The sequence below is a fragment of the Sprattus sprattus genome (assembly GCF_963457725.1).
Source record: "Sprattus sprattus genome assembly, chromosome: 11".
Taxonomy (NCBI): Eukaryota; Metazoa; Chordata; class Actinopteri; order Clupeiformes; family Clupeidae; genus Sprattus; species Sprattus sprattus.
Genome location: NC_137909.1, coordinates 14503263 through 14575351, shown reverse-complemented (window position 1 = coordinate 14575351; position 72089 = coordinate 14503263). Strand labels below are relative to the sequence as shown.

The window sequence follows — 72089 nt, the reverse complement described above, 5'->3', positions numbered from 1 at the left end:
CACCTCCTGTCCTCTATTTATAGCCACACTAATAGCTTGTGATTGCAGAAGTCTGATAATCCCTCTGCTTAATCTAGATTCAGCTGAAACATCCATGATTGAGTAACACTAAGGTTAAACAAACATGTAAGTGTCTGTACAGTACATGAATTACCTGCTAGAGTAAGGTGCTAACAACACTAGAATCACCGGTTCCATACCAAGGGAGCAAGCATATTCATGAAAAAGTATATCCTCGAATGAAACGTGTGTTCAATGATAAATGCAAATCTACCAGTCAATGTTGTTGGCAGTGTGTGTGTGCGCGTGTGTGCGTGCGCGTGCGTGTGTGTGATGGTGGCTACCTCAAAGTGAAGCAGGGAGACGAGGGCGCCTGGCTGAGATTCACAGCGATCAGCTTTGGCAGGAGACGAGGAGGAGGAGGAAGGCAAGGGCACCTTAGGTTTATTTATAGACGTGTGAGGAAACCGAGTGAGAACACCATAGAAAAGAAGAGAGAGCGAGAGAAAGAGAGAAAGTGAGAGAGTTAGAGAAAGAGAGAGCAAAAGAAAAAAAGTTAAATTAATAGCTGCCTGAGATAGAGTGATATTCAATGGGATGATTATTCTCTTTTTTTCTAATCAGATGTGTTTCTTGGTAAATGAGTTTGGTGGGTGTTGTGGGTGTGATTTCGCGTCCATTGTGAGATCTGTCCTTGAATGTGCGAGTTTGCTAGTGTTTAGTTTCATAATGAGGTCCCTTTCTGTCATGTGTTAATGAGTGTTTTGCTGAGGAGATCCTATCTCATTCACTGTCTTTGGAGCCTGAAGTGACATCACTGGGATGCCTTTTTCCTGGTCCTTGGGAGTGGGCATAGTTACGCAGTGGGCAGCTCAACCCAGCCCAGCCTGGCCCAACTGATGATGGTGTGGATTTGGTTGATGGTGTGAGAGCACCTACATCTTCTCTTGAGCTCATAAGTCACCTCCCCCTGTGTCCAACTGTCTTCTCCTACCTTTCACTGTTATCCCGTGACTCCAGTCTCTTTCTCTCTTCCTCTGATGTTTCTCCAGCTATCCTCTTCCTTTTTTTCAATGTTGTTTTCTCTCTGTCTGTCTGTGTGTGTGTGTGTGTGTGTGTGTGTCCGGTGGGCTCTACCAGCAAGGGCTGTAGAGAGCAGCTCAGTAAAGTCCTCCTCAGACTCCAGCCTGTCTGCTGCGGCTGCCGCCCCTGTCATCTTCTGTGAGTGGTTTACCTGTAACTGCGATGCACGCTCTTGGTCCTGCCTGATAAACGCCCCGCTCAACCCACCCCCACCCCCACATCTTAGTGGACATCCCAGAGGGCAGCTTACTCGGGGAAAGATCCAGCACTGATGAGGACCTGATCTGCTGCAGTCGTAGCATTCTTTAATGGATCTGGTCCTAATGTGCTGAGGTTCTGGCAGATTGTTGAACAGATCTGGCATTGGTCTGACATGAGATGTTCCAGTGTCGGCTGTCATTTGGGATCTCTGCCCCCTTGTAATGAGCCTCGGAGGCTCCCTAGATTAAGGCAAGCTTGACCTCATGCACCCCACTCTCACCTAAAACTCTAGCACGACGGGTCTCTGATCACCTCACTGGACTACAAGAGCACAAGATCAGAGGAACAAGAAGCCTTCTTCTCCAGCTTTCAGAAACATGATCTGCGCTTGATTGGTCCTGCCTGGTGAAGTACAGCTAAGGCACTAACACCTGAAGAAGTGCAAGCTGACCCCACTGGGCACGCCAGGAAGGACCAATCGCTCAAGATGCTTGTAGAGTTACAGTGAATGATGTTTGATGCCAAGTTGGCTGAGCACGCTATAGCTTTCCTGGATAGCCTCCCGCATGAGTTTCTTCTTACACTGGAATGTTTATCTCCAAATAGCTAAAACACTGGATGGATATGACTGTACATTATAATCTAAATAATGCACCTGTTTAGAGATGTTCTGGTAGAGATAGATCCAGCTTTCTACTTTGATAGGCATGGTCTTTGAAATGCACATAGTAGTACTTGAACTGACTTGAAGTGTAGGCCTACTTTCTGTGACTTCAGCACAATGTTCTAGTGTCCCCTAAATGCCTGAATGCACTCTGACTCTCTGGGCGTAACATTTCCTACTGGTTATAATGTGCTGCCACCTGTTGGTCGAAGATGCACTCAGTGAAACACTAAAACTGCATGTCCAGCTCCAGGTCTGACAAACCCCCCCCCCCCCCCCCCACTGCATAAAGCTGCCTGGGTTTGTGCACACCCCCTCGTACTCGAAAAGCTCTAAATTGTGAATTTCTCCCTCCGTGGCCTTCCATTGCCCCTGTGATTTTGGGGTGGCCTCCCTGGTACCCCTCTTCCCCCCTGTCATCTGGTCTCCAGCCTCCAAACTGTCAGACGTCTTGGGCTCCATGCGCAGGAGCTCAGGTCCCACTGTGGGGGGCGACAAAGAGGGAGGGGCGCAGTCGGCTCACACCCCGTCCATGCAGAGTGAGTAGCAGAATCTGAACGCTTACAGCCAGAACCACTGAACCCCACCCCAGCACTGTGTGCACTCTCATTCACTCACTCACTCTCAGTCTATCACTCTAAGTCTGTCACTCTCCCTGTCCCACTCTCATCTCTCTATCCTTTAGCTCTCTCTCTACGTTCCTTCTCTCCCTGTCTCACTCTCAAATGTCCCTGTATCACTCTAATCTCTCCCTATCTCACTTTCATCTGTCTATCACCTTAGCTCTCTCTCTCTCTGCAATCTGTGTCCTTGTTACTGCTGGTCCTGTCTCCTTCTCTCTGTCTCAGTGACTGTGGGACTCACTTAATGTCACTGCCTAATATCCTCTTTGCTTCAACTCCCAGTTTCTTTCCTCCAAGTCTGTATCTTCCTTATTCATTCTCACCTTCTGACCCTCTCCACCTGTTTAGTCAGATGCGTCTTCTCTGTTGTTGCTTGATTATCACTCTGTGATGTCACATGCCCCTCACCATCCGCTCCCATTCTTCACCGTGTTCTTCCTGGCTCTGCCCGGAATCGGAATCTGTTTGGGACACACCAACCTCAACACCCCCCCTCCCCGTCCATCCCCACCCCAGCCCGTCTCACAGACCTGGTGAGCAATGTGTGCCGTGCCCCGGCCCCCCAAGTTGCCATGGAGACCTCTCGGCCCACAGCCCCCCCTCCTCCCTCCCAGCCCCCCTCTGGTTCCTCATTGAACGTACAGTGTGAGTACAGAAAGACAGACGCCTGTGTGGGCACGCATGCTTGTGTGTGACGGGAGTGTGTCTGTGTGTATGGGAGTGTGTCTGTGTGTATGTGAGAGGAAATGCATATTTACTGTGAAGTACTGTGTGTGTGTGTGTGTGTGTGTGTGTGTGTGTGTGTGAGTGAGAGAAGCAGAGAGAGAATGTGTGTGTGTGTGTGTGTGTGTGTTTCTTTTTGCATTAAGATGATGATGATGATGATGATGGTATGTGTGTTTGTGTGTGAGTGTGTGTGTGCATGCGCTATACAGGATAAATTCCTATCCAGACTGCTGTTGCACTGAGCTTCAAACGAGGGATTTAGGGTGTGAGTCACCCAGAGCATGACCCGCTTGTCATTATCAGCCTTGACCGTTTGTGTGTGTGTGTGTGTGTGTGTTTTCTGTTTCTTTAAAGAAAGCTAGGCGACCCGTCTGATGGACAGAGAGGGGGCTCTTGTGGGCGAGGTGTGCAGTAGAGACCTGCTGTGTATGGAGTGAACAAGGGGTAGAGGAGGAGGAGAGGACATGTCAGGCCTCATGCTGCTAAGCCCTCTCACTACAGGAGAGGAAGGAATGAGCGAGGGAGAGAAAAAGGAGGAGAGAGAGGGAGGGAGGGAGGAAGTAAATCTTTCCCAAAGCGCCAAGGGACAGGAATAGCATGTTGAGCTCAGCAAGCCCTGTGGGAGAGCGAGAAAGAGGGAGGAAGAGAGAGGAAGGGCAAGTGAAAACAGATACATGTCAGGATGAGAGCCACTGAGGGGAAATTTCATGGATTGAACAAGCTTCCTATGATTGCCGGACGGTGTCGGTGTCTGTTGAGTTAGTGGTGTTTGCGGTCAGATCCAACCACCTGCGTGTGTGAGCAAGATTGGAAACCCCAGGCTGTCGCTCATGAGCCTGTGTAACAGTGTGTGTGTGTGTGTGAGTAGGATGCTTTGAGAAGTCCAAGGGATCTAGAAATGAAGGGAGAGACAGAGAAGCATGAATAAGGAGGAGAAAGGTAAGTACGTCAGCAATCCCCTCAACCCGTGTGTGTATGTGCATTAGCGTGTCTGAGAGACATAAATAATGCGGCCCTTTCTTGCCAACGCGATTGGACTGGACCCTGGTGTGTGTGTGCAGGGTTCCCAGAGTCATGAAAATCCTGGGAAATACCATTTTCCTGACCTACAAAATTCAGTAGATTCATTAAAAGTTTTTGAAAATGAATGGAAAAGCTTTGAAATGTTGTCAATGGAAATGGGTGGGAACCCTGAAGGTGGAGTCTTTCAGAGTTGTGGTCACCAGGTCTGCAGTATGATCCAATGAAATCTACATCATGTACATACATGTATGCATTCTAGGCCCATAGTGCTCTCTGGTTTCGTTTTAGGAAAGAACATCAACTTGTTTGTCTGCCTTTCCCAAACTCACACCCCCTTTGGATGGTTGAGTATCAGGATTAGAATGGTGTGGTTTGTGGGTTCTTCTCAGCGACTGCCTGATTTTGCATCTTTGTCTGCCTGCCTGCCTGTCAGAAAGACGTAGGTTTTTAGTCCCGATAAGCCCCAGACACGGGCTCCTGGGCGGATGAGAGATGTTTTGCTCCAGGCTTGCGCTCAGACACGGGCTCCTGGGCGGATGGGAGATAAACTAGAGCTTGGTGTGGCTTTGTCTGGTTGTAAATTGCGCATTGTTTCCCCTTCAGCCCGTAAGCAGGAGATCATCAAGATCACAGAGCAGCTGATCGAGGCTGTCAACAATGGAGACTTCGAGGCGTACGCGTGAGTCGCACAGAATGATGGGGACGAGACGCCTGCCTCATCATCACTCTGTTATACATATAATATTCAAACAACATACAACAGCATAAACCCGTGACAATATAAATACATATTTTTAGTTATATAATGAATCCACATATTTTATGTACTTAAGATGTGTATCCATTCATGTACTTACAGTATGTATCCATAACAGTATTTATTGACAGCATGCATCCCTGACATCACTACAGTATCTACTACAGTATGCATCATTTATATTTTAGTTACATTAGACACCCGTATGTGTTATTTAGTAGCATGTATATGAATACAATATGAATCATTAATTTAGGTTCAATAATCACACACTGTATTATTTACCTTCTCATATCATGCACTACAGCAAAGCATCATGGAACACTTTTAGCTATATAAGTATTTTTCATGCAGATAAGACTTTTTCGCCATGAAAGAAGATTTACTGAGGTGCATGCATTACGCTGGGTCTGCTGGTCTGTGATGTGATGTGTAAATGATCTCTTTGGTTTACAGAAAGATCTGCGATCCTGGGCTGACCTCATTCGAGCCAGAGGCCTTGGGGAACCTGGTGGAGGGAATGGACTTTCACAGATTCTACTTTGAAAACTGTGAGCAATCATGTGCGACCTAACAGAACCGTAGAACAGTAGTGCCTATCCTTCTGTGATATGCAATATGGTGTGCTTGTTGGGATTTTACAAAATCATCTGCATCTCTCTCTCTCTCTTTCTCTCTCTGCCTTACTGACCGTCTTTTTTACAACCTCTCCGTCACTCTCTCTCTGTCTCTCCTTTTCTGTTTTCCATTGGTTTTCTCTCCTTGCCTCCCTCAATTTCCCATACCTTTTGCTCTATTTCAATTTTTTTTGTTCAATCACTCTTTTTGTTTGTTCTCTCTCTCTCTCTCTCTCTCTCTGAGTATGGGTATGCTTAATAGGGAACTGTAAAATATTTCTCTCCTCCACTCTGCCACTGTCTCTATCATCCTATTTCTATCTTCCTCCTCCTCCCCCTGTCTTTCATTGATCTCACCCATCCCCTCTCTGTGTCTCTCTCTCCAGTGCTGTCTAAGAACAGTAAGCCCATCCACACCACCATCCTGAACCCCCATGTGCACCTGATTGGAGAAGATGCTGCCTGCATCGCCTACATCCGCCTTACACAGTTCGTGGATGGCCAGGGCAGGCCACGCAGCAGCCAATCAGAGGAGACCAGGGTGTGGCATCGTCGCGACTCCAAGTGGCAGAACATCCACTTCCACTGCTCTGGAGCTCCTGCTGCCCCACTACAGTGAAGGTACACACACACACACACTCTCACACACACACACACACACACACACACACCCAGCCCCTATCCCCAGGAGGGGTTTCAGCAGCTGATCTTCGTCTTTTTGTGTGCTTGTATGTGTAGGTGTGTTTGCAGAGCAGGGGCTGCAGTGGGTGCATCTGACTGGTGTGCTGGACAGGAGATGGAGAGATGGAGAGAAGGACTGACGCAGGACAGGGGAGAACGAGTGCAAGGCTGGGGAGCCTCCTCCACGGATGGGCCTCCTGCCCTCCAGCTCTGCACCAACCCTGTCCAGGAAATGCATGCACACAGTCTATCTTTATCGCCCCGCGGTGGCCTGGAGTCTCACTGCAGCGCCCTGGCCAGCAACACCTGCAGCATCACTGGCCTCTGTCCCGTTAAATGAACTCTCCCTTGAAGCGCAACACAGCTGCACTCTCCTCCCCCTTGTCTGTAAGCCAAGACACCCCCCACCCCCACCCCCTTTCCCTGGTAGGAACAAGAGCACACATATCAGTCTAAGACTCACCACACCTGTGTTCTGCGTTCCTCTCCTATAACCGCACCCTCTGCTCTCCTGTCTAATCTCACTGGGGAAGGGTTACATCCCATGACTAAGGTGCATCAAAAATATTAGAACCTTCAAATGATGTTCATGTTATTATTACATTTCTTATTGTTACTATTATTATTATAACTATTATTACTACTTGTTTCATAATCATTGGTAATGCTGTTGTATATTTAATGGTAAAATTCTTGATGCCAGTGGTAAACCTATTTTATCAGAAGAAAAACAAATGTTTTTGTTTTTGTTTGTATTTTCAAGTGCATGTTTTTTTCAGTATTATTCTTAGTGGCTGTTTTTTAATGTGCTTGAGTAATATGAAATGTACTTAGAATTTTACACACTATGTAAGCCATTAAGACTACTGAACTGCACGACTCAGGAAAGGAAGGAATGCATCATGGAAAAGGCCTTCAGACAGGTAGAAGATTGGCTGAGGGTAGAAAGATCTTTAGAGTTTCACTGTTGCCCGCCCCCCAAATCGCCATCTTTGTGTGCTTATGCAGCTGAAAAGGGCTGCTTTTGTCCAGTCTAAGTCTCTTCAAAATAGGATGTTTCACTTATGTCTGTACAGTTATGATAGTTCTGGTGTTACCATGACTACAACAGAACCTACCATTCAACATCAAATTCCTTTAGGATTCCATAGCTATAGTTAGATGGAAGTAAAATAACTCATGCTTGTGTGTTTTATTTAAACACACTGTCTGAATCCTGTTTCTGAACAGCTGCAGTTCTTTATCTTTGCTTCCAGTTAAAGCTTGATGATTCCAGGAGGTTTTTGTATGAGAGAACATCGCAGATCAATGTACATTGGATGCTTAATGCCATGCCCAAATACACTTACTGTTGGACACACTCATGAGGTGCATTTAAGTCTAATTAGTCTGAATAGTATTAGGATTTAAATTAATTATTTTTTGGGTGTTTGTATGGTACTTTTACAAGGTTTTATTGCCTAGGGGTAATTTCAAGTAATAGGGTTAGATTTGTAAGTTGATGTCTTGGAACAGACACACATAGGATGGACATTAGAGAATATCTCTGGTGTAACACTGTTATAAACAGTCTAGGTGCAGCAATAAGAGAAGGGAACACGCCATAACTGAGCCCACCGTGATGGAGTGCGGTAGAGCGAGGAGACATGCAGCCTCTTTAGAAAGTAGCAAGATTATTGGGAGGAAAGAGTGTCTTGAAGAAATCATGTACCCTGCCAGCCCTCTCTCAGGCACCTTCTCATCAATATCACCTTTTTACTTCCTGCTTGTCTTTATTCTGTAAATGCAGGGTGGGAATCTTTTCGCCCCATATTTTTTTTCATGGAATAGAAGGTAGATAGTTTATGTTTTTTATGTGTACGGTTCAATGCGGTATTTGTGGGCATTATACACTTGTTTACCTGAAGAAAGTCTTTTGTTGCCCGTCTCAATGTGAAAAAATAGAAGTTTCATATTTGTAAGAGGTGCTGAAAACAGTAGCAGCTTGCTGCAAACTATAGCGAAATAAGCAGAAGAAAAATATGAAATAAGTACAACTAATAAGAATGTATAAAAGGATCAGCTTTTAGAGAGCTATTTTTCCCACAGGATTTTTGTGAGTTGAGCTGATGGTTAAGTTAAGACACACATACGACCACACTCACACACACACACACACACACACACGCACACAACTATAGCACCCATGTTTGTTTGTTTACAGAGGTTGTGTGTGCGTGTGTGTGTCTGTTTATTAAGTCATACAGTATGTTCTTGTGTGCTCCTATGCCACAATGTAATGACAATATGGAGATAAAAGATTAATAGAATGTGTTGCTATGGAGATAAGTAATAAAATTATGTGGGAGCTTCCTGCTAGATGGCACAGTTTGTACTGTTTTATACGGAGGCAGATTTGTTCTGTGTAGAGAGAATAACTGAAGAATAGTTGACTTGGTGAAATGTTAAGCAAATTCACTGACTGGCTCGTTGTTGTGAATTTTTTAAAACCCTTTCATTTTTGTTCTGTGAAACTTGACGTTTCTTTCTGTCATGTTGAACCCTATTGCTTTAATTCTTTGGGTGGGGGGTGGAGGACCTGGCTCCCCCATAGACGGCAGAGGAATCAGCAGTGGATCCAGCTCTGGCTCAGATAAGGGCCACATTTGTTCCCGATCTGTTCAACCGCCCTCTGTCTCCTCGGAACAGCAGTTGAAACAGCATGTTGACATACTATAGTGTTGTTCTACCTTTCCTATCTGTGTTAAACCGTGCAAATAATCAAATATGACAGCTGAAAATAACTTTAAAATAATTCAATATATTGTACAACCACAGTTATGTAGTGATGACATAGGTGGCATCTATTTGCATGAAATTCGACATAATACATTTGGTGTTTTTATTTCATATTGTTAACATTTCTTTTTTTACTGAATGCTGATGAGTTATGATCCTCGCTTATCTCCTTTCTGAACTTTGTACGTGCATATACCTATTTTTGTCTCAAGATGATGATGATGACGACTATCATGGCATAAGACGTAACAATGATTGTATTGCATGCTTTTGTACAGGGTTTCTTGTTGTTAGAGCAGGATTGGTTGGTCACAGATATTAAATGGGAGGACTTGAGTCTTAATGAGGCATTTTTTTTGTTCTGCATGAACAACTTAGGCTTGTCATGCTGGCTTTGAAGGTGCATCATGGGAGATTGTGTGTCTAGATGTGGGGATGATGCTAGAGAACTGCATGCTTTGGAGGTTCTCTCAATGCTGAGCATAGTACTGAAGCTCTGGCGGGGGTTATCATGGACACGGTCCAAAGATTACTCTGAGCCCTTGTTCAGAGAGCCATTGCTGAGACTTTAGATTTAAAGGCAACCCCCAGAGGGCGCCAGACATCCACATAAACCACTTCACCTTGGCCCTTGCAGAAAGTTGCTTGCAGGAACACGCCATGAATGTGGAAGACCTGCAGTGTTTTCACAAATGGATGTGAAATCAGCAAGCTTGATGAGTAAGTGAGATTATTTCCAAACTCACCAGACGTGTCATTCAGTACTGGTTTGTTAAGTTCTTCTCTAGGACAACCAGATACCAGAGTTTGCCTGTACATCCCCATGGCGTTGGTAATTGGATCACACTGTTATGCAAAGTATTTGCTATTGCGGTTAAGAGTGTTCTTAAAATGATGGTGTTACGTCCCAGGCCAGTGACGAAACAAAGGTTTGTGTGTGTGTGTGTGTGTGTTTGAGAGAGAGGAAAGAGTTTATTAGTGCCGAATCTGTCCTTTTTTAGTGACACCTCGCTGCTCTTACAACACCAAGCCACAGCTATTTGTAGTGTTTCTTTATTTCCTTTGATCCCTAATCCTATTTTCCTCTTTGGTTTCAGTTGGTTTGCTTATGGTTTCTCTGATGCTGAGCCTTTGAGATGAGTTTGTTTCTCGTTTTTGAAGGGGGGTTTTGTATATAATCTCATGATGTGTGAGAGTATGTGAATCCTGTCAAATTAGACGACAACGAGATTATAATGACTTCTGTATTTCTCTTGACTCTTCCTGTTACTGCTGCTCTGTTCTTCCAATGTGCTCTGTGTTCTAAAAGTTAAAGTAAGATGTTATCGATATGTTATCAATAAAAAGACAGTACAAAGGCACGAACTTCTGGTTTTATTCGACCTGGCTGCATACAAGCATCCCCACAGGCAGTCAGGGGAGAATCTGTTTGCCTGCCTCAAGTCATCTGAGGCCCATCAATGCCCATATCTCACCGCCAGCCTCTGACAGCAAAGAGATAACAGAGATAAGATAAGTATAGGGATCATGCTTTGTTGTTTCTAAACTCAGGACAAAGTCTTCCCAGTGTCAGCATGTGCGTGGTGTCCATAAACATATTGCTCCACCCCTTAGTGAGGGAGATTGATGTTCATAGGAAATGTTTAGGAAATACCCTAAGCTGTCCTTATTAGGTTTTTGTAGTCTTTTGTCATTTTGTAGTCTGCCAAAAAGGCTTGGATATTGATAGACACAGACGTATAACTAACTGAAATGTGTACATCTCATAGTGGAAGGACAATACCACAACAAACTGCATAGCACTGTGTTTGGTTGACTGAAATGTTGGTGCTGTTGCCGATTATGTGACAGCACAGTGCGAATATGATAGATGGGCAAATCAGGTTTCTGAATGTTCTGCTTGGAAAAAATACACTGACCAGTATTAACACTAGCATGATCTTGGAGTCAAATGGGTGCTGCTGGTTAGTATAATTTTGTTGCAGGTGGTACTGGTCTGTGGCATAAAATAAAATGTGTAAGCCTGTGTAGCCAAACATATAAAGCATTGTTTCTTGTTGAATGACAAAGCATTGTTTCTTGTTGAATGACAAAACATACGCTAGTATTTGCTGAATTGTGCCCAGTCCTAACCAGCAGGGGAAGCATTCAACTGTGCTCACACTAAGCTATAGGCATGTTGTTAAAGTAAAGTAGTGACCTCAGGGAATATAAAATCAGGACGCCCAAGACAGAATTAGAAGGTCAGCTGAGAATCTACTGCTAACTAGTAAATACTCATAAATTACAATTACAGAAATGTATTATATTGGCAATGGGGTTTCTGAATTTGCCAGGCTCCTCGTGTGAGAAATCAAAGCGGCACATATTTCAAGTGCTGACCATGCCGTCTGACGCTAGATGTGACGTAACGAGCGTGTGTTCCTTCTTCCAAATAGACAAGCCTGATCAGATGCTGCATACTGTGAAGGCACCCACGGCGAGGAAGCCATAGCCGGACGTTTCAATTTGGAGAGGTGTTTTGTGGTTAATTTGCTGTGTACATCCACCCTGCACTGTACGATCCTATAAGGTAGGTATCATTCGCAGGTAAAAAGGTCATTCCGGCCTTTGTTTTTTGCTGGGATAGATGAAGTGCGCTAACCAAACCGTATAGCTAGCTAGCAAGCAAGCTAGTCTATATTGACGCCAGCTAACTCGCCGTTGGTCAACCCGAGAAAACGTGAGCGCTGTTTTACTTCTGCGCTAGAAATGTCTTTCTTCTGCTAAGATGACGTTAGTCCATATGCTGTTAATGTCATGGACTTTCCAAGATAAGGTAAACTAAATGAACAGTTACTTCATTATGGACAAATGTGTTCAACGTTGCCCACGTTAGTTAAGGCTAGAGTGCGTTACTATGGGACGTACACATTGAAATTAAACAGTTGCTGTTCCATGTCTGAATATAAACAAGGAGCTCCATAATATTTGTATCTTATCGCCACATAGTTAAACTTAGCATTCCAACAGGGATAAAGTTACCGGCGGTAACATCTTTAAGCATCTGATGGATGTACTAAGGTAGGACAAAGTAAGTTAGCCACCGTGAACAAACGTTACAAAGCAAATGTAAGTTTCTCCTCTTAACGTTAGCGGTGGCTGCTTGGTGTTAGAGAAGACTAGCTAATGTCACCTGCCTGCTAAGATTACGTTAGCTGATTAGATCATGACATACGTGTGATGAAATACCTTATAATTACCACTTTTAAAAGCATCTAGCCTTTAAACTGTACAAACCGGCTAAATATTGCTAGATAAGAAATTATGCTAGTTTGCGCCATAGCTTGCTATCCTAAGTTGGTCAATCACCCAGCCAGCCAAACCTTTCCACAGCACAAACGTGAACTTAATGTGCAGCTAAATAGAAATAACGTTAACTACTACAAACGCTTAGAGTTTAGATATAGATACTTGCGAGCTAATTTGTGTTTGTAAACTCTAGGTTACATTGTTATCTTGTTGTAGCAACAGTTTGTTATGTGATGGTTGTTTGAATCATTACATTAGATGAAGTTAATAACTGAGTCCGTGGCAACAGAACATATACTTTTAGCACAGAGAAAACATTTCGGACCTTTAATATTCAAACCATTGATAGGGAATTCCGTAGCAATACTACCGGAACTATAGCTCAGGTTCCGTAGCCGGTGCCTATTATAAAAGTACCGGGGTTAGTTACAGGCTACTACGCTGTATGAGCACTGTCATACTTAGTCATACCAGTAATTAATTGTTTTGGGTTCTCATTCTGTTCCCTTGCCCTCAACCTGCGCCACCTTGCTGTAATGCCACGCCTGAATTCCAGTACAGTCTACAGCCATTTGACAATTATCAGTAAGAGCATGATCATGTAACGCTTGAATGCAGTTATGTGTGGTGCCTTGAATCTCAACCTCCAGGTAACAATGGATTTAATAGTTTCCCAGTTACAGGACTTTCGTATTGTTGTTTCATTAGTCACTTCTTTGCCCTACAGAGTTGGATTCTCAGCACCAAACTGACATTCCCTTGAAGACGGATTGGCCCCAAGTTCACATCTGACTCCTCATCTCTGGGACCCTTTCCCTTCCGTGTTTTCGCCTAACAATACTGGTTTGGAGAGGCAGGAGAACCGTGCGCTGCTTTAGAGACTGCGATGCACCGCTTAAGGACTTGCGCTGCACGCTTGCGGCCACTCACGGCCTCACAGACTGTGCAAAGCGCCTCTCAGACGCGGCCAGCGGCGGCGGGGGCCCCTAGGACGTTTCAGCACATCAGGTGCTACACGGCGCCCGTCGCTGCTGAGCCCTTCCTCAACGGGACTAGTTCGAACTATGTTGAGGAGATGTACTATGCCTGGCTGGAGAACCCCAAGAGTGTCCATAAGGTAAGCCGCCATCCCTAGTCTGCCAGTATTTCAAGCAAAGCATGGTGCTGTGCTGAAGATGGATACCATACCTTTAATGTGCCCTTGGACAGGGCACGGAGAGAGCCTAGACTGGTTAATAGGAAAAACCTACCTTTGTCTTTTGTGTGTCATAGTCTGCGGGTGTGAGAGGGGGAGGGGTCCTTGCTTATGCATTTTTGAGAGAGAGAGGGCGAGATAATGAAAGTGAGTGAAAGGTTTGTGTTGCACAACAGTCTGTGGGTGATCATTATTTCCTTTATTTGTCAAACCTCCCTTCCTTTCGTTACATCCTAGAACCTCCCTCTGATACAATGAAGGAAACAAGGAAGGAATGCAAATAGAATGAGGGAATGAAGGACAGACATGCACTATAAGAGAGACGTGCTTTCTTACTCGCGCATTACTTTTATTTACTATAGCCAGTTTCTGGTCTATATATTCCTTGAACTCTGACAATTCATTTTTTAATTGACTTGTTATTTCTTCTTTTCAAGTCAGCATTCAGCTCATTCTTCATGGTAAAATCTGTTTGCTAATGCCTTCCAAGACAATCTGAACTTCAGAAGTGAGGTGTTTGGATCTTGGTTGCTATCTTCGGCTAGCGTGCTAGAGTTAGACTTGACTTTAGTATCGTCTTTCCTCTGCTTTTCCATATTCTTCTTGGTTTTGGGCTTTGTAGTTGCACCCATCATCCGCTCCTATTTTAATTGAGTTCTGTTCTATTATTATTTTTCGAGTTTAGGCGGAGTTTAATATGTTGGCTAAAAGGAGCTCACTGGGCACACAGCCATGCTCGAGGCAGCTATTATCGGAAGTCCAGCGCATCACTTTTAACATACATCAGTTACTATGATGACACAGCCACATCATCACTCTGGCTTGTCTTCACAAACCTGTTGTTTTTTACAGTATATATGGAATTTTGGACTTAAAGATCAATCAAAACATAAATTCTACTGAATGAAATTGTCATTGGAGAGGAAATAAATAAGGAAATAAATTACCATTAGGTTGTCAGGTCTATATTTAAGTTCATTATTCATCATCATTATTTTCTTTGTCTAATATGCCAAATGCTCACATCACAATCGCAGAGATCACCAATGAAATTCATGAACTAGTGTAAATGTGTTATTACACGAATTTCAACCTAAATAGAGTAGGCTGCAGTGGAATACAATTGCAGCATATTATTCACATAAACCGACTTTTTAAAAACAGCATGTTAGGAAGGAAACCCTAAAATAAATTAGTCCTACTTTATAACTCTGTGTCCTGCTTACTGTGGAAATTGTAGACAATATTGACGTAGATAGGTCTACCATACAACAGCTTTTGAAATCCCCTAAAGCATTGAGAATTCTCTATTTGCAAATCCTGTTATTGAGGTGTAATATTATTCCTGTCACAAAATGCAATCTGTCTGATTTTTTTTTCGTTCTTAAACCACTTTCTCTTATGTTAAATTGTATGTGTTAAAAGATGTGACGAAAGAATGGGTAGAAAGGGGAGGGGACTTTTCACCTTGGACTATACCTCACGCTTTATGAAATCTTTGACTGTAGGCTACAAAAAGGACACATCGTTCCTTGTAGCAGACACAAGACCCAACTCTAAAAAAGACTTCTGCATAGGATCCTATTTCCTCTCATTGGTCCTCTGTTCTCACTCCTCGTTCCTCATCTCCTTTGGCAGCAATTAGAGACGTCACATGACGTCACATTTCAAATGATTGGGGATCTGGGGAACGAACTGCAGGACAGAGGAAGCATGCAGATAACACTATAGGATGCATCTGTGAGAAGGGCGGTCATGTTTTGTAACGGCAACTCATTTTCCCACCCCAGGGCAGTCTCAGGCCCTGAAGCCAGTCTGCTTCTGTGACAGGTGTTACATAATAGCGCTGTACCTCTCCCTCCCTCGTACTTCAGTCAGCTAATAATACAGCTTTCATTCAGGATGGGATGCAGCCACAACATTCAGAGTTTATTAACGTCAGGCCTACATCATTCTTAACCTGTGTTTAATAATGTCAGTCCTATATCAGTCTTAACCTGTGTTCATTAACGTCAGGCCTACATCAGAATAAACCTGTGTTTTAATAATGTCAGTCCTATATCAGAATAAACCTGTGTTTAATAACGTCAGGCCTACATCAGAATGACCCTGTGTTTATTAACGTCAGGCTTACATCAGAGTAAAACCTGTGTTTATTAGCTTTAGGCCTACATTGGAATTAACTACTGTTTTGTTAACGTCCTTCCTAGATCAGAGTAAACTAGTGTTTATTAATGGCAGGCCTAGATCAAAGTGACTGGGTTATAATGAACCTGCATGTATTAAGATCAGGCCAAGATCATATTGAAACTGCGCATATTGCACAATAGCCTATAGCGTGGTCAGTTCTGGGAAATGTTCTGACTTTCCTTAGAGCTCTGGTTTAATACCACATGACTCACAAAGTGAGGATGTGAGCATCCTGCTGGAATTCCACCTGTAGTTGCTGCCAAGGCCTGGCTTTCCAAAACCTCCTTCAGCCAGCAGACACACTAATGGTGGGGACTTTTTGAGGTTTATCTGGGAAATCCTAATGTTGGAATGTGCGTCTGGCAGCAATGTCATGGGCAGGCCGGTGATGTGGTGCTGTCTTTAGGGGGAAACCAGACTTCATTACAGTGGAATGCCGTGTAATCGAAAATACTGAACTTTCAACATTAGACAGGTCTTGAGATAATTTGAAGATGGCCCTGAGAGACTGGTGTTTCCTGATATTTGAATGAATGAAATATGACTGTTATAAAGGCTGACACCCAGAGCGCTAATGGCTAACATTTTTAAATATTTGGTGAATGTTTCCTTCATATCTATTGTAGGGGGGAGGGGGCGGGGGGGTACTAGCCAGACCATTGTATCCTGTGGCTGACCATTTTTCTGCATACTTTACAGAAGTAATACACAGCACATAGTATGGCCTCTGCATGTCAGTGTACTGTAGGGTCGCCATGCATAGTTACTGCTTCAGATGAAAACCTGATCCTGAGACCTGACCTTTTCACAGATCGACTGACATAGATACATTCTGTGGGGTATAAATAATAATGTCGCCTCTTTGACACACACACACACACACACACATACACACACATACACACATGCACACACATACACAAATTTGGACATACATACATACACACACACACACACACACACCCACATACATCCAGTTCTTTCCATGTGCATTCTAGTTCTAAAGTCTCATGTGTGCACTAGCACATGCACGCCGTGTGTCTGCGTGGTTGGCGGTCTGACCATAGCCCGCTTGCGCTGTGTGATCCTGTGTCGTGGTCGGGGTGTGTGTGTGTGTGCTTGTCTTGCTACAGGTTGAAACCCCATCTCAATCACCAGTCTGTGGGAAATCAAGTCCTTCACCCCACCCCAGCATGAACCGTGTGTGTGTGTGTGTGTGTGTGGGTGTGTGTGTGTGTGTGTTAGGGATGCACGATATTATCGGCAAGACATCGGTATCGGCAGTTATCGGCTTAAAAACTTAATTATCGGTATCTGCAGATATTACAAATTTCTGCCGATGTACCTGGCCGATAAGGTGACGTGTAAATTATGCGCACGCAAAGCAAATGTTTATGAGCGTCGGCTGTGTGGCAGTATCCTACTTCACAGTATCAGAGGATGATGACAAAATGCCTATTTGTTAGAAAACTTTTCAGGAGAAGGAGGAGGAGATGCAGCTTGGCCATAATGTAGGTTGCATGCATAGATGCAGACCACCCGCGTGCCACGCTTTACAACATTACCTGTCGCGCTAATTGACGTTAATAAGTCACTCAGTTAGTTAGACAACACTAGCTTGTTAGCTTGCATGCTACGTGACACCAGAGAAGTTGATGATACCTCATTTCACGGGATGTGAAACGTTATGTCTCAAGCCCACGCTATCTGTACATGGCTCACTTTTGCATTTATGGAATTTATACAGCTAACTTGGCAATAACGTTACATAGCTTAGTCTAGAAATCCTAGAAGGGACGTTACTAAACTGTAAATCAGTTAACCAAGGTTAGCTTGCAAAGTTAGCCAAGCATGCTACGTGACACCAGAGAAGTTGATGATACCTCATTTCACAGGATGTGAAACGTTATGTCACAAGCCAACGCTATCTGTACATGGCTCACTTTTGCATTTATGGAATTTATACAGCTAACTTGGCAATAACATTACATAGATTAGTCTAGAAATCCTAGAATGGACATTGTTAAACTGTAAGTCAGTCAACCAAGGTTAGCTTGCAAAGTTAGCCAAGCATGCTACGTGACACCAGAGAAGTTGATGATGCCTCATTTGACCCGATGTGAAACATTATGTCACGAGCCCACGCGATCTACATGGCTTACTTTTCCATATGTGGAATTTAAACAGCTAACTTGGCAATAACGTTACACAGATTAGTCTAGAAATCCTAGAAGGGACGTTATTAAACTGTAAGTCAGTTAACCAACGTTAGCTTGCCAAGTAAGCCAAGCTGCATTTCCAGAGTGTAGTTGTTCAAGTTCAAGGAGGTACTGTTCAAGTATGAAAATTGTGACGTGAAAATATAAATAAATCTGCCATATTTGAAACCATTTCAGTTTCATGAGTGAATGTCTATTTCTAAATTGATACACATCAAGTCTGTAATGTCCTGTATTTACAGCAATACCCTAGCATAATAACAGATTAATTCTAGTACAGGAGAGACTTTTCAATAATTAAAAAGCTGAGGTGTATATATCGGTATCGGCATCGGCATCGGCAATCGGCCAAAATGAGCTTGTAAATATCGGCATATCGGATATCGGCTAAAATTCAATATCGTGCATCCCTAGTGTGTGTGTGTGTGTGTGTTTGTGTGACAGAGACAGTGAAGAGTATGTGTGAGTGTGTACATGCGTAGACAGATGCAGTTTGTGTGTGTGTTATGAACAGTATTGTTGGTGCAGGGTGGGTTCACGGTGGTTCAATAGTGAGATGAGACACAGCGGTGCTAATACTAAGCCCAGTATACTGTAGTGTGTGTACTAAATAAGTTTAGCATAGATACTGTGTAGTACAGTACTAAATTAGGCCTCCGGGCTCGATTGCGTCTCTTGTTTCCTGTCTAGTCTATCGTCTTCCACCCTATTGATCGCATACAGACACACATACACACACACACACACACACACACGTGCTATTTGTGTGTCCTGCTTCTCCTGCATCTCATTCTCACTTCCTCTGCCATCCTTTCTCCCTTCCGTCGTCTCAGATCTTTTCTTATTTTTACGTCTCTCTTCCATTCTTTCCCTCACACCCTCTCGCTCTCTCCATCGCTCTGTCTCTTTAATCCCCTCTTCATCTCATTGAAGAACACAGGTCTCCATCTCTCTCTTTCTGTGACTTTCTCTCTCTCTCGCTCTCTCTCTGCCTCTACAAATTTAACACACTGAGCTCTTGAGCCTCTTAAAGCTGGAAAGCCAGGTAGCTCATCTCTGTCAGGTCAGTGGTTGCGATTGCTCAGTCATGTAGTCATGTGGTCAGCTTTCGAACGTGTGTGTGTGTGTGTGTGTGTGTGTCTCTGAGTCAGGACTTGTGTGTGCAGTTATTCTGAGGATACCAGGTCAGCATCTTTAGTGAGTCCAGGACTGTGTGCAAGTGGGTCGTTGCTCAGTTAACTGGGACAGCAGCTGCTCATTCCAACAGTTTAACCGTAGTTGCATAAGGGGCGGTCTGAAACCCTGTGAGTGAGTCAAGTCATGGAGGCTGTGGCATAGAGAGTGTGTGTGTGTGTGTGTGTGTGTGTGTGTGTGTGTGTGTGTGTGTGTGTGTGAATGCATGTGTCTGCACAAAAAGCACATATTTACATCACCCAATTGTGACTGCGAGTTCAAGTTCAGAGTGTTTGGGCCGTTCAGGTGACGCAGCAGAAAAGTTTGCCAGCCCATCACCACGGCAACCCAGATTTGGCCAGGGGGAAGCCTCTGGCCTGGCATGGTGTCCACTCAAGCCCTTTTGGCACTATGGTGTGCCGACGTCATGGCCTGGTGTAGGGAAGCTGTTGGCAGCTCTCCACAGCTCCACTCCAGGGGGAGAGGTTTAGTGAGAAACCTGGGTAAGTTAACCCCGAGTTAACGTAAAGTAAGTGGTGAACCTTCTAATAGAAGAGCCCTATAGCTTTATTCACCCATTGAAAATAAAGCCATAGGGATTTTATATCAGGAGGTTTACCACTTTCTTTGTGTTAACCAACTCCGGTTGTTCCACGTACTCCAAGGGGAGGTGGCGTTGTTTACTATTGGGGCCGAAGCAATACAAAGGGAACTAAAAGGGCACTTTCAGAGCGCAGACCTCCGCTTAGTCTAGTATGCCCCGTACGGGCTGGAAGTGTTTGTGTAATCCTGCTGACAGACAAAGAAACCAACAAACCGTAACATTAACATACTCTTCTTGGAGGTGCTAATTAGCAGTAATTTAAAAAGAAAAGGATTAAATGAGGATATCTCCTTGTACATCAATTCCTTTTTTCATTCCGTTACATGTCAAGGTTTTGTTGACCGATGTCCTTCTCTCTCTCTCCCCCCTCCATCCCTTTTTCTTTCTCTCCCCCCCCAGTCTTGGGATATATTTTTCCGTAATGCTAACGCAGGTGCGCCCCCGGGAACTGCATACCAGAGCCCCCCTCCGCTGGGTGTGAGCCTGTCGGGTCTCTCTCAGGCGCAGGCCCTGATGGGGGCCCAGCCCAACGTGGAGAAGCTGGTGGAGGACCACCTGGCCGTCCAGTCCCTCATTAGAGCATACCAGGTACAGCAACACTCCAGTTAGACATGGCATAGATCAGTCACACACATACATACACACGCACACAGATACACTTCTCCCCTAATACACACTAACACACACGCTGTCTCCAAGGTGCTCTCACACACATTCACACATGCTCTGACACCCTGTCTTTGTCTCTTGGGTTCTAAATATGTTGTTCAACCTGTCACACAAACCACATATTTTTTTCATGGACACATATTCCATCACACATTTTTTGACACACTGTCTTTTAAGCTCTTTACCCTCTTTGCATTTCTGTTGACTTTGTTCACTCTTTCTCTTTCTCTCTCTCTCCTCTCTCTTTCTCTCTCTCTCTCACTATCTGCGCACACACACTTTTTCTCTTTCTTCTTTCTTTTTCCATCCGTCTGTCTCTACTGCTGCCACTGCAGCCCTCCATCCCACATCCTCTTTCTCCTTCCAGTCACACCTTTGTGTCACACAGCACATGACCCATACCTTCTCACACTCAGTTATTGTTAGAGGGCCGTGTTTGTGTTAAAGCATAAGTTCCACACACACACACACACACACACACACACACACACACACACACACTATGACACTCCCTTACAGACACACAGAGGTACAAAGTCTTTCTGCTCATTTCAGAGTCGGTGTTTGTGTGCACTGCTGGAGCAGTCCGAGTACGACTATGTGTGTCTGGAGTTTTCTACAGAGATCTTCAGTTTAATAATAACGTGTGCTGACCACAGACCCGTCAGGCTTGATGCTTGGACAGAGACTGATCTAGAACTAACTCCATACAGCCATACTCACTGCTCTTCACCTGCCTCACATTTACATGCCTATACCGGAAGGTTTGCTCAGGTTAAACAAGATCTGCAGGGCAATACCAGATAATACCAGATTTGACAGACCCTGCCACAACCACCTAAAATAAAAGCCACAAAGCTGTAGTTGACCAATTTGAAAGCACATCTTTAAAGATGTTACACTTGGCGGGGCTTGGTACAGATATTAGACTGAATGATGAATGTAGCATAATATATGTATAAAAAACAGTCCCTCTAGTTTTTTGCGATTCCGTGATTTCTGTGACTTCCGTGTTATTGCCATTCCCCTTTGGGCGTCCTAAAGGTGGTAAAAGGTTATGCACAGTCCGTCTCAACCACTGCCACTGTTAAGTGGCCTATTCGTTTGGTGTCAGGTGTGTGATGGATTGATGGCCATGGTTATTTTAGCTTAGTAGTAGCAGGGTTGGGAAGGTTATGTAGAAAGAAATGTTATAGGCTAAAATGTTATAGGCTGACCTAGTCGCTAACTCCCTCCAGTAGCGCCCTCCCCAAAAGTCTCCATGTCTTTATCTGAAGCCCTGTTTCAAAATAAGTCCCCTTTACACTTAGCAAGCAACACATTTAACAAGTATGTCTTTCAAGCTGACGGTCAATTCTGATGGCCTTGATGGTTTTATTGAAAATCTGTAGTTCAGGAGAATCTGTGTTCAAAGTGGAAAAGATGCTATTAAAAAATAGTATTTTAATTCAAATATACTTCATGTGTGTTGAATTTACATCTATTCTATGATTTTACATTTTAATGTGCATTATTACAAGCTTCATTTTTAAGAAGAAATAATCGTGAATAATCATATCAAATTGATGGATTAATTAGTTAATTTTATTTAGCTAATTACAAGGCCAAACAAATATTAGAAAACAAAAATACTTATGTAGATAATTCATTTGATGTCTGAGTTCTATCTCATTCATTTTTTTTTTAGAATTTGTGGAGTTTAAGTGGGCTTTAGAGAGAAACGCCAAAAAACACATTAAAAAAACAAAACTCAAAATTCTGGAGGGACTGACAAGCATTTTAAGCGCATACAGACCTACTGAGTAAGTGCTGTGACTAATCGTAATATCTGCTGTGACTGAATTTATCTAAAATGGAATAGAATGAATCATAACTGTAGAAGAACTGTTTGCATGTGTGTTGAGATTGAGATATTGCCTTGTTTACAGGTGAGGGGTCATTCCATAGCCAAGCTCGACCCTCTGGGCATCAGTTGTGTAAATTTTGACGATGCCGCTGTTACTCTGGGCTTAAAGGATGTTGGTGAGAGTTGCTCCTTTGAGCTGTGTGTTTGTGTGTGTGTGTGTAGTAATGCTGCTGTGTGTGGTAATGTTGCTTCTCCCCCTCCCTGTGTGCTTGTCCTCTCCCGTCTCTCCGCCCTGTCTATTTCCTGTTCATTCTGTTCTTTTGTGTTCTTTTCTGTTCTGGTCTGTTTTTTTTCTGTTCTGTTCTGTCCTACCCCTCCGATCCCCATATCTTCCTCCTTCTTCTCCTTTCTCCTTCCATTTCCTCTGCTCCTTCACTTCTCCTCCGACATCCCCCCCCCCCCCTCCCCTTGCAGATTCGTGGGCATCATGTTGCCCAGTTGGACCCCCTTGGGATTATGGACGCCGATCTCGATTCGTGCGTCCCCACCGATATTATCACATCGTCGGACAAGCTTGGTGAGGTTCTGGACGACTGGTTCAGTTATGCCGGTGTCCAGGCTGGTCGCACTTCTCATTATCCTCCTCATCATATGTCCTCATCGCCATTGTCTGCATAAGGTGTCACTTCATCTTGTAGCTCTTTCTTTCATCTTTAGCAGTGCGTTTTTGCAATGGGTAAATGCTGCTCTTTAAGCAGTTTCTCAGCATTTGTTTCCTTCTTGGGTGTACTAGTCAGTCACTCACATGTCCAGAGTGACACAGAAAAGGCATGCTTTTGCAGATGGAAGATCTTTTCTTGTGGGTGAAGGGAAGGCTTGGGTGTCTAAGGCTTGGTGGTTCAGGTTGTTGGTATTTACCCATTGTGAAACGCATGTCCCCGCCTACATCAGAAGCTCAGCTGATGCACCTATCAACTGTAGTTGATCAGAATCAATTGAGATGGAACCTGATGTCATGAAATCTCATGTGTCGTTTGCATGCTCCCTCACAATCATTAGTTTCACCAGTCTCATATCACTGTCACGTCACCTCACGTAGTACTGCAGAGTATCTCTCTGTCTGTAAGTAGGCATGCATAAGTGGATGTCTGCCTGTGTGTGTGTGCGTGTCTGCTTCCATGCATCTCAGTGTGTGTTCGCGTGTGTGTTAGCACCCTGTAGTTGTCTATCAGCATCCCTGTCTCAGGTGGCACTGCATGCGGCCACGTGGGCATGCTTGGCAGGCCCCTCCTCTCTTCCAGTTCTTTCTCTCGTCATTCGTTCATTCAGCCATTCCAAGAATGCCTTTGTGCCTTGTGATTGGCTAGCTTCTGTCTCTTCAGTCTTTGCACTGTCCCCCTGTGGTCTGTTCTGCGTTGGTGGTTGTTAATGGCTTCTGGTAGAGGGGGGTTAGAAACCCTTGGTGTAATCTGTTGAAATGGAGGAAAGATTGGATCTTTACAAGGAACATCTTCTGTCCCCCTTGCTGTCATACCACTACTGTGTTAAAAAAACTACTACAGTCTTCCTTACAAACACCTTGTGCACAATACCTGGACATGCCATGGGTGAACTCGATCTACTCAGACACATTACTGGACCCTAATGGCAGCTGTGTTTTGCCTAGATCGAGCCTCGGTCCGTGTCAGTCAACTGTTCCGTGAAGACAATCATGTGGGTTCGTCTCAACACTGGCTTCTTGTTGTGTAATTCAATTTGATAATCCTATGAGTGTATTTCAGCAGAGCCTTGTTTACAGTACCTGTTTAAACTTACTGCTCTGCATAACCTGTATCTCTCTCTGTCACGCTCTCTCTTACACACACACACACACACATACCAACAAACAAACTAAGCAGACTGATGAAGTTAGATTAGCATCGTAAAAACAACCAAGTCTGTTAGATGGTTGGGAAAAATAAACAAACAGAGGCACGCATTGATCCTATCGCTCTGAATCAGGGTGACTCTAATCTTAACCTGCTGTCATGCACTGCGTGATGCGCTCGCATTCGAGGAAATTGAGGGTTTTTTTTTGTGTTTATCTGCCCACAGATTGACTCTTGCGCACTTTGCTGAGACTTCAGAGCTGTAGATACAAATTTCTATGCAGGCTGATGGACAACTGTTGTTTTCTTTGTTTGTTTGTTTATTCTGACCAAACGCATACAAAGACACACACAAAGCTTGACATTAGCCTTTATGATAGTCAGAGGTCTGGAACTTTGGAGTATGGCTCATTGAGTTTACAGGGGGATATCAAACCCACCACACACAAATATACATAAATACGTGTATATAGTACATATGTATATAGTACATATGTAAACATAGTGTCAAAAAATTCATATATACATATAAAATATTGTACATATATAGTGTCTCAGACGTCATTACTCTGTTTTTTAAGTTGGCCTCTAATGAGGGTCTCCTTGGATGTGCATTACGGTGGCGTGTAGTGAGTGTTCTTCTGTGTTCTTGCTCTAGACCACGGCTGTTGCGGTCTCTCTGGGTCTTGGCCTCCCGGCCTCATATTGCTTTGGATCAGTCAGCCCCTGAGGAGGCATTTCGCTCCAGTAATGCTGCGGTCAGGGCTTTCCTCACCCCTCCACCACCTCCCCAAATATACCCCTCCTGCTCCCCTGCCGCCCTGAGCTGTCCTCAGCAAAATCCTGTTAGGTTTAAGCACAGCAGCAGCACCACCTATGGCTACATTAGATAGATGTCCCTGTGTGTGTGTTTCTGTGTGTCTGCCTGGCTATCTGATGATGCCAAGACAGTATTGATTGTGTGTGTGTTTGTTTGTGTCTGCTGATATTCAGTAAACTGTAATGTGTGTCTGTGCATAAATATAGATAACTCGAGTGAGTGAACGAGCTGATCTTGTTTGTACCAGTGCACTGACTGTTTTTTTTTAATTCCCCCCTGTTTATGCCTCAGACCTCGCTCTCTTTAACAACCGCCTGGTTGAGCTCACCACTGGAGGTATGAAAGACTTTTAGCTAGTTAGCAGTTCTCCATCCAGCCCTGGTGATTCCCCTGTAGCTGTTCCTCTTCTGTCCCTAGCACAGATTTAACTGGTCTGGAATCAGGTAGCATTTGTTGATGATGGAAGCCCTCTGTTGTTCCCCAGACTCTTCTCCCTCCCCGTAGCATAGACTCCGATTTCAGATCGGAAGTCAGGTAGAGCACAGTTTCTCATCCAGTGGGTAGCGGGTCATGGATCATTCTATATGGAGGTCACGAGACTTTCTGTGGGGTACAAATGAGTACAAAATGCAAACAACTATATCTGCGGTGAAGAATAATGGTTAGCTCTTGGGATGCCTTAAGTGTGTGTGTGTGTGTGTGTGTGTGTGTGTGTGTGTGTGTGTGTGTGTGTGTGTGTGTGTGTGTGTGTGTGTGTGTGTGTGTGTGTGTGTGTGTGTGTGTGTGTGTGTGTGTGTTTGTGTGTTTGTGTGTGTTTGTGTGTGTGTGTGTGTGTGATAGAGAGAATATGTGGGTTTGTTGATGAACAGTCACCTCCACAATTGCTGGCAACCCTGGTAAAGATGACCAAAAAGGAGAGAGAGAGAACAGCTTTGACATCTGTTTCTCTTCTGTTTTAATGTTCCACGCTTGGCTTTGTGGTGAAAGAAAAAGAGAGAAGTTGATTAATTTCATCAGGCTTCCGGTGGACTGATGTCCTGCCTTTGCCTTATCTCCCTGTTCTACTCTAATTGGTCATAACCCTGCCGGATGACGACACTCTCTGGCCCTGTCACTCATCAGCCCAGAAATGGCATTGTTTGTGGCTTGTGCAATCATTATTGACATCAAAGGTTTTTACTTTATAATTGTATTACCCCCCCCCAGCTTATAGCACCTTATGTAAGTCAGCACGCTTTGCCCTGCGGTCTATTGGCATGCTGTGCCTAGTGTTGAGGGCTTTTCAGAAGGTAAACTGTTTCACTTGAGTATAAATATGAGGTGACGCAGAGGCACAAATCAAATAAGGGAAAAGCGTGTTGACCTTCATAAGTCAGGGAATTGTTATACAAAACAAAATGGCAACCGGGCTGAAAAATCTCCAAATCTATTATAAGGGCAAATATAAAAAAAATTCAAAGCAACTCTAACTGTTCTAAACTTGCTTGGAAAAGAACTGAAGTTTACTTTTCCCCCACACACAGTGAAAAATAATGAAAATCTCCAAGGATCGCTGTTGGAGGGTTACAGGAAATGGAAGCATCTTGGGTCAGCATCAAGTCTCCAAAACTACCATCAGTCACCACGTCAATGCCAATAGATTATTTGGAAGACATGCCATTAATAAAGCCTTTCCTGCCATTTAACCACAAGCATTAGCGCATGTTCTATCACCATGTTCTATTTTCAAATGAAGCTTAAAATTCTTTTTTTGGCTACAGAAGGATTACTATAATGTAAAGAACCTGATTCCCAATGTTAAGTATGGTGGCGGTTCTGTGATGATGGACTCCATGAAATGCCATTTCAAATCAAAATCTGGCTGCCTCTGCCAAGAAACTAAAACTCTGTTGTTGTTGCATCTTATAGCAGGACAAGGATCCAAAACATATGTCCAGATCAACACAAAAATGGTTTACTTAACTCCAAACCAAGCTTCTGCTATGGCCATCTCAGTCCCCTGAACTAAACCCCATTGAAAGCATGTGGGGTGAGCTAAAGAGGAGAGTGCACAAGAGAAGACCAAGGACCCTGGACGATCTGGTCTTTCATTCCCTACTCTGTACTCTCCTACTTTATAAGTTCTAGAAGAAGACTGTTTTTTTTTTTTTTGCATTGGGAGGCTGTACAAATTATTAAATGAAGGGGTGCCAATAATTGTCAATAAATCAATTTAAGGTTAACTGTATAAGGTTATTAGGTTGGATTCATTACTTTTTTTCAGTGTCAGACTAGTCAACTGTGTTTTATTTTTTTAATCCTTTTTTGGTGGCAATAATTGTGGAGGGGACTGTATCTGAACCTTATCAGGAAGGTCAGGCATATTTTTGTAAGAGTTGTAAGTCCAGCTCACAGTATGTGTGGGTGTTTGAGCAGTCTTTCCATAACACTCTTTCTACTCTGTCATGCAAAGCATATACACACACTAGGGGTGTAAATCACACCCATCATGGCGATTCGATTCAGTATCGATTTCCTGACCCAACGATTCGATTATTTTCGATACTCATGAATACACCACGATACGATTCGATTTCGATTCGATTCGATTAATTTGTTCTTTTTTTTACCTTACAGGCTAGACAATGTTTCAGATTTGAAATAAATCAATGAAAGCTGTTATATCGTTATGCATTTTATTTGAGAAACAACAGCCAATAACAGAAGTAGAAAAGTTGTACTCCACCTAGGCCTATGACAACCTCATTCACTGAAAAATAATAATGCCCCTGTTATAGATTCTGAAAGGCCATGCATCAAAAAGTACTGTACAAAGTACAAAGTGTTAAGTAACAAAAATAGGCCTATACCACATTCACTATAGAATAACAATACTCAACAAAATCAGTGCAAAAGTGCACTAGCAGCAAACGGTAACAAAAAATAGGCCTGTAGTTAATTCAATTTAAAATGACAATGCTCCACACAATCAGTGCAATGAGTGCAAATGTGCACTAGTAGCAGCAAATGGTAACAAAAAATACCCCTGTAGGCCTACTTCATTCACTATAAAATAATAAAAATACTCATCAAAGTGCACTAGCAACAAAAAGTAAAAAAAAAAAAATTTTTTTTTTTTTTTTTTTTTTTTTTTTAGATCGATACTCTTGCGGACGTGTCGATGCATCGTATCGTCGGCTGTTGGATCGATGCATCGATGCAAAACGATTCTTTTTTACACCCCTAACACACACACACACACACACACATACACACACGCAGATACACACACAAGCACATGGAAAATCGCTTTTGTTTAAAGGTTTTTGATTTGACGAGTTTCTTTTCAGGAATTGAAACTAATCTTGTAAGTACACCATAATGACGGTGGTTCACTGTAAACATAGTATTTAGGAAAGTGAAGTGAGTCAGAATGGTCTGACTGGTGATGCAGATGCTAGATGTCAGCATTTGACATTCTTATCTGAATGCATGCGGAGTGCGTAAAATCTTATCTGAATGCAGAATATTCAGTCCTTTATTATTTGGAACAGCGCCCTACTGTACCCAGACCAGACAGTCTTAACCAGAGGGGTTTAAACCTTTTCTGATATACAGGTCTGATCTGTCCTCTGTACCGGCAAGTACATTTTGTCCTGCTCACGTGTTCCTGGGTGTGTCCGTGCGCACGCACGCACGCACGCACGCACGCACGCACGCACGCACGCACGCACGCGCGCGCGCGCGCGCGCGTGTGTGTATGTTCCTGGGTGGGTCCCTCTGCGTGTATGTGTGTAGCAGAGTGTGACCTCTTCAGGTAAATGGGTGAGAGTGCAGTGTGTGCCTACTCACTGGGGAACACGTTTGTGCTTTAAAGGTATACATATTAGCAGAGGTTACCCCTGGGGAGGTTAATGTCCGAATAAACAAACACACACACACACACACACACACACACACACACACACACGTACGTCAGTACCCACTGGAGCTGCACACATCTGCTCTGTAAACACACTTCACCTGCTCTTCCACTGCTGTAGGTTACCAACCTCACACACACACACACACAAATATACTCATGCGTCAGCGACCATTGGGGCTGCAGCCATCTGTAAATACTCTTAACCTGTTCTGCTATTGCTGGAGGTTACCTCCAAAGTAAACAACCTCGTACACACACACACTCCATTTTCCAGGCCTAATTCCAGCTCAAATGATAGGAGTCTGTGCTACATGCTCAAAATACTTTGCACTCAAACACACACCTTTCAAGTTCAATCAATATTGTGAAGTGAAATGAGTTTAAACAGAATATGTTTCATTGTTCACTGAACTGCTCTTAGATGGGTGTCTTAATGTCCACCCCTCTCTACCTAATGGTGGGATTGGGCTGGCCTATTTTGAGGGTTGGCTCATTTTAGGTTGGAGAGAGCAGGGAAAGAAACAGCCAGTGTCCTATGGAGTAAAGAGTTAAAAAGGTATCCCAGCTTGCTATGAGGCTTGGAATAGATCTAAACGTTTAAATGTTCTAACTCATGCAGGGTTGGCATGTTTGCACTGCGTTTGCCTTGTGCTGATCTTAGTTTCCCAGGCTCTACTCCTGGAAGCATTTGCTTATTACCTTGTGGCAAAGATGTGCAGAGGTGTGAAGGCCTGGGAGTGCTCGGGTGAGCATAGTTCCTGTGTAGTTCCTGTGCGCGGTCACCTCCCATGCCATCCTGAGCTGTGATTCAAGGTCCTGAAATCAGACCACTGTCGTTATCATAGCACATAAAGGTGGCCTGAGTCACACCGCAGGTGTGTGGCCGTCAGCAGTGTGGCCGTCAGCGATGTGGTGGTCTCGTTTCATACCTGTGTTGTGTCTCCTCTGGTGTGTGCCTGGTTTGATGTGCCCTTCTCACTCTGTCTGCATGTTGTGACCTCTGCCACTATAGGGCTGTCATCACGCTTTCCAGATCCTCCACAGCCTCCCATCACGCCTTCTAGCCCCCATACTGGCTTTAGCCCCCTCCCTTTCCTCTCCGCCTCCACCCAACTTCACCTTAAATACATCAGACACCACCCCCCACCCCACCCCATTCTTGAGCTTCACCCTCTCCTCTGTGCTCTCACCCCTTCCCTTTTCTCTCTCCTGTGTTGTGTTCACGTCCCCACACACCCCTCTCCTCAGCTTTGTGTACCGTCAGTCTCTCACTGTACCCTGTGTGGTCACCAGCTCCTTAAATCGGAATCCATGTAATGTCACTGTCTTCTCTAATCATTGTCTTGTTTCTTTTTATCACATGGAAACGATCCTAGAGAGTTTCTCACTGTGTGTGTATGCGTGTGTTATTCCTGACTAACTTCATGTCTCTCCCTCTGTTATCGTCTCCGTTGGCCCACTGTGTTCTTCATGTTGGGTTGTTGGAATGGGGCCGCCCCCCCCCCCCTGTACGATCTCCTGGCCATCCCCCGACACCCCTCATCCCCAACCCCCCGACACGTCTCTGGGTGTGTATGTTCTGGTAGGGTTCTACGGCCTGGACGAGTCGGACCTGGACAAGGTGTTCCGGTTGCCCACTACCACCTTCATAGGGGGCAGTGAGAGTGCCCTTCCCCTAAGGGAGATCATCCGCCGCCTGGAGGTACTGGAAACACACACACACACACACACACACACACACACACACACACACACAAGAAACACAACAAATAGTCTCTTGAAATGGCTAAGTGAAACCGTAGCAACCAGGCAACACTGTTTGCTGCATAACCGATAAACTAATTTCTCCAAATCAGATTACCAATAAAAGACAGTCTTGGGTTCAAACTATCCTGAGAGAAATAATGGGACCTCGGTGGTGAAGGGCTTACTCTGATTGATGGGGGAGAAATCCGCCCTCCTCATCCTTGCTCCTCTCTGCAAGATGGGAATATAGCTGCTAGCATTCCCACCTGAGCCGTGGTAGAAGATTGTCGCCAATGTTATAAGGTTATAGGGGTGTGCAAAAAAATCGATTCACATTCGTATCGCGATTCAAGTGCTTCCGATTCAGAATCGATTCATAGAATTCCAAAAATCGATTCATAGTTCTAATTTTCGATTTTTCTAAGATTAACGTTCTTTTTGGCTTCGCAAACTGTGTAGTAGGCTAACGTTACGGTTTGAGTGATGGTGAGCGCGATACGGCGAAATGGTTGATAAAAAGCTTCTGAATAGAAAGTTTACCTTTAAAAGTTGTGTTGTGCAAAAGAAGCGAGCTTCACTGTTGTCTGAAAATGTCAACAGGCAGCTGGCTGAAAGCACAGTAGTAGGCTTACCTTTTATTGGTAACCTAACTGTTACGGTTCATTGTTTTTGAAATAAGAGGCCTGACTTCTATGTTCACAGCAAACTTGGAAAAAAGAAAATATTAAGCCATGGTTTAACTGCACTAGAGTCTGAAATGTGCACTTTATAATTTTATTTTGTACCGCCCTGTTTGGCAATGTTGTTTTTCAATAAAATAAAACATTGCATAAAGCAAGCCAATCCACTTTTCCATGATAAGAGCATTAAAATAAAATTTGCGATTAATACATTTGCGATTAATCGTGATTCATTTTGAGTTAACTATGACAAAAATGCGATTAATCGCGATTAAAATTTTGTATCGTTTGACAGCACTAACATTTACATACTGTGAACACATTTTTTGTAATCGAGAATTGTTTTTGAATCGAAAATCGATTTTTAATCGAATCGTGAGCCTAAAAATCGGTATCGAATCGTGACATTTTCTGAATCGTGCACCCCTACTACGTTACCAGGGGATCGGTTCATGGTCTGGCTTTGCCGTATTCACGACTTTGGCTCCCATTCCCACACAACACCAACACGGCATTATAGAAACAAATAAACACCTTTCAGTGTGAGTGGGAATTGGGTAATAGAACCAGAGAAATACAGTTTCCAGTATTTTTAACATGAATTGCGCACACAGACTGGCACAAATTCAGTCACAGGCGTGTACACGCACCAGCACACACACTCACTCAAATATATGTATTTTATGCATGCACAGTCAAATGTACAAAATGTACACTTACACAATCCTGTATAGAATCCCCTGGAGCACACTGTTTAAACATTAGCATGCACCGCGTGGACCTCTTGCACTTGTGCCAGCACACACACACACACACACACACACACACACACACACACACACACACACCTCTACGCATTACTTGTCCCTGCGCGTGCCGCTCACTACTGCCCCCTGCCTGCCACAGATGGCATACTGCCAGCACATTGGTGTGGAGTTCATGTTCATCAACGACCTGGAACAGTGCCAGTGGATACGGCAGAAGTTTGAGAAGCCGGGAGTCATGCAGTTCAGCCTGGAGGAGAAGAGAACCCTGCTGGCCCGCATGGTGCGCTCCACCAGGTCAGAAAGAGATCACACATGGACATACACCTACAAGTACATGTACACACTAATGTGTGTGTGTGTGTGTGTGTGTGTGTGGGTGTGGGTGTGTGCGTATAATGACATAACATTATATATAATGTAACACGGAACACACACATGCTCTGACATATCCACATGCTTATTATGCTCATCACTCATTAAGCAAGCCTGTAGAGGAGCACTGTACCCTGTGTGGTCATGGTACCGCACACACGACCACACGTACATAAAGACACACACAGGATGTGTTGCTGCGACGCCATTGTGTCTGTATGTTGTGGTGCAGGTTTGAGGAGTTCCTGCAGAGGAAGTGGTCATCAGAGAAGCGCTTCGGTCTAGAGGGGTCCGAATCCCTCATCCCCGCCATGAAGACCATCATCGACAAGTCCAGCGAGGCCGGCGTGGAAAGCGTCATCATGGGCATGCCCCACAGGTCACCTCAACGTTACAGCACACAACAGCATAGCTCAGTGCAGTATTATATCACATTACGGCATGGCACACCACAGTCTGTGTAGACTGCCGGGTAAAGCATAGCACAGGAGCATCACAACTCCCCTTTACTGGGCAACTGTAGAACTAGCACTCTGGAATTGCCTGGAGGTCTCGGCATGTAAAACAAAAAAAAGTGCATGATGCACAGTTTAAGGGGTGTTTGGATGATGTGGTGTGTATATATATATATATATATATATATATATATATATATACGAAAGCGCTCTCTCTCTCTCTCTTGGACTTGTAGGGGTCGTCTCAATGTGCTGGCCAATGTGATCAGGAAGGAGCTGGAGCAGATCTTCTGCCAGTTCGACTCCAAGCTGGAGGCTGCTGATGAGGTCTGTGCTGCTCCCATCCCTCCTCTCCTCATATCTCTTCCCCCCATCTCTCTTCCCCTCCCCCCTCTCTTTCCCCCACCATCTATGTTCCACCCCCCGGATGGGTTGAATGGTGTTGTTTTTGATGAAGGGCCACTGACAGCAGAACTAGAGTACTAATCTTAGTCAAATCAAAATATGGAAGAGCCAACCTTGTGTTTGAAGAGTCTGTTGAGGATGTTACTACTGTCTCGCTTTAGGCCTAGTCCACACGTACATGGATATTCTTTAAAGCAGACATTTACCCCCCTTTTGTTTTACAAACTCTCTGTACACACAAGAACGCAAAGCGATGAACAACGCTCAATCATGCCAGACCAGTAGATGGCAATATGGTCTCCGTCAAGGATACCAGAGAAGTACTTTCTGAGCTAATGAAGATGTCATTGTTCAGAATCAATCCGAATATCTTTTACATGTCTACACAGATACACGTAAACCGGGTAAGCAGTAATAGAAGTGATTGGTTGGAAAATTGGTTATTGAAGAGTAAAGCCAATACTTTGATGTGAAATCCCAGGCTGAGTGACGAGGTAAAGAAAGTGCAGTATTTTCCTAGTTGGACACTCACACTGACCTCCTCATGTTGGCCTCAGGGCTCTGGAGATGTGAAGTACCACCTGGGCATGTACCACCGGCGCATCAACCGCGTGACGGACCGCGACATCACCCTCTCCCTCATGGCCAACCCGTCTCACCTGGAGGCAGTCGACCCAGTGGTGCAGGGCAAGACAAAGGCCGAGCAGTTCTACGGCGGAGACACCGAGGGCAAACGGGTACAAACCGGAACACACAGCGATACAGTACACCAGTCACACTTTCTTTCTTTCTTTCTTTCTTTCTTTCTTTCTTTCTTTCTTTCTCTCTCTCTCTCTCTCTCTCTCTCTCTCTCACTCTCACTCTCACACTCACACTCACACTCACACTCACACTCACACTCACACTCACACTCACACTCACACTCACACTCACACTCACACTCACACTCACACTCACACTCACACTCACACTCACACTCACACTCACACTCACACTCACACTCACACTTTCACTCACACACACACACACACCATTATCACCTGTCAACACACACTCACCCAAAAAATTCTCACACATACTGAACACTCTCACATATGGAACATTCTGAATTTCTGGCATTTCTGACTCCACATATGTCAACATCTACACAGATGAAGTCATACACATGTTTAAACTCCTCTGAGTCACCATGATGGATAGCTGACCTGTGCCCTGTGTTTGCACCCCCTGCAGGTGATGTCCCTTCTGCTTCACGGAGACGCTGCATTTGCAGGTCAGGGCATCGTCTACGAGACCTTCCACCTGAGCGACCTGCCCTCATACACCACACACGGCACCATACACGTGGTGGTCAACAACCAGGTATCTACACACACACACACACACACACACACACACACACACCCAAATACTGTACACCATACAACACACCATCCTCATGGTCGTGTGCCAGGCCTACCTGATAACTCATTCCCAACACACCCTCTCAGCAAAGCTCTGAAAAGAAATGAGATGACAATATTCTGTGTGTGTGTGTTTGTGTCTAGATTGGCTTCACTACTGACCCCCGTATGGCGCGCTCCTCCCCCTACCCGACTGACGTAGCAAGGGTGGTGAACGCCCCCATTTTCCATGTGAACGCGGACGACCCTGAGGCCGTCATGTACGTCTGCAACGTGGCCGCAGAGTGGAGAGCCACCTTCCACAAAGACGTCGTCGTAGACCTGGTGAGCAAATCGGGACGGGTGTTAGTCGATCTACTTGGCCCGTTAGAAGTTGAATTACTATGGGTTGAAAAAAAATCAGGTGGTACACCTTTCATGAGTGGCTCAAGACTTGGTTAGCCAGTCAGAAATGTTTCTAGTCAATCAGAAGTGATGCTTCTGGTCTTGTTGAGCTTCCTTAAGGATGTCTTGTTGAGTTGTAGCATGACTGGCTTGCCATTCACAGATGTGCTGATGCTGAACCATCAAAATGTAGTTGTGGACCTTTACGTCAAACAACAACAAAAAAGTTTGGAGATCCGATTGAAGATGACTAGATCCTTGGGCTCAGTGATGTCCAACTGCTCATCAGTCTCCACTAAAGTCTGTGATTAGGCATGTGCCCAGCATCAGTGTTTATCTCTGAGTTGAATGTATTTGTGTGTGTGTGTCCTTACAGGTGAGCTACCGGCGTAACGGGCACAATGAGATGGACGAGCCCATGTTCACCCAACCCCTGATGTACAAGCAGATCAAGAAGCAGAAGCCTGTGCTCCAGAAATACGCTGAGAAACTCATCGCCGAGGGAGCCGTCACTAGGCAGGAGTACGAGGTCAGGAGCGGGGATGAGCCTTCACTCTGTGTGTGTGTGTGTGTGTGTGTGTGTGTGTGTGTGTGTGTGTGTGTGTGTGTGTGTGAGTGACAAAAGGTACAGAATTTAAATGAGAAAATGTCTCAGCACAGTTGTTAGAGAACATCACTCCCCTGAAGGCACACACGTGTGCTCAGCAAACAGTCAGTCTGCTGTCTAGAGTGTCTGTAATGAGCCGTCTTATCCACGTCTGCAGGAGGAGATTGCCAAGTATGATAAGATCTGTGAGGAGGCCCATGCTCGCTCCAAAGACGAGAAGATCCTCCACATCAAGCACTGGCTGGACTCCCCCTGGCCCGGTGAGTGGAGAGCGCAGGGTTTGCAGTGTGCATGAGCGTGTGTGAATTTGACCTAAAGAGAGGAGGGTTGGATTCTCAGTATGTTATTCTGCTTTGAAGTGTATTTCTCAGTGTGTTACATCTACCCAGACTGTCCATAATCAACGGGTGTGTGCGTGCGTGCGTGTAGATTTTTTCACCCTGGACGGCCAGCCTAAGAGTATGAGCTGCCCCTCCACCGGTCTGACTGAGGAGGAACTCTCACACATCGGCAATGTCGCCTCCTCGGTTCCTGTAGAGGACTTCACCATCCACGGAGGTAGTGGAGCAGTGGAGCTGCACATAACACATACACACTCTCACACTGAACAGACACACACACACTCACATGGAGCACACGTGCACTCAGACGGAGCACACACACAGTCACATTGCTTTACACACACACAGAAATGAGCACTAAGTAACACTTAACTCCAGAAACATACGACTCATAAAGATATTCCTTTATCTATGGAGGTTAACACACATGCTTTACATCTGACTACATAATGGCATACTCTGGACGGGAATGTTTAATGCTGAGCTGAATTTGGGATTGTGTGTGTGTGTCCTTCTGTGTGTGTCAGGTCTCACCCGTGTCCTGAAGGGTCGTGCTGCGATGGTGCAGAACCGGACCGTGGACTGGGCCCTGGCGGAGTACATGGCCTTCGGCTCCTTGCTCAAGGAGGGCATCCACGTCAGACTCAGCGGACAGGACGTGGAGAGAGGCACATTCAGGTTTGACACACACACTCACATATGTGTATACACACATCTATAGACACACACAGACACACACATCCACATTAGACTGAGTGGACAGGTTGTGGAGAGAGGCACCTTCAGGTCAGACACAGACATACATCACACACACGTGCAAAGCACATGACTGTGACATCCGAATGTTCTCTCAAGCACTTGGCTTTTCAGAAGCACTCATACACAGCACAGAGATCTCCATATACTCTCAACAACTCAGCATAAATGTGTGTGTGTGTCATCAGCCACCGGCATCATGTTCTTCATGACCAGCATGTGGACAAGAAGATCTGCATTCCCATGAACCACGTGGCCCCCAACCAGGCCCCCTACACCGTCTGCAACAGCTCACTCTCTGAGTACGGCGTGCTGGGTCAGTATTTCACCCACACTCCACCATTACATATGCACACAGCTGATTACAGCTTGGTCATTATCTCCCTCCCTTACACACACACACACACACACACAGACACATATATACGTTTGAATGTGCTGATATCTGTCCTCTGTGTGTGTGTGTGTGTGTGTGTGTGTGTCCGCTGCAGGCTTTGAGCTTGGTTTTGCCATGGCCAGCCCTAACGCTCTGATCCTGTGGGAAGCCCAGTTTGGGGATTTCAACAACACAGCGCAGTGCATCATCGACCAGTTCATCAGCCCGGGCCAGGCCAAGTGGGTCCGGCAGAACGGCATAGTGCTCCTGCTCCCCCATGGCATGGAGGGCATGGTGAGTTACCCCTCTCCTACACCCTCTGCCTTTCTGCCCCCATGGTGAGTTACCCCTCTCTGTCTGCCTTTCTGCCGCTCTCTAATTATGGGCTCCTTTGGAAGGGATCAAATTCCCTCACCACCTGCTGTCTTGTGTCAACATCTTTAACTGTGTAGGTGTATATGTGTGTTTGTGTGCGAGAGGAAAAATGTATGTGTGTGTATGTGAGACATAATACGTTGTGTGTGTGTGAGCTGACATCCCTCTCTCCCCTCAGGGCCCTGAGCACTCTTCTGCCCGGCCAGAGAGGTTCCTGCAGATGTGCAACGATGACCCTGACGTCTTCCCTGTGAGTTCACCTTCCACCTCACACACACACTCTGCACCTCACCAATAGGCCTACAGCTCACGTTCAGGAGTGATGTCCTGTCGCAGGCTGTGATTATTGCAAAACCATCGTGAAGAAAGTTTGTTATCCAGTTAGTGTGTTTTATGCTTGCCATTTTATAATGTCAAATAATTGAGTTATCTGTTTCATGTCTCAGTCCGCAGTGTTTTGTGTCCTGTGCTCCTCTTCTTTGTGCCCCGTCACCCATCTTCACACTCAGTTTGAGGCTTTTGTCTAGCATGGCCTCCAGTTTCCGGGAAGGCAGCATGTAAATTGGCTCGAAGATGAATGGTATAACTCCTCTCTCTCCCCCTCTCCCTCTTTTCGGTCCCTCTCTCCCCCCTTTCTTTCTCTCCCATGCAGACTATCCCTGAGGACTTTGCTGTGCACCAGCTCTATGACGCCAACTGGATTTGTGTGAACTGCTCCACTCCAGCCAACTTCTTCCATGTGCTGCGCCGCCAGATCCTGCTGCCCTTCCGCAAGCCTGTGAGTGACAGACAGACAGACAGACAGACAGACAGACAGACAGACAGACAGACAGACAGACAGACAGACAGACAGACAGACAGACAGACAGACAGACAGACAATAGCGTATTGTTTTCCTAACCAGCTGCTCTGTTGAGTAAACCTAGATCTACTTCCTCCCTATCCCCTCTCTCCAGATCCACCCTTTTACACACATCTAGGCCCTGCCGAACTTCCTTATATACACACACCCAGTCTACACAGGCTCCTATTTACCTACCTTATACAGCAACTTTACTCTTTTTGATAAATACAGATCTACTTCCTCCAATACCTGCGTATAGACACACCTGCTCTTCTACCCAGCATAGGCAACTGTTACCATGACCGCCCAGTCCACTTTATTCTTTAAACCTACACATCTTGCTACGTTTAAATATAAAACCAGAGGTGCCCAGATGCACATTTTACCCAGCACACCATCGGTGTGTCCTGATGGCAGATCAGGCCGTGAAGCAGCTCAAGGCCAGGGTACTGCATCTCAGTCTGCTGTTCATGTTTATGCCTGGATGAGTCTGCTGTTCATGTTGGGCTGATCTTCATTGACTATTTGTCCCCTCTTCTTCTTCCTCTTCACTCCCTGAACACACAGCTCATTGTTTTCACCCCTAAATCTCTCCTGCGCCTCCCGGAGGCCAGGTCCAGCTTTGATGACATGATCTCAGGTTAGACAGTTTTTATGTATTTGAGTTATTTATCTATTTGTCTGCATGTTTGATTTCTGGAAATGTTAATCAATAAATATCATTATAATACATTTGAGTGCAATCTGAAGGACTCCCAAGTAACTCCATGTGTTATCCGTGTGTGTGTGTGTGTGTGTGTGTGTGTTATCCGTGTGTGTGTGTGTGTGTGTGTGTAAATTACCTTCCTCCTGAATTGTGTGTGTTTGTTTAGGTACACACTTCCAGCGGATCATCCAAGATCAGGGTCCCGTATCCCAGAATCCCTCGGGAGTGAAGCGTGTCGTCTTCTGCACAGGGAAGGTATATTACGAGCTTGTACGCGAGCGCAAGACCCGTGGCATGGAGGACTCTGTTGCCATCATTCGCATTGAGCAGGTAAACCTACTCACACACACACACTTATGCACAGCACTGTACATAAACGGCATACACCGTACGTATTTCATCCATACCTCAAACTCCTAGACCCAGAAGGCCCAAAAACATCCCGATCACCCAGCACACAGAAGTCATACCCATGTATCCATAGACCAACACTGCACCACATTCTGAATTCCTGTTTGACAATGCGAAAGTCCTGCCTTACCTATTTCTGTTCAGCTGAAACCAGTTGGTTTCACACATCGCTTCTGGTTGTGCAGATTTTTAGATAATTTAATTTCTCACTCTTTAACTTCCCTGTGTGTGTGTGTGTGTGTGTGTGTGTGTGTGTGTGTGTGTGTGTGTGTGTGTGTGTGTGTGTGTGTGTGTGTGTGTGTGTGTGTGTGTGTGTGCCTGCGCAGCTCTCTCCGTTCCCCTTTGACCTGGTGAAGGCCGAGACTGATAAGTACGCTCAGGCAGACCTGGTCTGGTGTCAGGAGGAGCACAAGAACCAGGGTTACTATGACTACGTCAAGCCCCGGATCCGTACCACCATCGCCCGCTCCCGCCCTGTCTGGTAAGTCCCGTTTGCCCGCATCTTGTATGTCCCAGCCTGTGTTTTTTTCCCCCCTCCTCGTTCTTCTGTTTTGGTGTTAAGTGTCCCATACTGACGTGTGTGTGTGTGTGTGTGTGTGTGTGTGATCTCAGGTATGCGGGCCGGGGGCCTGCTGCAGCCCCAGCGACCGGTAACAAAAAAGCCCACCTGCTGGAGCTGGAGCGCTTCCTGGACACCGCCTTCACCCTTGACGCCTTTGATGGGCATTCCTAGCCCCTCTATCCTCCCAGTCCCTCGGTCCTCACTCCTCCTCTACGCTGCAGTACAACACCTCCCCCCCCCCACAACGGATCTACTCCCACCTCATACCAACCCTCTCAAACACAATAAAATATACATATATACAACCTGCTAGGTGTTACTGGAGTTTCAAGGCCAGGAAGTCCAACCGGTGGCCTTACAAACAGCCCAAAGAGCAATAACTTTCCAAAGCTGAGGAAGTATATCACAGCCATCACACCACCCAGAAAACACCTCAACAAGTTCACCCAAATGTCTAATTCCTCACTGCAACATCCAAAGCACACACTTGTCAGATCCTAGACATTTCCACCCAGAGCTCTGCAGCCCTGTGGGATCTGTAGTCTTAAACGCATTCAGGAAGTTGTTTGCGTCTGGCCATGTTTTTGACCTCATGACCTACTGCTCTCAATTCCTCTTCATTTATTCCCTTGTTTTTTTTATTAAAATAATTATTATTGCTATTTATGTTATAACTGTATACTCCTACAAGCACTGCAAAACAAAGACAAAAAACAACATTAAAGAAAATACGAAACGCTATTTTTGCAATTTTAGGGGGATACCGCATCAGAAGCACACTTAAGGATACCGCATCAGACGCACACTTCAGTCCTCCATCAGGGGGGGCATGGCTTATCTATGAGTTGACAGGTTTTACGAGGAACTTAAGAGGAATGTATGTAACAATAAACCCTTTTTTTCAAGTAAAATATTATTTGTAAATTATTATTATTATTAAAGGTGATATGTGTGTCCAGTTTGTTTGTTTGTTTGTGATTGAGCCTGTTGAGGAAGTGAAGTGTGTGTATTGGGGGGAGGCTCTTCTCTCTGCTGCATGTTATGAACTTGAATGTAAATTAGGATGCTGGGATGGCTTGGCTGACTTGAGAGTTTTATCACGTCAGGTGTAGTGTGTGTATGCACACCATTCACTGGCTTCAGATTGGTACAGTAGCAGTAATGGTATCTCAGCAAGTCCATCTTATTAATAGTCTGCAGAAAAAGAGAGTAATCCCATAAACTAACATGGTGGTTTTGTCAATCACCTCGCCACTTTCCCTCTGCAGCTCTCCGTCCTCTCCACCAAGCCAAATACGCTGCACTTGGAAGCCATGATCCCAAGGGCGTAGGTTTGCATAGGGTTGGTAGGGACTAGTCACGACCAAAGTTTGGGAAAGACAAAAAAAGTCCCTACCAATATTTTGTTAATTTGAGAAAATTATTTTGCACAATATATTTGCAAACTCATTCGTATCATTATCAATACAATGTTCGTCGCCCAGAAGAGTTAGAAATACATTTCTAAGTTTTCCAATGCGCCTGTGAGACAAGATGCTGTCATTTAATTGGCTGAAGTGGCAGTCAGAAACACTACGTGAATCCTGAAAAAGTGCAGCTAGTAGGTTCGGTAAGCTACTAAATTCGCCAGGAAATAATAACGCCTCATATCAGTATTTCGTTTGGTCTCAGCATTGATATTTTGACCCTTTTGTGCTCTGAAAAGCCCCCTAAAAAGAAAAGAGATGCCAGAAGTTTTTTTCCACCCATAGAGCTATCAAAAAGCCCTGGCCACTGTTAGTTAGTTAGTCGGAAAACTACCTACATTGCGAAGCTGCTAACCCTAAATCGCCACCCATTGTACAATGGAAACATGTTGTGAAAGTTGTTAGTGTGTAGGGCATGTAACTTTAGCTTGCATTACATCTCGTCTTGTTGAAGACAGAAGGATAAGCTACCCTACCCTGTTTAGACAATTTTACCCATGAATGTAATCAATCACACTGGCTATTTTGAGAATACATGTTGTACTTGAAGGTAGTAAAAAGGTGCAATAAATTGGGATGCCCAAATGTATGTAGCATATAATTCATGAATACATACATTTCATTGCACTGCAATCCAGATGATGTAGGCTTAGTACAGCTCCATAAAACCCTAACCATTTACCTACATATTACAAAATACAAATTAATTTCAGAACAAACAAATGCACTGCATGTACTTATCATTAGGTCATTTTGTTCATTAAGGCAATATTTTGAAATGCATTCAGGAAACTAAGAAATCCAGTGCAGGTTGAGGAAGAAGCAGCTGGACCATCAGGGCTTGAGATGAGGTCTTACTCATGTTTGGGATATCCAAAAAGGACAACAAAAACATGTGATGCCAAGAAATGTGGAGAACGTTTAGTTTTTTATTTAAACTAAGGGTTTATTATTCTTATTATGTTTAAATCAGTTCCAAGTTCCACAAGTTAGTACACAAATGTTAATATATATTCTAATAAAGTTTGCCTGTTAAATATAACATCAACTACATTTTTCAATTTATGGTGGGGGTGGGGGGGTCTGCCGGGCAGTGTCCCTACCAATGCTGAGACCAAACCTACGCCCTTGCATGATCCCATGAAACCATACTTGATGATCTGATTTGTTGACAGTGAGAGTAAACGAAAATTGTCTGGTGCATGGTGTGGATTTCTCCAAGGAAAAAAAATTGGATTTCTTTTTACTCATTACTGTTCCGTTTGTTCCAGACCTATTATATCATTCGATACAGACCTCAGTTTCTCTCCATGTATTTTTACCCACCATTATTTCACTTACAAGTACACTGAAGAAACGTCTGTTTGGTTCCATAAATAATGTAATATTATTGTTAAAATAAAATGTTTGTCCATAATGTTAGTATAATCATGTATATTACATGAAACCGCGGTGTGATTTTTGCGACTCTTTTAAGAGTGAATAAGGAGCTAAAAAGGACCAGACAACTCTTCCTCTTGTCAGTGATGGCACAAACACTGATGACATGAATAGACTCAACTGAGCTGCACGCATTCACTGTGCATGAAACTCAGTGCCGTTATTTTTGTATCTTTAGTAACGTTATATTTTTCGTGCAATCGTTAGTTGAAAGGTGCATAGAAATAAAATACAGTAGGATATAGTCACTTTATTTTATAATAACTATGTAAGGTAGACTTTGTTAATCATAATTAGATGATTACACTAGGGAATCCTCACAGACACACTAAAGGGTATCCTCACAGACACACACTAAAGGGTAAGGGTATCCTCACAGACACAGAGATGAGACACACACACTAAAGGGTATCATCACAGACACACAGAGATGAGACACACACACACACACACTAAAGGATATCATCACAGACACACAGAGATGACTGTTCTCCCCTGTCTGCTCTGCTTCCTTTAATTCCCTGTTTCTCTTTCTTTTTATCTTCCCTCCATCCCCCTCTCTACAGCACCTGTGATTCTGGAACCTAACACGGCACAGATGTGTGAAAGTGAAAGTCCTCTCTATGGCAGAGGTGGTGTAGACACACACACTCTGAAATCCACCTCTGCAGTTAACCCATCCAGGGAAGTGACACACACACACACAGTGAAGTGAGGTTACACACTAACCCGGAGCAGTGAGCTGCCTTTGGCAGCGCCCGGTGGTCTACCACTTCCCCCGCCCACATTTTTCCTACTGGTCGGGGATCAAACCGGCCAACCTACGGATTCTGGCCTGAAACCCTCACCAGTAGGCCACAGCGTATTTGGCTTGGTGGAGAGGACGGAGAGATGCAGAGGGAAAGTGGCGAGGTGATGGACAAAACCACCATGTTAGTTTATGGTATTACTCTCTTTTTCTGCAGACTATTAATAAGATGGACTTGCTGAGATACCATTACTGCTACTGTACCAATCTGAAGTCAGTGAAGGGTGTGCTGGTCTCTACTGAGTGTGTGGTTCTGCAGTCAGAACATTTGAGGTTGCGGCAATAATATTTGTCTGCAGAAGCACAGACCTGCTGTTCAATGCTTTCTGGCCCACAGCTTCAGGCCAGTAACATTCCACACTTGCGCAGTCGCTGTTTTGGGAAGCAGCCTTGGATTTAACCTTTTTTTTTTACTTATTGTTTATTGATCGAAGACAGTCAGCACAAGATAATCAAAAGAAAAGAGTTATAGTTACATTAACATCCATTACAGACACAGCAAAAGGAAAACTCCTCGGCACACATATCTATATATATAACCCAAAAGAAAAACATAACACAAAAAGACAAGCATTAGTTTTTTTTAAATAAATACAAATTCAGTGGGAAAACAAGACAACAAACATTATGAACAAGGCAGGGCTCCATCTCTTCAAAAATGTCTCTCTGGAGCCTCAAGTTAAATGTTATTTCCTCCATTCTATAGAGTTGCCTATACTGTCACTGTCATATATGATCACACACCACTTCCCGATGACATTTCCACTCTTCCAATCAATGCCACATTTTGGGGCAGGCATGTGAAAGCTGAAGTGCAGGGTATTGAAGCATTGATAGTTCAGCTGCTTTTTGTGGAGCACATGCAGCTCACCCCTCGATAGAGGACCTAGCCTGGAATGACTGTCACCACTTGGTGACACTTCATAATAGATGTACCTCTTCTTGAAAGCTCAGTGCTGAAAAGGTAGATTCCCTTTCTGTTTGTATTGCGTGCGTGGCCCATCACTGAGAAAGTGAAGAACTGACACTTGAGGGTAAGTAGTTTGCACATAATCCAGCATCCCTACTAATCAAGACCATCTCCCCATGGCTCGCTGCTGTAGTCTCTCCACCTGGTCTACCTGGAGAAACCCTCGGCCAATTGCACCCACCGCCACTGCATTGCCGTACACTTACTCTACTCCATACCCTATGCTAGCATTTATATACAATATACATTATTGCCACCACTGAAATGTTTCTCTGTCCCTACGTCCCCTACCCCTGTAACAGTTACCCTATTAGTACAGTAAACCGGTCTTGCCTGTATCATGTATTTTACCACCGGATGTCTGTGTATATACTATGTCCCGCGACCAAATGCTGGCTGTGTACAACCCCTGTTGCCTCCTTTCCCCTTCTGCCACACAACTTCCCCCCTTCCCACCTTCCTATCTCCACCCGGCCGACCTCAAGCAGATGGGTCCCCCCTTATGTGCCGTGGTTCTGCTTAAGGTTTCTTCCTGCCTAACAGGGAGTTTTTTCTTGCCCCTGTTGCCATTGTGCATGCACTAAGGGGGTCTAGGCTTTGTTAAGCGCCTAGAGGCAATTGTATTGTTATGGCGCTATACAAATAAAATTGAATTGAATGTGTTCCCATATAGCCGGAGGACCATTTTGTTTTGGAGGGTGACACTGAGCAGAAGGGCACGACCTCTGTCCCCACCTAGGTAAAGGACGCCAGTGTGTAGTGTAGCTTGATTTTGTGAGGCGCCAAAGTGAACAGACTGGATCTCTGAGCTGTACTTGCATGTGTAATTTTCAGAAAAGTCAATGTGCATGATTGCCTCTTCTTTTGACAGGTTTTCTTTTAACTTTCTGCAATGAGAGTACTGCGCGATTATGTTAAAAGTGTCTCTTTTGAATTAATGTAGCAAGGCATGAAATAAATCCATCCGATTTCCTTGGAAATCTTCCACCAGCTTCCTTAGTGTGTACCTAACAGTGGTTCCATCCTTCAAGTCCTCTTTCTTTCTGAGCTGTGGCCCACTGAGGGAAGGAAACAGTCTTCACAGTATCAAACTGAGGGAGCTGGAACATTTGGTTTCCCTGACCCTTCAATGAAGGATCAATGTCGCTCCAGTGTCATTGTTCTTCATAGTGCCTAAAAAGGGTGTAGCTGCTTCCTTTTTTTTTTTTTTACATATCTCTTAATACTAACATCAAAGCTACACATATTTTGAAACTTCATGACCACAAATGAGCAAAGTGTAAATCAGAGCCAGACCAAGTGACATTTAAGACTTTCTTTAATCATTGCACTGTAAATACATAGTATACATAACGATTATGTCTGTGCATCCAGGTGTCCTTCAAAGCATGTCCAGACTATATTAGTCAGGTGGCGTGTTGCACAATTTAGACTCAAGAGTGATAAAAGCATGACATGTGGCACAATTAGTTAATTAGTAATTAGTTATTACTAAATGATATTAGAAGGGGTGCCCAAGTGATATATTACTTATATCATAAGGCATATGTCAATAAAACGATTCTGTAGTGCAGTATGTGGTTTTGTGATGTTGGCATCAGACTTAGCAGGTCTGCGATCTCTTCAGAGTGGACTGTTCATTGTGTACGTCCGTACGTATGAACACAGATCCAGGTCCTGTTTGCGTGCTCTTTCGATGCAGTAGAACTCCAACATGACGTATATGTCTCCTAGCGTGTGAAAGGGGGAAGAGGTGTACACGCTGCTGCAAATCTTAAATATTATACAAAAATTGTTTCGTTGATTTAACCAGCGGAGTGAAACCAAGCCAGATATTCTGTAATGTAATAACCTCCCAAAAGTACCTCCGACTTAACTGCACTTTTTTGGTAACAGAAAGAGGTTTAGTAGGTTGATTGTTAAAAAAAGAACTTGCAATATCTTCCTAAGCATTGGATTGTCGTATTATACAATAACAGTATAATTGAGAAGTAGTAACCCAATATAACCATGGTTGTTTTTTGTTGTCTTTTTCTTACCGACTGTGAGTTTGCGCTCTTTGAGAAGTGTGTAGATTTTGAGCAAATCATTCTTCAGAAGCTTATTTCCAAAAGTGAAGAAGATCAGGTCTCTCTTCGCCACGGCAGCAGCCATCATCTGAATAAGACCTGCAGTCAGACAAATCAATCAATTGATTAATAGTCATGATGGGGGAAAACATGTCATTTGCTGTACCTCTAAGCCAGACTTTGAATACGAATATTTATTTTGTAAGCCAGAAGTACAATTCACTAATTTCATAGTATTGGTATTATGATGTCAATTTTCTATATTTATTCAATTTTTTTTGTTTATTTTGGGTTGGGATGCTGTTGCTTGCGCCAGGTGTTCCCCCTATACTGCATTTTCTTATGTGTTCAAAGATGCAGGGACAATGAAAAGTAGTCTCCATGGTATAGTACCTTTGAGGATGGGATCTCCATGGAAGGCCCCACAACCCCAGTTTCCAGTGGCAATTGTTGGAAGTTCATTGGGAGAATGATCTTCCTCTCTAAACCCAACATAAGCCTGAGATCGAAAACATACAGTACATGAAATTTAAATTTGTGTTTTTGGGGGTGGGGGGTTGTAACATATATGCAAAATATCACAAGCCCTCATTCAATCATATCATTCTAACACTAAATTAGAAAAGTAACATATAATGTATATTTGAAGGTGATCTCTTACCTTGTTCAGCTCACGCTTTATTTTGTTTTTCTGGTACTGCTCGTTCGGGTGTTTGAAGTTTAGAGCATCGATGGCGACTATCTGACGCTGAAGCCTCTCCCAGTTATCTCTGAGAACACACATTTTCCAGAGGCATTCAGGATAAGACTACATAGTAAACAAGGAATACTTTATATTCACATTACAATTGGTTATGAGCATAATATGATTATGTGATCACATTTTAAGTAATTATATATTATTTATATAGTATTGTATGGTAGCATGGCACTTGCAAAGCCAAGATCATGGGGTCTGAGACAGCATGCTTTCAAAGCCTTCAGTTTTTTATAAGTTATCTCAGTGATGTAAGGGCCTACAACCCCTGTAGGTTGTCGACATGCTTATTACATGTGCTCATTATGCTGAGCTCAATTAAAAAAGTTATTTTACCTCGGCAGGTCTTCGTGGTGGGAACCTGACCACTCAAAGCTTTTACTGTAGCCTGAATACTCGCTGTACTGCTGAGCTCCTGCATGGACAATAACAGGAAATAAAGGTCAGTTAGACTATAATTCACAAGGTCAGAGGTTTGTTTATTTTGTTTCGATTTATTAATTCAGGAGATGAAATACGAGTAAGCTATTCATTTGCATGGCTTCCTTTGGGCATCGCTATGTATTACCCTGGGGTGTTGCAATGCATTACCTGCTTGTAAAATCAATCATTACCGCAAGTCTTTTTGCTCACCTATTCATGGTCTTTTTGACTTGCGACTTCAACCGAAGTTATTTATTATTTATATTTTATTGTGTGTCTACTCTGTATACCTGCAGCTCTATGGTAAGCCCTCTGAGGTGGGTGGGGCAGTTTCACCTTTGATTCTGAGGCACTCGTTATCGTTGAGTTTCTCTGTGAAGAGCCTGGCCACTATCAGCTCTGGGTTCATGAGGAAGAGGATCTCCTCCTGGACCAGCCCTGAGCCCAGAACCCCTCCCCCCACCAGGTTGCAGGCAAAGTCCACCTGCACACAGATAGAAAAGAACCACGTGGCCGGGCAGCAGCAAAATTACACCTCTCCCTTCTTCACCAAGCTGATCAAAATAGGCCTATTCAGCTGAACTTCCTTAGTGCTTCAGTTTTAGGCAATGCCTACCTGCACAGTGAACCAAAAATGCTCCGCCTGATCATGTGATAATGAACATAGATCTCCTCAAACTTAGCACACAGACTGGTATGACTGCAGAGAGGGGGGGGAGGTGGCGTTTAAAGTAGATCTGTTCGTTTTGGCCATTTTGATTGATCTCGTCATTATCTGCACTCTAGTTTTTCCTCTGCACAAAGAGCTAAACCGGGTGTTTTGATTGATCAGGTCATTATCTTTTTGTCTTTAGTGTTGGACGGAAAGCGATGTGGCCCAAGGTTAATAGAAATTCATGCTACATAGTGGCCAAGTGCAGCACAAAAGCAACCAGCCGAATAAGACAAATGCCTATTGGCTGGTTGAATATTATTCTAATAACCAAAAAATGCACTTCTTGTAATGATAATCTTTACAGGTCAGTGCATGAGGAGCAGTGCTGCTACTCACAATTGGATTTTAAATGTAAGCCGCTCTCCAACAGGAACGCAACACTACGGGCGTAGGTTTTCCCTTTCCCTTCCTATTGCATAATGGTTGGTTAATACTGTACAAATGAAATTATTATAATTATAAAACAGACTTACCTGCAACAAGCCTCTGCCCTCTTTTTCAATGGTCCCCTCAAATGTAACACGGATATTTCCCAGGAGTTCGTCCTTCCTAATAAGCAAAGAGCAAAGATAAGTCATACAAATAACCTTCATTCAAAATGGATGAAAACCCCAAAACACATGAAGTATGTGGCAGGGAATCAAACTGTCCCCAACTACAGCAGAAAAATGAATAGGGACGTAAAACCACCCTACCAGACCTCAACAGTTTCTATTCTATTCTATTCGACGGACTCTATAACCGCCTGTAAGCCCCGAGGAGACTGCTCTCCAGGAGACACACACACACAGGTTCTTACGCTTTATAGCAGGTAAATCCCCTAATTTTAGCATAATTAAAGCTCAACTCGGGAAACAGTCCCATGGCCCTTTAAGTCCTTTGTTATAGTGCTGGTCCCTTAAAACCAAACACACTTACAATGAACGACTTAAGAGTAGCAGAACTTACACCGGTCACTGTGAAGTGCCTGGAAAAGCTGGTTTTCCAATCCATAAAACCAGACATGGTGGATCCTCTTGTTTGCCTGCCGCCCCAACAGGACAAAGTTTCCCAAAAATCGCCGTTTACCTAGCACCACGGTAACTGTGGAGCGGGTGTCCAATATGACAGTCTCTCTCTTTTAACCATAGAAGTTGTTTAACAACCGGTTTCGGGAAATGCACCCCAGATCAGTAGAGGACTCGGTGGCCTTTTGATAGTACAGCTCTGCTATCTGGTCAATAAAGCTTGCAGACCTTAGAGTGCCAACCATAGACATATACTGTAAACATAGACGCCCCATTGGCCTTTGGATCGCATGTCAACTCGCCGCCAGCTTGGGGAGGTGAAGACTGGCCTGTAAACAAACGCAAGTGAACGGTGGAGCTGCGGCTTTTCTGGATCAAAAGCACTATAGCATTTACATTTCTCAATAGATGTCTTTGAGTTGTTTATATATTGAAGGGTTTATGATCTACATGGTGTACAAAAAAAAGTTTTGTCTCCATGTTACCTAGAATATTGATAGTTTGGCTATAATTGCCATAGACATATATACTGTACATACATCATATATGTCTACGATAATCGCTGCAAGACACTCACTGTTCTTGTGCTCCCACAGCTCATTCACTTTGAAATACTGAAACGAAATCTAAATGCTCGAAATAGTGCTTCTTTAACTACTAATAATTGACGATCATCTAGGGTTAGGGTTAGAAAAACGGGACAGAATCTGCAAATCCACAAAAGCTGGAGGAAATCCCCCCCCCCCCCCCCCACCTTATTCTCACAACAGAGACTTAACTCTTACAACATAGGCATTATAAGGACTGGGTTTTTGTAAGTATCTAACCCTCTCCTACTCTCTGTGTCTCGGTTGTACAAAGTGTCCTCAGTCAACTGTTTTGTTTTGTGCAATAATTCATAATGTGTATTTTCATATTGTGTGTATTTATTACTTTTTATGGATCTAAAGACTATTTTAAATCCTACAAAGGCCTAATTTATTTCAACTATCCAAACCAAATTTAACAGTTTTGAAAGTTTAGACTAATTACACCAACGTAGTAAATCATTGCAGGGCTAATCATACTGGTTTTGAACTAAAGTTAGTGAAGTCTCCTTACACAGAGCTGACATTTTCTTTACAGATACCTGTATAGCAGATGTGCGCCCGTGCTGCTATTATTACAATACAGTTGGCGACACTCCTAGCAGAGTCCAAATGCTGAAATGCTTCTACATTTAAATGTTTTCAATCATGCTGATATTACCTCCCCTCAATAATAGATATATTTTTCCCTCATTACAGCATAGTGAAGAACTTTGAAGAACCTAGTTTTTATGTCTTATAAGCTAGTTAATGTGGGCAACAACGTGCTTAATCGCATAACCACTTAATCAACTATTACATTAGTTGGCAGCCATTTTTATAGTCAATTTTAGTTGTTTCAGAAATAGTGCAAACATAAGTAAATAAATGCATGAGTGTGGTATGGATGGTTGTACTTTTTTTCTTAAAAATGAAAAGTATTAAAACATCTTCCATCAAATGTAAGGACATTGTCCTTCCTTACCCTCTCCAATCTGGAAGTTGGGCATCTGGTATGCAGCATCTCTGAAAGGTAACCAGCCCAGATGGCTGAGAGGCTTCAAAGACAATCGATGGAGAGGGGAAAAAAATCCCCAAACAGCAATTAACTACTTATTCACTATTCCACATATTACCTACTAAACATGGATGGCTAAGCTTACGACATCAAACTGATGACAACACATCACAGTTCTAATATATGTTTTGTATTGTTGTTTGTTTGTTTTTAAGTAATAACAAACATGCCATTTATGTTATACATTCAGACCACAATATTGCATAATAACAGATGCTGTCACAAATAATGCTGTACATACAGTAGCTTACTTTCACATGTGACAGTGTTGAAATATTGAAGGATCGCTCTCAGTTTCTCCATCACCATGTTAGAGGGATTGCCAAATAAACTGAAAATTCAAAAAAGCAAAAAAAAACAAATTATGTGTCATTGAAATGTATGGAAATTAAACATAATTGTTATAATGGCCATATTGCTTCTATGACAACATGTCCTTTTGTGTTATCGTTGTTTACATATTTTTTGTTTATGAACTGCAAAAGGCGATAAAGCAATGATGCATTATCTTTCTAAGCACTTGTGTATTATGGAATGACCATAAATACACTGGTGTGTTAACCTGCTGAAGTTGATGGTGGGGTATTCGGCATATTCTGCATTCCTAGAGGTGGTGTTACGGTGGGGGAAGGTGCAAAAAAAGGCATTGGCCAGTAGGGTGGCGATCTGCATTTGGGAGAGAGTGATGGCATGGCTCCTGCCCTGCTGAAGCAGAGGAATGGCCTGCATGGAAACAACAAAAAACACAATTTAACAACATGTATGCCATTAGATGACATCTGAGCTTTGGTATTGCGACAAATATATTATAGTTCAATGTAAAACAAGCCACTTCCGACATCCTTGTTGACAGGAAAAGCACTGTATACTATAAAGCACAATAAAAGCATATATCCACTTGCAAACTGAAAATAACATCATAAATAAAAAAGTATAATTTAATACTAGAAATAAAGAATCAAGAAAAATAATATAAAGAAAAATATAATTTACATCCTGGAAATAGGTGCAATTATTTGTCTTACCCTCCTAACCCATTCTGGCAGCCGTAGAGCCAACTGTGCTATTTTGGGAATGACCTGGGAGAAGATAGACTCTTGACTCGGAATTTTCTGAAAAAAATATATGTGTAAGTATGTGGACAAATCATCAATAAATCAAGTAGCCCTGGCAGTAGTGGCAATGCAATATCTATTTATTAAAAGAATGCTTGATTGAGAGCGCTTGTAATAAGCATTTTTGGCTCTCTAACTGGGATACCTATAAGGGAGATCGTGTGTGAGCAATGTCCACTGACACCCCAACTCAGCTTAGAGCTACTAATGGAAAGGAGGAGTTGGGATACTTTGCGTGACATGGTGGACAGATAAGATAAGGGTTTAAATCTCCTAGAAAGCCGAATTGGGGTGAGTGACAGCAGTAAATCAACCCTATGGGTCCTCCCAAACATTTATAAAACATTAAATCAAGCACAGACAGCAGAGTTATTATAGTTTTGACATTTTCAATTACCTTATTTTTTTATTTAGTCATGTTAACTTACAGTTTTAGTTTTTTTTAGGCAGAGGATGACTCTGAGACAGATGTGGTCTACATCTGTGTTGCTTCTACATGTTGATCTAAGGCACTGTCAAGCTGATTAGAACTAGACTGATGGTGCTTTCTCTCAGCGTGTCTCAGAATTTACTGAAGATAGAGCTTAATCTCAGCGTGTCTCTGAACCTACTGAAGATGGAGCTTAATCTCAGCGTGTATCTGAACCTACTGAAGATGGAGCTTAATCTCAGCGTGTCTCTGAACCTACTGAAGATGGAGCTTAATCTCAGCGTGTCTCTGAACCTACTGAAGATGGAGCTTAATCTCAGCGTGTCTCTGAACCTACTGAAGATGGAGCTTAATCTCAGCGTGTCTCTGAACCTACTGAAGATGGAGCTTAATCTCAGCGTGTCTCTGAACCTACTGAAAATGGAGCTTAATCTCAGCGTGTCTCTGAACCTACTGAAGAGGGAGCTTAATCTCAGCGTGTCTCTATAACCTACTGAAGATGGAGCTTAATCTCAGCGTGTCTCTGAAGCTTGACTGCTGTTTCTCACTTGTAAATCGCTTTGGATAAGAGTGTCTGCCTGTTATTTGCTCTTCAGGAAACCTTCAACCAACCAAACATTGTATTTGAGAGTAAAGCCAAATGGCCTATATTATTCACTATAACCCTTCACAGGTTACAGTCTCACTGGTATGTTTAGGCCCTGCCCACACTCAAGTGGGTACATTTAAAGCGCATAGTTATTCCTCAGTTAAGCCCTTCATTCCACACTAAAACTGCGGTTTCCCCCACCCAAAATGAAAACATTTTAAATGCCCGATTTGAGTGTAGTGGGGACAGGGAAAACAGAGTTTTTCAGAAAATATGTCATATGGTTGCCGTGACACTGACGGAGGTATGTGCTCGCGAACACTAACAACAAACACTTCAAAGGTGTTTTAGTGTTATGGAGTTCAACATAAAATCAATGTTTTCAAATGTATCTGGCTTAGTGTGGACATGGCATGGACGGCCTTTAAATGCTGTAAAATGAATGTACTATAGAATATTTGTCAAAACATTTTAAAATCTCTCATTTTTGATTAATGCATTCTTTTAACAGAATAATAGAATGCCTTGAATTCAAATTCTGAAGGGCTAAATAACTTATATTGAATAGGGCTATATTGTATACACTAAACAGATCAAGGAGCTACACGAGAGTTGAATGTTTTTCAAAATTGTTCCCTTCTGTGTATTTTTTTAGACTAAATGGTTTTGAGAGACCTCTGATCTGAGAGATAATATTGGTTACTAAACACACAAGGCCTACCTGTACGTATTCATATTATTCCAAAATCGTAAAGGATTTAGCCTCGTCAGATATTTGTGTTTCTCTGGGTCTTTCTCAAACTAGTTATTACGCCCTTCCAAGTTTTTGAAAGGGTATCTTCTTTACGTTCCAACTTCTTGCGCAAGCTCTTACTGTAGAGAGAACTGTCATTGGTCGACCGCCTTCCCAGTGTTGCCACTGCATTTACATTTACATCTGTGATTTAGCAGACGCTTTTATCCAAAGCGATTGACAAGGAATTTTGCATGTATAGATCATGAGCAGTTTAGGGGTTCACACTTATACACTTGGTAAGGAGGAGTGGGGAATCGAACTAGCAACCTTCCAACCTCTGGATTACTAAACGTCTCCTCTACCTTAAGTCTGCTGTGTCCGTCTCTCATCACAAGAGCTTTGCAATGGTGTTCTCAATGACGTTGATGACGATAGATACTAACATTTTTTGAGTTATCAGGCAATGTTACAGTTTTTCACTATTGTTAAGACCTAAAAAGTGAAAATTCGGCACAATCTGCACAATCTTCACGTCAAGTATCAATCGCTCGGCCCAAGTGGGCAATATTCAAGACTCCCTTATCTGCATTAGACTCTGATTTTCCTTGTGAAAACTCTAATGTCAATTACACATCACATTGTTGTCAAAACACTGTACACAAAGTTATGTTGTTGCACACACTTCTCAAGTAAAATCTCAAAGCATCAACCTGCAAGATACAAATAGTCAAATCTCTAAACTTTCAGGTCTTTTGACCAATTTGCAGTGAGGACTGCACCATAAAAGTGTCTTGAGCCTCTGTTTGGTTTGGTAAACTATTGAAAACTTTGAAAAGATCGACAACCAGACAAGGAGAGGGGTAAGAGAGAGAGGAGGAGGAAGAGGAGGACATGAAAAATGTAGGCCTACACTGATATATTTTACAAAAGGAGAAATGGCTCAATGAGTCATTGTCAATCATATGGTGTGATTCTATGATTGTGTTTTCAATTTTGCACTTCTGTGTGCTGTAAATGCTTGGTAGTGTGCAGCAAATGCTTAGTTGTGTGTACTAAATGAATGTATGTGTGTGTGTTTTGAAAATATAGCTGTGTGTACCAAATGAAAACACGAGTTCCATTTTGTGAACAGTTAAGAGATTTGATAGCAAAGAGTCATCTTGCAAAGGGAGTGTCAGGTTTAGCATTTTGTGTGTGAGGTTTTCAGTTTTCTGTGTGCAGTTTTGAGAAAGCCGTTATTGTTTTGAAAAACGGGTTTAAGCAATAGTGAAAAACTGTAACTCAAACAAATACATTCCAATACAATTAAAACGTCTGCACTTGCTCAGAAAACTAATACATTTTAAGTTGGGTCAACTAAATACCAGGTTTTAAGTACTGAATACATAATGTTAATGAGTTAGTAGAACTGTCTGGGTTTACAGTGTATAGAAAATTTGTCAAAACATTTTAAAATCTCTCATTTTTGATTAATGCATTCTTTTAACAGAATAATAGAATGCCTTGAATTCAAATTCTGAAGGGCTAAATAACTTATATTGAATAGGGCTATATTGTATACACTAAACAAATCAAGGAGCTACACGAAAGTTGAATGTTTTTCAAAATTGTTCCCTTCTGTGTATTTTTTTAGACTAAATGGTTTTGAGAGACCTCTGATCTGAGAGATAATATTGGTTACTAAACACACAAGGCCTACCTGTACGTATCTCTGAAGTCCTGCAAAGGACCATGAGTCTTGGTACTGTGGGTTGTATGCCATAATGGCTTTCTACAATGGAGGAAAGAAAAACACAAATAACCAAATCATATTATTCAGCATCACAACTCCTTTCCACCCTGTCTCTTACCTCAATATCAGCCACAGTGGGCGAGCCTTTGTGCAGCTTCTTCAGGTGTTTGGAGATGACATCCCAGCGTGGCTGTTTCTCAGTGTCCTTCTGATGTAGACCACAAGAGATAAGAGTTAACATCAGCTCTCAAATGAGGCAGGAAAAGGCGGAGTTAAATGAAAGGCTAAAAGAAAATAAGATATCACTGTGACAGGCCTTTCTTGTCTGCATATCAGACAAATGAAATGACAGCTATAAGAGCTATTAGCTGAAATGGACAAAAATTGAATTGGATTCAATTGCAGTCTACCCTTTTAAGAGCAGGGTACGCTTTGTTAGCACTGCAGTAGAGATGACAGTAAGAACACAGAGCATTTGGATCGAACCCAAGACAGATGCATTGCCTAATCTCCATGTTATTTAGCCACGACAGGTGGATTTGAGTGGTGAGAGGTTCTTTTTGGATTTAGAGATGACTATAGCATGCATTTACAACTGCCATTTATAACTGGCATTTACACTTTAAACAAAAGCTACATAGAGACATTTTAGACTGCCTTTTTATGTAAGGATATTTTATCAAAAAAGGAAAATGTTGATTAAAAATCACCCAAAATGTGGACTTGGACATGAAGATGTTCTCTTTGGAGTATGGCATTTTCACATGGGAGGCATCCCACTTTGGCCTCCCATCGGCTGGATCTAGTTTTCTGTCAGGCTTGAAATCATTAACCTATAGAGACAAACAGATATGAGATGGAGAGCACTAACCTGCATCCTATTGGAGTTTTTGAACAGTACTATAGTGACAGTAACAGACCTGTAGTGCTTGCTACACAATGCAAGACACTAGTATTAGTTTGTTAGATTGACTGGATGTCACTTTCAAACTCCTTCATGTCAATTCTTCAATTCCTTTACAAATTGGCAAACAACAGCAAAACGTCGCATTAGTGAGAATGATTTACTTTGATCAGTATCGTGTGGCTTGAATCGTAACGCAGAGGGCCCATTTTTACATCGCAGTCCACAGCTGTCCTGAGACTCCACGACTTGAGCTCCTCCCTGGTGGCTCCTGTCTCACTTCTCATGCTGTCCTCTCTGCTTCCTGAAGTCACTTCCTCATCTCTACCCCCACCCCTGGAACCAGAAGCACCCACTGCTCTAGGCTCCACTTCTGAAGGAGTGGGGTCCATAAAGCTGGTGCTGGTCCTTTCATCGGAGAAGTCAATCAGCGGTTGCTTTGGGTCACTGTTCGTCTTCCTTTTCCGCTGGTCCGAGTCTCTGGCCCCTGGGACGTCATCCCCACCGCTTTGATCATGCTGGAGACAGCCTCTTACCTGAGAGCTGTCATTCTTCGCCATCTGTCACAACATAGACAAAAGGGAAATATGTTATGAAGTCTCATCTCATCATCGAAGTACTGTTCATCATTTTGCCTGTAGCATGCCATAGCATCATGAGACGAATGTTGATTAATGATGTTGATGATTAGGCAGTGCATTGTTCAGACACTGAGATATGCATCATGTATCTTGAAGTGTATTTGGGGGGTATTCCAAGTTTGTGGTTTAGTGACAAACCTGGATAAGTTAACTCAGAGTAAGTGCCAAACCAAAGATAGTAGAGCCCTATGGCAAAACAACTGCTTACGCTGAGTTCATTTACCCAAGTTTGTCACTAAACCAGGTACTTGGAATGCCCCCTGTTGTTGTTTCTGGTATTAATGTGTCGTTACCCACTATGAGTAAGGATGGGGATGGGTCTGGGGCACCAGACACCACTGTTGAGCCTTCTGGAAGTGTTGTGGGCCTAATTCATCGAAACATTGATGAAAAACGGTGCCTACTTGACAAACCCAATGAAATGCTCACAAACGCATCTTTGTTAGGTATCGGTTAAGTATTGTTATGGTGACTGGAGTGCATCCTGTTGTGTTATGATACTAAGCTAGGTAGTTGGGTATGAATGCTGGCATGTGGCAGTAAGAGGTTTGGCCGCTGTGTGAAATACCCAACCAATAGCACAAGGAATTAAATTATTACAGCTGGAAGTCTCAAAACTGTGTCCAAAACCTAAACCTGTGGTCCCATATCTCACAATTGCATTTGTGCACCTAGGCAGTGCTGTGTGAGGTGGCATTTGACACATAATACGCCATGGTGTATAATTGAAAGATCTAGGAAGTCTGAACGACTGAAATTAGTATTGCAAACGTTATAGGCTACTTCTTTAAATAGGTCTGCACCTGAGGGTGCATGAGGTGCAAAGATCCAAGTGTCTGTAATTGGATGGATCCTTGATGTCCTCGGATGAAAAAAAAAAAATTAGTGGCCGATGAGTGAAATTAATAAATTAGAGTTTTAATTGTTATTAATTCAGTCAACTTAGCTGCATAGTGTGAACGTGGTCTAGGCAAACGACATCTTGCTAACCGGTCAAACTATCGCCGTATTTAAAGTCTAAACAAAGCTGAATGTTGTATTGTCAGAGAGCTACACTACGCCATCTTGGAGAATTTTAGTTTCGATTTCGTCAGAAACCTTGCAATGTTAGGCTATCTATCCAACACAAATTGTAATTTAGACGTCCATGACATAGTCCGTACATCATCAACAAACGATTAGGAACATTAAAACTTTTCATCAAAAACATCAAAAAAATTGAAATAGAGGTGGTCCGACACAAAGTTACATCTGAACAACAGCGTAACATAAGTTGAAGTGTTGCCAAACCACCGACACAAAACTGCTGTTCAAAATGAGTTCGGGGCTCGAGTACCCTACTCACATGGTCAATGTGCACTACAGTAGATGAATGAAACACGGGTTTTGAGGGTTTTCGCCAACGACTTACAGATAACACTGTAGCTTAGCCTTCAAGGTGTAGCCAACTGTCAGCCAAACAATCTGGTAACCGAATGTGAAAGTAACTATTCGCTAAACAGAGGTAGTCTGGTTTCTGAAGCGTCCAGACTGGTTGCGAATTGGTCATATAACTTTACCCGAGTAGCCTACCTAGTAGACATATTCCTTTTTTGTTTGTTTTGTTACATTTTTGCACTGGCACGTTGATTGAGGGTTTTTTTTTAAAGGAGAGAGTCTTCGCTGTTAAAATTTCCGTTCGCACTGCAGCAGTAGCCTACAGCTGACTTCATCCTCGTTAGTAGCCGACTGGAAAACTTAAGAGTATGCTTGTTAAAATGCAGTGGACTGTTCGACTCAGCACACAAGCTGATTCTAGAGTAGCCTACACTCATTTAGTAGTTATCGTTTAGATCGAGTTTAACGTTTTCATATCAAGATATAGCCTACCTCACAACAGTGATGAGTTTTCACAATATTCAATATTTTTCCTCCAATTTGAAAAATTTGTTTGACCACAAGATGGCGTGTGAACTCTAGTGATGGTGTGCTACTTGCAGTGTCACGGTGTGTTTGTTTGTGTTCAAACAGAGAATTGCAGATGACCTCATGTTGGCATAATAAGTACATTTTCACATGAACCCTGTTTCATTCGTTTGAATGGAACATTCACGAATTAAAGCAGATAGTGACCTCACTAAGCTCCTTCAAAATGTTTGTGAAGATTTTGGAAGTCTGTGAAAGTGTGTCTGAAGTCTGGTTTTGTACAGCAGACACCATAGTAGTTATAGTCTTGTGACATAAGTGTTTTTTATACCACGACTAAAGGTAGATATGTGTGTATGTGTATGTTTGCACGCAGCACTGAAAAATGTAATCTGTCATGTGACAGCCAGCATAAATGGAGACAGAGTCTATTATGACATTGTACAAGATGCACAATGGGCCATGTTACTCTGTATTAGTCCAATTTTAAGGGAGCCTAAAAAAGTGCAGAATTTAAATATATATATCATTGAAGAAGCCACTGAGGTGTATCGAATTCAGTAATTTCAGTCATCTTGGTGAGTGTGAGGGGGCGGGGGTACACACACGCATGTATATGCTGTATCACTATGTATGTCTGTCTGCATGTGTGTGTGCATGCTTGAGAATCCTTCTCTTAGACATCACATGATTTCCCCTTAGCTATGCTCTTCATTTTTGTCATGCAGATGTGTGTGTAGGTGTGGGTGCGTAGATGTGTACCTGTGTTTGTGTGCATGTGTGTGTATGTGTGAGAGTCTCTCTCAGTCATCACATGGCTTCCCCCTGGCTATGCTCCTCATTCTTGCTACCCGTGTGTGTGTGAGAGAGAGCCTCTCCAAGTTGTCACATGACTCGGCCTTTGCTCTGGTCTTCAGTATTGTTATGTGACACTCCTCTCCATGGCATGCAGAGGAGTGACCTTTGACCCATTAATGACGTCAGCACTCTGGTCCAACAACTAGACTTCATCAATACCGACGTGCTGGTCAATCCTCTGCCACTCCTCTGTGCTTTCTGTTTTCATTTCTCTCTCTCTGTCACTTCTCTTCTCTCTTTCTTTCTCCTCCACTGTCTTCTGCTCTGTCTCTCTCTTCCCTGCTTCAACCCTGTGTCACTCCTCTTCACTCTCTCTGTCAATCTTCCCTTCTATTTTCATCCCTTTGTCAATCCTCCTTTCTATATCGTCCTCTCACTGTCGTTGCTGCTATAGTTCTCCATGCTGGTAATGACTGTCCCTGTCACTTCCTCCTCTCCATGCTGGGTTGATGCCGCAGACCTCGAAGTGCCCTTATTCATGCATTTTCGAAACGTAGCCTCACTGTGACATCTCTCTTTCCTGACAGAATATTCCGGAACGGCAGATTCCCTCTGACGCACTTCCTCTTTTGCTCCTCCCGCTCCTTAGCCCCTAATTAGGCCTGTCGTCGCCCAACAGCGCAGGACGTGACATCTCCTCCAAGTCCCCCATTTGAGCTCTTGACGGGGTGCCTGGGTCCCTCCGAAATCGTACGTCTGTCTCCTGACTGAGATGCTGACAGAAGCCACTTCTCCTCATTCAAAACTAGGGAAAGCTCAAACCCACTTACTTAGTACTCAGGATCGTTGGTGTAATCCACTGCCTTTAGTCAAGGGTTGAAAGAGGCTGTCTCATTGTTAAGTGTTTTTTCTGTTTTGCTTGAGATCAAGCCAGTCATTGAAAAGACCCCAGAAGATGTTGATGATTTGATGATTGCATCCACTTTAAGACTGTCAGTGTGTGTGTGTGTGTGTGCATTACGTCTGTTTGTGTAGGCTACCTGTGAAGGCAAGTATTCTTCTGCATGTGTGAATATCAGCACAAGCACCTCTGTTTGTGTAATGATTTGTTCACGTGAAAACAGGTATTCGTGTGTTTGTGTGCCTTCACATGCATACATATGTGTGTATCCACTACCTTAGGTTCAGCATTTATGTATGTGTGCATCCACCGCCTTAGGTTGAGCATAAATATGTGTGTGATCCACTGCCTCAGGTTGAGCATATACATGGTATAATCTACATGCTAGCCTGCTAACACGGCCAGGCTGTGGGTGTGTATCTCTGCAGGTATTTATCTGTGTGCGTGTGTGTGTGTGTGTGTGTGTGTGTGTGTGTGTGTGTGTGTGTGTGTGCGAGCACGTATGTTCTTTAAAACACTGGTGTAAGCCGCCAGGATGATTAAACACAGGTATTTGTCTGTCTCTGTCTGTCTGTCTGTCTGTGTGTGTGTGTTTGTGTGCGCGTGTGTATGTTCTTTAAAACACTGGTGTAAGCCGTCAGGATGATTATACGCAGGTATTTGTCTGTCTCTGTCTGTCTTTGTGTGTGTGTGTGTGTGTGTGTGTGTGTGTGTGTGTGTGTGTGTGTGTGTGTGTGTGTGTGCAGACGTGTGCTTTAAAACACTGGTACAGGCTGCTGAGGGGGTGTCTCCGTACAGCATGTCTGTCTCTGTCTGTCTCTGTGTGTGTGTCTGTCTGTCTGTGTGTGTGTGTGTGTGTGCACACGTGTGCTTTAAAACACTGGTACAGGCTGCTGAGGGGGTGTCTCCGTACAGCGTGTGAGGCTCTGAGCCCTGCCCTCCCTGCAGTGATCCGGCCCCTTCGCCCAGCCCACTGTTATTGTCGGTCAGCCTCTTCCCAGGAATGTTCCTCTACAGACAAGGGAGGAGAAGTCACTGCAAAGGAATGCAGAGAGAGCGGCCCAGTAAAGAACAATGTTGACTTAAAAAGGCTAGAAAGTGGAAGAGAGGGAGAGCCGCACAACCCTTTCCGCTTTGTGTTCCAGGGGCGTTTGCTGGCGTGTTACTCTGAGTGTGTGTGTGTCTCAGGAATTATCCATGACGGTCATTTCCATGCTGTTATCTAACATGCACCATTTCCATGTAGAGTTACAAGATTCAAGTGAACAGCATTGCACAACACACAACCGCCTGCTGCATTCTGTGGCAGTGCCCGTGTGTGTCCATGTGTGTGTGTGTTCGTTTCCATGTGAGTGTGTGAGTATTGGTGCCTATGTTGTTACAGAATGATCTAGCCCTTTGTTCTCATCCTTAGCTTATCCATAGGGAGCACAGAAATCACACGGAGGCTTTACAGACACTGGCATGCAACCCTCCCTCTCCCTGCCTCCCACCCCCTTCTCCTCTCCTCTCCTATCTACCCCTCTTACTCCTCCCCCAGAAACTGCCGTCGCCCGTGGAGATCATCTGGGGTGGGGGCAGGGGTGGAGAGGCGGAGTGAAGGGGAGGGGTGAGATTGGTACTGTGTTGGATTGGGGTGCCAAACATCGCTGTAATGCACTGCACCGCCTCGCAGTGACTCGCAAGCAGAGATCAATAGCAGAGAGCATTTTGACCCTGATACAGTGGAGCTGTGTGCTACCAGTGTGTAAGGAGGGCTGGGGGAGGGTGGGGGGGGGGGTTGGTTATTCTGGCCTGTGACATTGTTAAATGACTGCAGTAGATTGGGATGAAGAGTGGAGGGGAGGGGAGGGGGGATGCGGCAGGTCGGGGATTGGAGTGAAGTGGGGGGTGGGGTGGGGGAAGGGGGCATTGACATCGATAGCGAGGGAAAAAATGAAAAAAGGCAAAGAATCTCAGTACCTGTTTCCAGGGCAACAGGGAGCTGGTGAGCATAAGTCTGACTTTTTTCTCCCCCCATAACCACCCCCCTGCCTTGCTGCAATGGCCTCATGCAGTGATGCACGAACACACACACATAGAAAAAGACACACATTTTTATGGGACCACAAGTAAGCATATGCATCGCAAAAGACTTGACATTTTTGCACACCCAGTTACACCCTGCCTTTCTCTAAATAGCATATCAGAATTATGTATTATATAATTATTTATATTTATCAATGAACTATAATTACATTACAAATGAAGTGTGTCATGCTCTTGCTGTACTGCTTATTTAATTTTGAAAGGTTATCTATAGGTTAATGATCTGTGTCAGTGTCCACAAAGCCTTCTTTGTGCCATGCGGTGTGACTGTGAGTCGGTCCTGACGCTCCTTGTGGGCTGTGTGGTGAAAACCTGCAGTGTATCTTCCTCCCCGTCACCTGGTCAGCCGCGTCTTTTTGTCCCCCCACAGTGCTTGTCTGGCCGCAGACCTCGAGAGTGCTGTGCACCAGGGGCTCATTAAAAACGCCCATCCATTGTTCTTTTCTCAGCAGCTTCAGTCTGGCCCCAGTAATCTCTTTCTCTCCCTCAGTCTCCCTCTTGCTCTCTCTCACTCCCCCCCCACTTCTCTCTCTCCCTCCCTCCCTCCCTCATCCTCTGCCTCTTTTCATTGCTCTCTCTTGCTCTTTTTCTCTGTCTCTGCCTTTCTTCATCACTCTCTCTCTCCCTCTCTCTTTCTTTGCCTCTCTCCATCACTCTCCCTCCCTTTCTCTCTCTCTCTCTCTCATTCACTCTCTCACTGCTGGATAATTCCCATGATATGTTATTGCCATCGGCGTGGGATGTACCATGCTGGCAAAAGGAACAAGAGAAGAGGTGGGATTGTGCCACATCAAAGTTTCATTTCTAAATTCCCTGAGTTCCTTTACTTAAAATGACTTTTTCAGATCACCCAATGCTGTCATCATCACTAACACATCCCTTACTCATACAGCCAGCGTAAATCATGTGTAATTTGATATTATACTTTGACACATGGGCAACCCTTGCCTCACAGAGTAAAGTGGATCGGTCCGTTCCCTTTTGGCTTGGTAAAGTGTCTGTTTTATTGACTGCATGTCTTAAGGGCAGTTCCTTTCCCCCCTTTTCCATAATGATGGCATAACCCCCAGAGATCTTAACAAGACAAGTATGAGGAAGGAATATCAAGTATGCAGCACACTCAGTTAAAGGTTACAAGGACAGACAGACAGACAGATAAATAGACAGATAGATGGAAGCACTTTATTGAAGAATGTTGTCACACAACAACTCTAATCTAAAACACATCACATTAAAGACAGATTGAGCAAGCGCAGTGTGTTTGTAAAGATAAAGTTAACTCCTCACCAAGTTAACCATAGAATTAAAGACCATATTTCAGTGCTCTGGTTCGCTATTTCTGTGTGTTTGTAATTCAGGTAATGACTCTCTAGTGTGTATGCAAACTGGAACACACTCACAAAATGTAATTAAACTTTTCCATTTTGACTTCCTTACCCACGTGTCAATCAGGATTACTGCCGATAACTCAGAGGCCATCAGTGATGCTTTGGGGATTAACATATTTATAGCTCTTGGTAATTACACTGTGTTGATAAAATGCCTTCTACAGACCCTGGCTATGACACAGATTGCCAACCACAAGCCATGTATGTAATACAAGTGCCAAAAGCTTGACAAAATGATTTTATAATAAAAATAATAAACAAGTCTGTCTGAATAAAATCTTGATTGTTCCGGTCAGAACTACACTCAAACTAAATTATACAGCTGCTATCAGATATCGCACATAATAAATGTCATCCCAATTAGCTACCTAAGCCTTTCTCAGCTGATGGGAAATAATGAAGTTTGAAGCCCTCCCCTCTTATTCAGGCCCCTTCACTGCACTCTGGAATGTCCCTGGCCTGTTCAGTGGCTCTGTTGTGCAGTGGGTGTGGCCGGGCTTGACCTCAGGTGACCTCAGTATTGTGCTTAGCACAGTGGGCTGAGTTTCCACTTGGATGCTCCACTTTCACGAAGAGTCCCTCCAGAGACTGGGCTTGCGGCCCTCTGCAACAAATTGCACCAAATTTGTACCTCTGTCTTTAAGAGTGTGTGTGTGTTTCCAGTGATACATTCAGATTTGAAGATTTGAGTTAACAACAAAAAAGTATTTACGTTTACGTCAATCAATTGATCTCGACTGAGTCTGTCAGTTAAGATCTTTCATAATTGTTCCATCAGTTAGTGACTCAAACATGAACCTGTGAATGTCCACTTAAAATCTATGCCAATGCTGAGGGTAGAGAGGAGGCACATGATTCTCAGACATCCTCATACATGCACGAGGTGGGGATGTAGAAGTTACTGACGGAGGCCTGTCAGTGTAATTTACCTAACCTGTGAGCCTTACAAAGAATCTCTTCTCAAGCATCGTATCCAGTGGCACAGGCCAGGTCGTTTTGCTTTGTGGTTAAGCTGAGTGCCAGTGAGGTTATTGGTCTGATCCGTCCTTAAGCCAGGCCTGCTATATTGGTGTCATTGACTCAGATTAAGGGCAAGGTTTAGAGAGATCTATGTGTTTGTGTGTACTGCGCAGGTTAAGCTGCTCAGGATAAAACCTCACCACAGAAACTTCAAAAGGCAAAACCACTTCTGAATCGCCACACGGAGGCAGTTTGGTTTGAAAGTAAAGGCGTGTAGAGCAGCACTGGCAGGATCATAGATCAGGCCTCTGGATCAAAGAGACCCATCATGTTCCTCTGATGCAGCTGACTCTTGAATGGATCCAGTTATAATCAGGGGTTCTTCCTTATCAGATCTGGTCTCTATCCAGTGGTGTACTTGAAATCAGGCACACGGAATCGAAACTAAATGTATATTGTGTTTGTACTACCCCTAGATGTTGGGGCTAGCAGAGTTCAGGGCCAGAGGTTTTCCCCAGCACATCCCTGGCCTGATCTAGGCAGAATAAGCTTCTGTGCATATGAGAGCCACACAGAGGTCAGATCCATCTGAATGAGGGCATTGATCAGAAAGGTCACTGACAATGTCAGGACAGCAGTGAAATATTAACATGCCCCAGACCTTAATGGTTTTCACTCAAGCATGTATAGGAGGCATACATACTGTATGTGTGTGTGTTGTGTTAGGTCCACTGATGTTACTCAGTAGTCAATGCTTCTGCGGAGGGTTTGTGTGCAGGCTTGCATGTGATTATAGAGGACAGTGTAGCCTGCAGAGGTGTTAGATGTGTCTCTTTAAAGTTGCTGAGAGTTGCAGTTGCAGTTGCTGCCTGAATAAACAAAAACACTTCACAGACTCAATTTTCCCCTACACTTCTGTTTCCTTCTTTCCAGGCTGATGCCATTCATGATGCAATTTTCTTTTGCAACAGAGAAGTTTTCAACTGGTAAATAGATTGTTTTAGATTTATATGTCATATGAGTTTCCAATGCGTATGATTATTGTCTGGTCCAAGACAATTAGACTTTTTTGCAATTAGAGAACCCTCTTACAAATCAGTTATCAAATATCAGTTTCTTAAATATCCTAACATAGCTTTATGCTTGCCTACTACACAGAGCACAAATTAAAAAGAAAAAGAAAAAACGTGACTTTAAAATAGAAAGATAATGCTACTGAAGGAAGAATAATTCTACGTTAACCATTTTGCTCATAACTCGCTTGTGACTAAAAAGCATTGACTGGAGCCAAAATGGCTTCAGTTCCAGCAATGCTCGTAGGGAGTGCTGGTGGGCTGAGGCAACTGTGTAACATCGCATGGATCACTTCCTGCTTTGGTTGTCGATCAGCTAATCTGGTCTGAGGGCTAGGGGAAGTCAGCCGAGAAGGCGATGAGGGGGTGAGTGACAAAAAAAACTGCTTCTTTCTTCCGAACCTCCATCCCCATGATCTCATGAATAAATTATAGCGGCTCATTGTGCAATAGAGTGAGGAATGCAGCGCTGCTCAGGGAATACTGCCAAGAGCAGAGGCTACACTCCGACTACACAGACAACCAACGGCTTAGTCTGCTCTTACTTTTTTAAACTAGCCGATAGGTGGTTGGATCCATCTTTGTAGCCAGCGAATTTCAAGTAGCAACACACCGGGTCTATGCAGTGATACACAGGTTTTATTTTTGTAATGCACATGGATAAAACAAGATAGCCGGATTTACTTGTTAACGGTTGCGAGTGGTTTTAAGCCGTGGATATTTCAGATAGCATAGCCTACATCGATGCAACCTATTTGGTAACCAAAAGAGGATAGAAGGTATACAGAAAATTGTCCACTTTTATCGGCGTTCGCAAAACGGTTCGCACTGGTCCTGATTGTTGAAACACACAGGATTCCTACCGCAGATCACGGAATCACCAGACAGAGACCAGAGCAACCTCGGGCAGCTGTAGTCGGAGGTAAGCCAACTAACGTTTACTAATCACAATGGTTCTGACTACTGTCTTGTCTCTGTTATAGGTGATATTAATGTTGACATCGCTCTCGCTCTTTCACCTTGTATGATTCAGTAGGAAGTGGGCAAACGTTTGTTAGAGCAGTCTTCAATCCCGTAGCTTAATCCAACAATTAATTGGCCATGCTTTCCTCGCTGTGATTGCTGGCATTGGTTTTGCGATGACGGCCAGCGAGTAAGATTTCAGGACCGTGGTGAATATCGTGTGCTTCCCAGTTGCTCGAGTGACCAAATGTCTCAATGTGTGTAAAATGTGTGACCAAGGGGAGGCTTGCCCTACACGCTGTTTGATAAAAGGCATTACAAGGTGATACAAAATGTCGTCCATTGTATTATCTTCTGCAGGCATGCCAGTACTACAATGTTGCTCTTTAAGTCGCCTGGTGGCATCAATGTGGCTATTGACCAGCTGGAAGAAGCTTGGGCAGCTTAATTGTTGGGAAAATGCACATTTAATGGAGAGACCTGGCTGCAAGGTGCTGCTGTTTTACAGTACTCTTCGTGTTTAGATACTTAACATTTTGTTTAATTTTCTGTAGATACCCAGTATCTATAAATGACCACCTGTATAATTTTAGCGTTGGCCACAAAGATGTAGTTTCTTTATGCATTCTACTTAAGGTGTAGTTACCGCACGCATTATACTTAAGGTGTAGTGTTATATGCATTTGATAACAATAGTATAGATCGTAGCCTAGTCCTGAGGATTTCAGAGGTCCCTCTCAACCAGGAATGTAGCTGATGCATGAGTTAGTTAACACTAGGTTCCAGTGCCCTGCTTTGCCTGTAGGTCCTTCTAGTGTGAGAGTTTTGAAAACCCAAACAAAAGCATTCCTGGTATGTGTCCTATGCCAGTTTTGCATAAGCCTTCTTCAATTGATCTTTCAGTTTCTCTCTCTGACAGAAAGCAATTGACTCTGGAAAGGTTTTGGCCTCTACCATATCAGGGGCAGATCTGTAGAGTCAGCTACCAGCTGGCCTCAAAACTGGGTGGACAGGTTGAGGAATGGTTGTGCCACTTCTCATTTCAGTCCATATGATGCAACGAGGTGTTATTTGTTTTCAATGGGGGCTGGGTTTTGGAGTAGTTTGTGGGGGTGGGGGGCTCAGTGTTTCTGTGCTGATTGGTGTAAAAAGGTGAGGCTGGCAGATGGTGAGTATCTCAACCTGATTTGCGCTGCTCCCATGGGATAATTCTCAGGCTCACACCAAGATGACCCAACAGAACACAGGAAACCGACCTGTCGACATATTCTTCAGGGCTGTGGTTTGAAGTATTAATAGTAATTTGTTTATCCAAACCTACAGGATTCATGCTCTCCCTCTGTGCACAAAATGTATCTTTATTAATAGGCTACATCAGCTTGTGATGAGTTTGGGGTCCCTTGACCAGCTTGTAAAAATAGCCTCAGTACGTAAGGAAATCCATCACTTTATTTATTAACCTTGGGTTTAGTAAACAAACCTTGTGGTCTCTGCACTGGGAGTTTTCAGTGTGAGGATATCACTTTTGTGATGTGTCAACAGCGCTGCCTCTAGAGGAAACAAAAAGAGCTCCAGGTAATCTTATACGGGAGCTGGTAGGGCGAGACGATGGAGGATGCGGCCCACTTGAGGTGGCTACTATGTTCCTCAGGCTTGAATGCCTTGCTGATAAGAGACTTGCTGTCTTCTGTTGCACGCTTGCTTGTAATGATGTTCTCTAGTGAGGTCAGCATGCAGGACCCGAAATGTCTGTGAAGTCGTCTGTGTGTTTTCTGTTACTACTATTCGTTTTCACTCGGTCTGACTCTTGAGTTATTTCTGAAACACCTCTTAAGGATCTGATCTCTTGGTCTGACTCCTCGCTCGACAAAGATTTAGTGTGTGTGTGTGTGTGTGAGAGTGAGAGAGTCCTCCACTCTCAGGTCCACTGTTGTGTAAATAAGACATTTGCATGGCAATCAGAGCTTAGGACCAGCAGGCCTAGCCTATGAGTGAGCAGCTCTGCCTTCCAACATACGCTGCTTCACTTATTCGGGAGGGTATCATCTTTTTATAACCACAGACTGAAGCGCATCTATGGGTGGCAGAGGAACCGTCTGGAGCAGGGATATATATGTGGCCTGTCCATGTCTGGATTATTCTGGGGGTGCTGTTCTGGGACAGGGATCAGAAGAGTATCCCAGGATGCTCGCTCATCTCAGGCGTCTCTTATCTCTTTCTGTATAGACCTATAGACGACCAGTATGTTTTTTGCTCTTGGGAGAGTTTCGGATCAGTTTGATGGGTGTGTCTGCTGAGCCAAGTTTAAGCAGTCATTTTTGTGCTGGGATGACTTGAGTGTGTGTGAGCAACAGTGGCTCTCTGCTGGGCGGTGTGTGTATGTTGATGCCCTCACACACTCTGGGAAGATGTGTGAAGTGCGGTTAATGAGATCATATGTCACTGTGGATTCGAGGGGCATGTCTCAGATTAGGGTTTCCTGAGACTGTGGTGGCATGAATCATTCTCTCTCCACATGGGGAAACCAGGATGGTCTGTCTGTCTGTCTGTCTGTCTGTCTGTCTGTCTGTCTGTCTGTCTGTCTGTCTGTCTGTCTGTCTGTCTGTCTGTCTGTCTGTGTCATGGGGCAAGCATAACCCACAAACCATGTGATGTTAAGAGCCTTACAGTTTAGTGCAGCTGTGTGGTGTAGATGTTCGGTTGGTATTATTGGTATTCCTGCTACTGATTCCAGACCAATAATAATAAAAAAAAATTTGCCACTCTTGCATTCTTGAATATTTAGGCCTCAGGGTTCTTTGGTCTGGGTTCTTAAATTACTCCCATCATCATTACCGTATTTAGCCATAAAAACAAAAGGCCTCAAGCTTCAAAGCTTTATTAAGAAGCCAGAATATTTGCATGTGCAATATTTGCATATTATCATGTGGATTCTTCATCACGTAGGTTTGTGTTTTTAAAGCACTCACAGTTTATGTCAGTTCTGTGCTATCGAAAGAGCCTAGTTGGCAACAAAAGTGTCTGGCGAGCCTAGATGCTTGAGAGCCTGTTAAAGTAGCCATAAAAAGCTTCTCTGTCTCTCTTGTGGCATGGAGTTGGTGATGAGACAGGCAACGTGCCTCCTGACAGCCTGGACACAGCAGGGGTGGCAGCAGATAGCCTGAGGATCATCAGATAGGCCCCGCAGTAATCCGTCCTCTTCCTGGCTTCCTCCTGCCTCACCACTCCGCTCCGCTCTCCCCTCCCTTTAGGCTGAAAAGGCGGACTGAAAAGACTCTACCCAGAAGCGGCAGTGAATGCTCTCAGCTTCTGCTCTGGGTTGTTGTGGGGCCATACTTTTACCAGTACATGTTTTCTGATACATTTAGCAATGACCCCTTTTTTACCCTCAGTAGAATTCACGGATGGTAGATAGATAGTAGTCATTTTGCAGTACTTGCAGACTCACAGGTACAGGTAGCTTGCATAAGGGTGTGCCAGATATATCAAAGTCATAGTCAACGTCATGATGCTGGAGAGGTACCTACCTTTGGTATAACTAAGGGTCACAGAACCTGATGATCTGGTGATCTGGTATGGATTTGTCACACCTTGTGTGAAATAAGGACAATGCACTCAGGGTTCAATTTCCCTTACAGCAAGGGGAGGGAACTCCAATGCCAGATTTTGTGTTTGCTGACACGGTAGCTTGTCTGAGCCAAAACTGGGCTTTACAGCCAACTTCTTTCCTCACCTGCCCGGCAATCAGGTCTTAGCATGGGGGTGTAAAGGTCGCTGAGCCAGCCCGACTTGTGTCAAGAGCTTGGTCATCCTGTTGTGACTCACTGCCGCACTCATATTAATGAGGCGACCTGTTCTTCAGGGCTGTGGCTTGGAGTTGGTAAAGTATCAATAGTAATTTGTTTATCCTAACCCACAGGGGTTCCGCCCTCTTGTCTATGCAGAAAATATATATTTATTATAATCTTATAAAGGGCCACAAACGTTAGCTTGTGTTGTGTTTTGGGGGCCCAGCAGCCTCCAGTCCTCCTGTCCAGCTGAGCTATTTGAGGTCACAAGTAGACTCAAAGCCTGCCCCGGGGGCCTGGGGCTGTGCTGGCCGTAAGACTCTCTAATGCCTCTGTTTCCTCCACTGAAGACAGGTGCCCGGAGGCAGGCAGGACGGCCTCCTAAGCTGCTGCCCTAGTGTGTGTGTGTGTGTGTGATAGCATCTAACTCTGGAACGGACTGAACTGAATTGGATAAGGACTGCATGAAGTCCAGGGCTGGCTGATCTAAGGCCTCTATGCCTGATAGGGAAAGGAATATTTATTTTAAGAGTGTATGTATGTTATCTCTAATATCCTAAAAGGGAGGAAATGGTTTGTGTGTGGAGTATTGGATTTGTATAACTTGATATAAGTCTAGCATCATATTATTTGAGCATTGAGCTTTGTCTGAATTCA

General features: G+C 43.8%; 3 protein-coding genes across 4 annotated transcripts in view; 2 read left to right on the top strand and 1 right to left on the bottom strand.

The window, feature by feature from the left end:
* Positions 1-7110, top strand: part of camk2b2 (calcium/calmodulin-dependent protein kinase (CaM kinase) II beta 2) — a 61407-nt gene extending 54297 nt beyond the window's left edge. The window contains exons 18-24 of the mRNA XM_080847671.1: positions 1141-1221; positions 2380-2487; positions 3088-3216; positions 4924-4999; positions 5534-5628; positions 6081-6315; positions 6433-7110. Of these exons, the coding sequence (XP_080703797.1) occupies positions 1141-1221; positions 2380-2487; positions 3088-3216; positions 4924-4999; positions 5534-5628; positions 6081-6313 (722 nt within the window). The 3' untranslated portion in view covers positions 6314-6315; positions 6433-7110. The remainder of the gene's footprint in view (positions 1-1140; positions 1222-2379; positions 2488-3087; positions 3217-4923; positions 5000-5533; positions 5629-6080; positions 6316-6432) is intronic.
* Positions 7111-11592: 4482 nt separating this feature from the next.
* Positions 11593-40356, top strand: ogdhb (oxoglutarate dehydrogenase b). Of its 2 annotated transcripts, none has more exons than XM_080847849.1 (23): positions 11593-11725; positions 13172-13561; positions 20225-20413; positions 22815-22917; positions 30519-30634; positions 32265-32419; positions 32730-32876; positions 33189-33279; positions 33915-34094; positions 34591-34719; positions 34905-35084; positions 35521-35673; positions 35909-36011; positions 36181-36309; positions 36620-36770; positions 37037-37164; positions 37340-37518; positions 37778-37849; positions 38252-38377; positions 39011-39083; positions 39316-39479; positions 39887-40041; positions 40173-40356. In XM_080847849.1, the coding sequence occupies exons 2-23, from the start codon at positions 13331-13333 to the stop codon at positions 40291-40293; spliced, it is 3075 nt and encodes a 1024-aa protein (XP_080703975.1). In that variant the 5' UTR covers positions 11593-11725; positions 13172-13330; the 3' UTR covers positions 40294-40356. The 2 variants fall into 2 exon arrangements, with proteins under 2 accessions (XP_080703975.1, XP_080703976.1); XM_080847850.1 differs by lacking the exon at positions 22815-22917 and adding an exon at positions 22423-22516.
* A 6073-nt stretch (positions 40357-46429) lies between these two features.
* pargl (poly (ADP-ribose) glycohydrolase, like) lies at positions 46430-57214 on the bottom strand (the record flags this gene model as incomplete). The annotated part of the gene is made up of 15 exons (XM_080847478.1): positions 46430-46536; positions 46846-46974; positions 47269-47374; positions 47537-47645; positions 47969-48047; positions 48392-48539; positions 49244-49319; positions 51329-51401; positions 51673-51752; positions 51984-52144; positions 52447-52533; positions 55991-56062; positions 56142-56231; positions 56734-56856; positions 57092-57214. The coding sequence occupies 15 exons, from the start codon at positions 57212-57214 to the stop codon at positions 46430-46432; spliced, it is 1563 nt and encodes a 520-aa protein (XP_080703604.1).
* Positions 57215-72089: the final 14875 nt, after the last annotated feature.

Bases quoted from the DNA above. Each gene is read 5' to 3' on its own strand.
- ogdhb (XM_080847849.1), top strand. From the start codon at position 13,331: ATGCACCGCTTAAGGACTTGCGCTGCACGCTTGCGGCCACTCACGGCC. The intron at 37,165-37,339 runs GTCAGTATTTCA...TGTCCGCTGCAG, and splicing joins CTCTGAGTACGGCGTGCTGG to GCTTTGAGCTTGGTTTTGCC. The intron at 37,519-37,777 runs GTGAGTTACCCC...CTCTCCCCTCAG, and splicing joins CCCATGGCATGGAGGGCATG to GGCCCTGAGCACTCTTCTGC.